The 70,096-nt window shown below is 51.4% G+C and overlaps 4 protein-coding genes and 2 pseudogenes across 6 annotated transcripts; 5 read left to right on the top strand and 1 right to left on the bottom strand.

Annotated features, from left to right (window-relative positions):
- Positions 1 to 5,967: 5,967 nt before the first annotated feature.
- Positions 5,968 to 6,924, top strand: LOC309601269 (olfactory receptor 14A16-like; the record flags this gene model as incomplete). Its single annotated transcript, XM_082334231.1, has 1 exon — positions 5,968 to 6,924. The coding sequence occupies one exon, from the start codon at positions 5,968 to 5,970 to the stop codon at positions 6,922 to 6,924; it is 957 nt and encodes a 318-aa protein (XP_082190357.1).
- A 7,886-nt stretch (positions 6,925 to 14,810) lies between these two features.
- LOC309601270 (olfactory receptor 14A16-like) lies at positions 14,811 to 39,779 on the bottom strand (annotated as a pseudogene). The gene is made up of 2 exons: positions 39,020 to 39,779; positions 14,811 to 15,024 (listed from the first exon to the last, which is right to left on the bottom strand). The product of its transcript is annotated as an olfactory receptor 14A16-like (transcript).
- LOC309601256 (olfactory receptor 10AG1-like) lies at positions 33,138 to 34,076 on the top strand (the record flags this gene model as incomplete). The annotated part of the gene is made up of 1 exon (XM_082334220.1): positions 33,138 to 34,076. The coding sequence occupies one exon, from the start codon at positions 33,138 to 33,140 to the stop codon at positions 34,074 to 34,076; it is 939 nt and encodes a 312-aa protein (XP_082190346.1).
- Positions 39,780 to 46,230: 6,451 nt separating the features above from the next.
- LOC309601271 (olfactory receptor 6T1-like) lies at positions 46,231 to 47,178 on the top strand (the record flags this gene model as incomplete). The annotated part of the gene is made up of 1 exon (XM_082334232.1): positions 46,231 to 47,178. One exon carries the CDS (start codon positions 46,231 to 46,233, stop codon positions 47,176 to 47,178), a length of 948 nt encoding a protein of 315 aa, XP_082190358.1.
- A 10,047-nt stretch (positions 47,179 to 57,225) lies between these two features.
- Positions 57,226 to 58,141, top strand: LOC309601272 (olfactory receptor 14A16-like; annotated as a pseudogene). Its single transcript has one exon. The product of its transcript is annotated as an olfactory receptor 14A16-like (transcript).
- A 9,290-nt stretch (positions 58,142 to 67,431) lies between these two features.
- Positions 67,432 to 68,367, top strand: LOC309601273 (olfactory receptor 14A16-like; the record flags this gene model as incomplete). Its single annotated transcript, XM_082334233.1, has 1 exon — positions 67,432 to 68,367. The coding sequence occupies one exon, from the start codon at positions 67,432 to 67,434 to the stop codon at positions 68,365 to 68,367; it is 936 nt and encodes a 311-aa protein (XP_082190359.1).
- Positions 68,368 to 70,096: the final 1,729 nt, after the last annotated feature.

Consider the following 70,096-nt stretch of genomic DNA (forward strand, 5'->3'; position numbering starts at 1 on the left):
CAGAAGAGAGGAGAGAATAATCAACCTAGAGCAAGAAGGCCCCATTTTATGCCCTAGGAGCAAATGTAGTATGGGGGTTAGAGCAGGAATCCACCATAAACACGATGCAAGTTATTGTATTTGAGCTCTCTACCCAACAGTCCCTTTACAGGCAGTGGGGAAGAAATAGATGTTTCTCAACCGGTTTTATTCTAGTCTGTTTAAAGGTATCCTTTAGGATGAACTACAATGCATTCTAGTGCAAGATAAAACAGCTCAGCCAAGTGCCTTTAACCTTCTGAACAGGACAGAAAGAGAGAGAAGGCGGCATGAAGATGGTGAGAAATGAAGAGGCGTGTGGGAAGTAAAGGTAAGAAGGCGAGTGAGAGAAGAGGGAAGTTTTATTCCCTGGGAAAGGTTTGGTTTTCAGGGAAAGTCAGAGCCAAAGAGGGAGAAGACAAACATCCCGTGTTTAAAACTAGTCCATTTTCAGGACTGTCCTTCCATCCATGCTTGAACTTTGTCGGGTAGAACAGAAAGCTTTATAAACAGATTCCTCCTCTGTCACTGACAACTTTCTTGCTGAAAAACAGTTTTGATAAACCTTTCTGGCTGTCAGAGGGAAAAAGAAAAGAAGATTTGAAAAGCAGCAGAGAAGAGGGGAACAAACAAAGGAAAAACCTAAGAGCATAACAAGATTTAAAAAGATGGGGGGAGAGGGAGGTGGAGAAGGGAAATTCATTCAGTTGGGGGATAAAAATTACCTTGTAAAGCAAACAAATAAAGAAACTAAACAAACTAATGAGAGACTGAGCCTTCTCTCTCCTGTGGTGTTTGGGGTTTTGTTTCTTTTTCTGTTTTTCTTTTCTTTCCTGTGGAATGAAGCCTGGTTTGGTAAGGAGTTCATCCTTACCAAGTCAAGAATTTATTATCTGAGGGCTTGGAAAGTTTGAATTCTTGGTGCAGCGCTTCTTTCCAAACAGCCTTCCCCTATGCGGGCCATCTCCTTCCTGTCCTGCTGGTTTTGCTCACAAAACCTACACGAGCCTGAAAACCTTAGACCCATCTGGCTCTGTGCAGCTTAGCTGAGATGGGCCAACAAGCCCACATCAAAGGAAGGGGCAGAGATCCTGACACAGGTCTCGCTTCCCGAGAAATATCACAGGGAAAGGAGGAATGTCAAAGGAGGGTAGCAGGTAAGAAGGCAGGCAGGCCAGGAATTAAAAAACAGCCAAATCAATGAAAATCGAGGTGAAATGTGATAAACCACTGACATGAATCTATGATGTGCTGGGAGCATTAGCGGGGGGAAAGAGAAGCCCAGCAGACTCTGTGTGAAGCACCATCTCCTTTCCTCCCACAACCCCTAAAGAACAGTCTATCAGGGCTCCTTTCAAGGCCCTTGTAAAACCTTTGTGGGTGAGCTGGGAATGCCATTTGTGCTGAGGCACTTCCTCCAGACCGAAGGAGTCTCCCATTTTTCTTCCCCTTTTGTGGAGAACATTTCTAAGGCCTTCGGTATGTTCCCCAAGGAGTCATGGCCTTGGGCGCTAAAGGGTTCCTCAGCAGAGCAGCTCTGAGAGGGTGAGGGGAGATTAATGACAGTGATAGCTGGCAGCTAGGTGACCTAATCCCTGCAGAAGTCGAGACCCATTCTGTGAAGTATTCTGTGAGGGAGAAGCACCAAATCTTAACAGGTGCTGTCAAGAGATGTTTAACGGTGAAAGCAGCTTCTGTGGAGTGACTTCCATGCTACCTGCCTTGTCTTTTTGGACAGGATAGGTGGTTTTTAGTGTCAGAGTAATCTCCTTAGTTTTCCTGGGGTTTGTCAATGAAGTTCAGGACACAGTTCAACTTATTGCAGAAATGGGTTTCTAAAGGTAGAGGAGAGGAGTCGATTCCTCTTCTGCACTTGCAAGGGGAGCCCTGACTGACAAGTTGACACCTGGCCTCTTCATTGCAGACCTCTGGGAGATTTGCAGAGATCATTCCTTGCTGTCTAGGGGCCACCTGACTGTCTCCTTCCAGTCCAGAAGGAAGCCGATGTCCTGAGGGTTTGGTGCTAAAACTGGCAACATTGTGAAGGCCTCTCTGCCCATCTTAGTGCATCTGAAATAGGACAAGGTATCGCTCTTTGGGTGGAATTGTTCCTCTAAAGCTAAGAGAGAGGAACCTCATTCTTCAAGGCTTTGGGAGTCTCCTCCCTGATGACATGGGAGAAGACTTTCCTTCTCCCTGAGTACAGATGGCCTCTTAGTCCCCCTTTCTCCACAGGGCTCATGAAAATAGGACCTCCTTTGCATTCCGTGTAGGCAGGCCAGCCCCATCCTCTGGCGCTGTCTGGCAGAGCACAAACCTCTGCCCACCATGGACTTCTTCCTGATCTCCCGACTTCGCAGTGGACTGGATGACCCTGCACTTGTCTAAGCCGGGCCCCAGATCACTTCTCCTTCCAACCCATTCTTCATTTCCAGTGCAGGCAGGGGGTGTAGAGCAGGGGCTGATAGAACCCACTGCTCCCTCCATTTCCTCACAAGTCTTCCAGGAAAGATGGACCCATGTCTTTGCACTTCCAGCCAACGTGCCACTTTGTGACGAGCTGGCACACAGAGATGTTTAGCCAGTCTTCCCACATCTCGAGACCCATTTTGACCACAGCACTTTGTTTGCGAAGGGTTGGCAGTAGGGGGAAGTGAAGAATGCGGAGAGTGTGATGTGAGTAATTGTCCATATTACACACATCCACCCGGACTGGAAGAGTGAAACCATGTGCACCACCGAGGGTGATGGTTAATTCACAAGCAGGGTGGCTCCTCTTCTGTGTGAGGCCAGATTGCAGGGACGAGGGGCCCATGAGCGTCCATCACTCAAGACCCAAATGCAGGACCCGAGACTTAGCCCTGTTGGACCTCCTACAGTTGGCCTTGGCCCATCGATCCAGCCTGTCCAGATCCCTCTGTAGAGCCTTCCTACCCTCCAGCAGATCAACACTTCCACCCAACTTGGTGTTGTCTGCAAACTGACTGAGGGTGCACTTGATCCTCTCATCCAGATCATTGATAAAGATATTAAACAGAACTGGTCCCAGTACGGAGCCCTGGGGAACATCACTTGTAACAAACTGCAAACTGGATTGAACTCCATTCACCTCCACTCTTTGGGCCTGGCCATCCAGACAGTTTTTTACCCAGCAGAGAGTAAGTGTGTCCAAGCCATGAGCAGCCAGTTTCTCCGGAAGAATGCTGTGGGAAAGAGAATCAAACGGTGTCAAACACGCAGTTGTGCTGGAGAGCCCTGGCATCTCGCATAGCACTACAGGCCTGTATTTGACTGTTGAGTAGCTGCCCTGAATTAGGTTAGGCAACGTAGGGATGTCCATGGGCGTTGTGCCATTACAGTCCATGGTGATCTAGTATATGCAGCTGATGGAGAAGATGGCTGATGGCTATGGCAATGGCTACATCTGCCCCCCCGACTACCTCAATAGGCTGCCCTGAACATAAGGAGTAGGGAAAAGTTCAGATGTCCTAAACATGGGCATCTGCTGTTGGCCAAAGGAAGTCCCCACTAAGCTCAAAGATGATGCCTCCAGATGCTTCCCTCTCTCTAAACCGCTGCATTACAGCTTGCAGTTACCTGCACATACCTTGGACCACCTCTGGCACCTCAGATGTCACCAGGTGTTTGAGTCTGAACAGCTCATTCCTTGCCTCCATCCCCAGCAATTACCATGCGAGCTGAGACAAGAGGCTCCCAGGCACCAGGTTCCTATTTTGTGTCCACCTGAACGGAGGCAAGAGGAATCCCACCTCCTGTGGGTTTGTGGCAGCCGCAGGTGAGAGTTGAGTGCCCTTCCGGCCCCAGGACTAGAAACAAAGGATGAGAAGCCTCAATTGACTCAGCTGAATCCCTTCCCTCAGCAGGGGTAAAGGAGCTCTGTCACTGTCCAGGTTTCCTGTCCCATACCAGAAGTAAGGAAAGGTGATTCTCATGCCCAATTCTCTCTCTCTGATAGGAGAAATTGCTGGAAAGAAGTATCTCTCCAGAGGTGGGAGAGGGACCACAAGTTATTACTTCAGTCTGTTTCACAGCAGGTTTCCCTGGAGCCCCAGGGACACCTGGAGGGAGCCCAGAGGGGCAGAGAAAGTGGTGCCTTGGGCTGGGCCTCTGCTGCTGAGCTGGGCTGGGCTCCTGGGATGGAGGGAGCTGCTGGCAACCAGGCAGTGCTGCAGAGAGACAGCTCTGCCCAGGAGCAGCTCCTCTGCAAAGGGCAGCAGGGCTGAGGGCACTGCCTGCAGGCACCAATGGGTGAGGAGATAAGTAACAGAGAGGTTAAAGGCAATCTGGCATGGGAGGACAGGTGAGAGCTCACTGCGGAAGAGATCCTCACAGCCCTTGAAACGGTAAGTCTCTGGCTACAGGGCAATGCAGATGGGTTTCTGGATAGGGAAACACCTCCCAGCAGGAAAATCTCCAGGCAGCAGGGATATGGTCTGGGAATGAGAGGAAACTAAAACGAGAAGTACTGTAAGAGGCAGAACGCAGAAACCTCTATTTGATCCCCTCCAATGCAGACCCCTTCCTCTGAGCAAGCCCCCTTGCCTCCTCTCCCACCCACCAAAGCCTCTGCCCTCAGGGCTGGGGGCTCCAAGGCGCGAACCACCTCCTCTGCAGCCAGAGCTCCAGCAGAGCCCTGGTGCAGCTCTGCAGCCACGGGCCCAGTTCCCTCTGCAGAGCACAGGGGCTGAGAGCAGCTGCCCGGCAATGGTGGTGTCTGGGAGGTGGTGTGCACAGCTGGGGAAGGGGAACGCTGTCCTGAGTGCCCAACTGCCTCTGCCCTGGCCTCTCTCGGCCACACCCTCACTGTGTTTTGCCTTGTTCCTCCACTGGTCTGTGTAATTGCTATTGTCGTCTCCTTGCTGTCAGGTTTTCCGGGGATGGGAATTTTTAGCTGCAAAGTCACAGGTGGATCTTGTGAGTCCTTTCATGCATCTGTGTCCATGGGAACACATGTCCCAACTTTCATCCAACCTGTGTGGCTGTGGGCTATGCAGTCTGCGGGTCTGGGGAATGAGCTGAATCTCCCTTACTCAAATACCATCATTAGGACCCTTGGCCATCTCCTTGAGGATTCCTTCCAAGCTGTGGAAGCAGGGTGAAAACCTGCTATATAGCACCTTTGTGTTATCTGAAAGCACCATGGAGAAGCGCAGAGATGCTACGACAGAGAAGATGCTGATGGGTTTGTGACATGAGCCATGTGTGTCCTGGGCTAGAAGTGGGGTGCTGAGACCTGAGGAAAGGGTGAGACAGTGGTCTGAGGTGAATCCCTCTGCTCACAGCAGTGCTTGGTGGCTTTTCAGGGTAATATGGGAGTGTGCTCACCCTTCACCTCTGAAAGGGGCAAACCCAGGGCAGCTGGGAGCCAGATGGAGGGACAGACCAGCTCCCCTCCCTCTGCACTAAGCCACAGGCAACCCTCTTGCCTTGCAGGACTCCCTCTGTTCTCCCTAAGGGCAGCAGAAATGCTGAGGCTTTCTGACATCCAAGAACACTCCCTAGGGTGCGAGGGGAGGAGGAGATATAAAAAAACCCAAACCTCTCAACCTGCCTTCTGCCACCTCAGTTCCTTATCATTGGGAGTGCAGATGCTGACAGCCCCTTCTGCACTAGGAGCGGTTTCATGAGACAAGGTCGAACACCAGGACTGGCCCCTGCCCCCACTCTTCCCATGAACCCACTGCTGCAGAGCAGGGCTGACCTCTCGGCAGCCAGTGGGCACAGACCCTGATCCTCATGGCACATTCAGCCAGCACCAACCAGGGCTCCAGCCACAGAGCTGAAGGAAGGTCTCCTAGAAAAGGAAAAGGGTGAGTGTAGCACAGGGAGGGTCTATGGAAAATGGCTTTGATATTGCTCAGAGAAGTCTCCCCTAACTTGACACTGTCTTTTCCTCCTTGGACAGTGCCCCATGCCCAGAGGCAGCAGATGTCCAACAGCAGCTCCATCACCCACTTCCTTCTCCTGGCATTCGCAGACAGGCGGGAGCTGCAGCTCTTGCACTTCTGGCTCTTCCTGGGCATCTACCTGGCTGCCCTCCTGGGCAATGGCCTCATCATCACTGCCATCGCCTGTGACCACCGCCTCCACACCCCCATGTACTTCTTCCTCCTCAACCTCTCCCTCCTCGACCTGGGCTCCATCTCCACTACTGTCCCCAAATCCATGGCCAATTCCCTCTGGAACACCAGGGCCATCTCCTACATTGGATGTGCTGTCCAGCTCTTTCCGTTTGCATTTTTGATTTCAGCAGAGTATTTTCTCCTCACCATCATGGCCTATGACCGCTACGTGGCCATCTGCAAACCCCTGCACTATGGGACCCTCCTGAGCAGCAGAGCTTGTGTCCACATGGCAGCAGCTGCCTGGGGCAGTGGGTTCCTCTATGCTCTCCTGCATACTACCAATACATTTTCACTGCTGCTCTGCAATGGAAATGCTGTGGACCAGTTCTTCTGTGAAATCCCCCACATCCTCAAGCTCTCCTGCTCACACTCCTACCTCAGGGAAGTTGGGCTTCTTGTGGATAGTGGTTTTCTTTTTTTGGGATGTTTTGTTTTCCTTGTGCTGTCCTATGTGCAGATCTTCAGGTCTGTGCTGAGGATCCCCTCACAGCAGGGACGCCACAAAGCCTTTTCCACATGCCTCCCTCACCTGGCCGTGGTCTCCCTGTTTGTCAGCACTGGCATGTTTGCCTACCTGAAGCCCCCCTTCATCTCCTCCCCTCTGCTCGACTTTGTGGTGGCAGTGCTGTACTCAGTGGTGCCTCCTGCAGTGAACCCCCTCATCTACAGCATGAGGAACCAGCAGCTCAAGCATGCAGTGTGGAAGATGATGACTGCCTGTTTTTTCGAAGCAATAAACTGCCCATCATCTTCTGCATAGTCGTTATAATGTAACTCATTGCAGGACCTGCCTGACTTCTGAATTTTGTGTTGTTTGTGGTGGTTTCTCAATTGTGATAATGTTGTCATCTCCTTTCTAATTCACTGTCTGCTTTGCTTTTCTGACTGAGTGGCAGCGTAAACGAGGAGCCATGCTCCCTGTGTTTTTAAACAAAATAAAGGACCCTGCAGCAACTATTTTTTTTCCTGACATCCTTCCTCCAAGGCCTTTTTGGAGCTGCAGGGACAGTTCCTGTGTGCATGGGTGGAGGGGAAAAGAGTCCCGGCATGGCAGCACTGCCAGGGAGCACCAGCACTTGGTCTTCAAGAGCTGTTGTCTTGCCACTTCCACAGTCTCCTGATCCCTTGTGTTGGTGTCAGACCTGAGTGCTCTGGCAGCTTGTTCCCAATGGGCACTTCCATGACAGAGCTGGCCTCCATAACAGCTCTTCCATAAAGAAGGGTGATCTCCTCAGGGCAGTGCCTGAAGGCTTAGGTCTTCTTTCAGAGTTGCTGTCAAGAACAAGCTCAAGAAAGTGCCCTGGTGAGGAAAACATAAGTGAACATCTAATGTGTGTGAGTGTGCAGGGCTGGGGCACACAGCAGTGTCCTCGCACAGCCAGGTGTCTAGGGACCAGCTTGAAGGACCAGCAGAGCAGGGTCTGGTCTGTGCCCGTGTTTGCCTGACACCCTGGGCAAGGTGCCCCAGGGCAATGGCCACAGACCAGCCCCTTGCAACCACCATTCCCAGCACTGGCCTCTCACTCCAGCTTGGAGAGGTTCTTTGTCCCTCCATGGAAGGACACCAAAGGAGTAGGTCAGACTTCCATGTTTGCATTGTACAGAGGAGATGTAAGCATGCACATCACGTACATGACGTGAAATGAACCTGAGTGAGCAGAAATGCCATCAGATATTCCTTGGTGGTTCCAAGGAGGCCTGTGGGACAGACACTGCCTCAAGGTCACTTCATTTTGGGAGCAACATCCCCTGGGAAACCACCTGAATGCAGCATTGGGATGTGCTTCCTTGAGCTGAGGTCCCTGTGTCCATTCCTCATGACGAGGGGCATCTTAGGTGAGTGCAGAGCAGGGCGATACACCACAGGGCTGAGGTGCCTCCCAGCCCCTGGCAGTGGCAACAGGAGGCCAGAGAGCCATTGTGCCTGCTGCAGTGCCCTGCCTCCGCACGTGCAAGGGAAGGGCTCGTGCCTCTGAACACCCCTGTGTATGAGAAGTGCATGAGGCCAGCTGAGATATGGGCACCTCACAGGGCCCTGCTCTTTCTGTGTGTGACTCCAGGAATAAACCCCACTGGCCCAGGGAGATTCATCTTACCCGCCTCGGACAGGCTCAGTGCAAATGCTCCTGTCTGCTCACACCACCCTTTCTGGGTTGTGCCCTCAAATGTGTCAGAGCCATCAGAGAGGTTCTGAGGTCCTTGGAAAAGGCAGACATCAAACCTTTCTGCCAGAAGTGCAAGAAGGAGGACTGGGAGAATTACGGGCTGGTCATCGTTACATCTTTCCCCGGGAAGGGGATGGGCCAAATACTGCTGCAGCCATTTCCAGGTACTTGAAGGACAAGAAAGGCATTGCCAAACTTGTGTGGGTAGGGGAAAGAAGGGGATGTTTTGTACATGGGTCTTAGCAAGCATTATGACATGGTTTCCCATAGTCTCTTTATAGCCAGATTGGTTCCCAGTCCAGGTATCTGGACTGAAGAAGGGGGTGATATAGTGGTTGGGAAGGTGGCTGGTGGATCCAGCCCAAATGTCAGCAGTGGTAGAGTCCTCCCGGTGGCCACTTCCCAGTGGCATCCCTCAGTGCAAGCACTGGGGCCAACGCTGTTGACTGTCTCCATTAACTGCCTGGATAATGTGCCGGAGTGCCTTTTCTCCTCCTTTGTGGATGATGCCAAACTGGGCAGACCTGTTCTGCAACATCATCTTGTTCACCCTGCCTTGAGCAGGATAGCTGGACAAGGTGATGTTCAGGGGTCTCTTCCAAGCTGAGTTATTCTAGGATTCAATGAATCTTTTCCTTGGAGAGCTTTTTGAAGAAAGAAGAGACAGAGGAAGAAGGAGAAACAGAGAGGCAAAAGTAGAGGCATAAAATGCACCAATATAAATACAACATTCCTTTGAGGAACGTTTCTCTGCTCAAACCGTTGGTAGGAAATCTATTAGATAAATATGATTAAACAAGATTACTTTTATCTGCTCACGTACATCTATCTGCTTGCTGAAGGGTGATGGCTGGATACGGTATCTTGTGGTCATTTGTGTCCCAGGACCTCATAATCCAGTAGGAAGCCAATGACTGTGAAGGGGGCTGTGAGGTCACTTCTGCCTCTGGAGGTGAGAGGCCAACAGCAGGAATGTGTCTGGGAAAGGCACTGTGAGGTCGCTTCTTCCTGAAACAGCCGATAGGTCAGCCCTTGACTCATGGCTGGGATATGTGCTTCTAAACTCACCTCTGCCAGTGTCTCTGACAGGCCAGCAGAAGGCACCTGGTTGGCACATTGGCTGGGAGACCCCCTCTGCCGAAGGACCTAGGCTCAGTGCAGGAAGGGGGCTTGTATTTTGGCTGTCCTGTCTCTTCTGCCTGAGTACAGGATGGGACAGCAGCAGGCACGCAGCTCCGTGATGTCTATCCGAGAAGCAGAAAAGCTCGCAGCCTTGGAAGATCATGGTGAGGTTACTTCTGTCTGGTCAGATGAAGGGCTGCAAGAAGGCTGATGGGTTTGGATGCCTGTTTAGAAGGGTGGTTTCCCAGATGGTGGAGCTTTCCTTGGATGTAGGGAAGAGCAGGAGAGAGAAACAGTTACACACAGTGCAGCTTGGATGGTAGGGATTGGACATGAGGAGGAAGAAATGTCACTCCGAGGGTGGTGCTGTGGTACATGAAGTCCTCCAGAAGGAGCATGAGGTCAGTCCATCTCCTCGTGTTTCAAGGAACAGGGTGTGAGGGTGGACAGCCATCAGTGAATGTATGGAAATGGCAGGGTGAGAGCAAGGTGAGGAAGCGAGATGGGTGTCTGCAGCCTGCAGGGCAAAAGAAGCAGCTGTGGGACAGCATAGGACAAGCTGTGGTGGAGATGGCAAAGAGTGCTGGCAAGGCTGGAGGTCGCCAAGAGAACCCAAGGCTTTGTCCCCCTGGGTACAGCAATCGTCCCTGCCACCAAGGTCTATGAGGAGACGTGTTGTCCTAAGGCAGTGGGGGGGCCTCATTGCCTCCTTGCACACCCCCAGTAAGGTTGGGAGCTGTCATAGCCTTGTCCTGCACTCAGCATCATCCCCCCACATCCCACTGCCCCAGGAAGAGCCCTGAGCAATGCGTGAGGGACAGGACCTGCCTTCCCCGGGGCTAGGGGTCAGAGCTTGGCCTTTCTGCTTCATAAAAAAAAAGTCAGGGTTTTCTGAGCATCTGAGCTGCCCGCACATTCCCTTTGCCTCCCTGCAAACATGGCCTCCAATTCTCTGCTCTAACGAGTCCCTGGGGAGGCTTTGCCAGTAATGGCCCTCAGTGGGGCTTATTAATACTTCAAGGTACTTTGGGTTTTGCTTTTGATGCTGACTCTTGGAGAGGTTTGTGCAATCTCTTCTCAGTACCTGAAGTTCAAGGATTGGCAGCAAATATACCATGGAGCTCACTGAAATAAAGCAAGCCCTAACGAGCCATCTCTCTTCCTGTACTTTTCATCAGGTCTTCAAGAGTTATACAGATAATTGGAGCTGTTTCCTAATGTAGTTATGGAGAAAGATTTCAAAGAGCTTCTAATAAAAAAGAGGTTTTATTTCCAAGGGTGTAGTTTATTACTTTTCAGTATAGAGAAGAGGTGAGAGCAGCATTCTCCAATAAATATTGATGCAGGGTGTCTCCTCAGGACGTCTGGACTGGTAGGAGAAGCTGCCCCTTGAGCTCTGACAACCTCCCACCTCACCTCCCCAACCCCACCATTTCTCTCCGTGCCCACCTGGGACCTTTCCTTACAGCAGACTTCTCCACTGATCTCTGCAGCTGGATGGTACAGCTCCTTTGCACCATCTCCCCCCTGCTCTCCTTAGAGACCTGGCTGCACACAGGCACAGGAGGGTTTTTCTTATTTGCAAGCAAAGGAAAAGTCAAGCATGGTCAAGTTCCATAAAGAAAACCGACTCTGCAAGCATCTGCTAAGTCCAAGCTGCCTCTAATGAGGTTGCCTTTCTACAGGGGATAATCTTAGGAGAACTATTTCAGGTAGGGAGATCCAAAGAAGAGAGATATATACATAATTAAAGAGTTGGCTAAGGAGACAATTAGACTGCTGAAAGAGAGGCAAACTTTTAAAGTCCCTGATGTCAAAGCAGCAACTGGATGGGTGTGAGGAATCTGAATGAACCAAGAGTAAGGGGAGGAGAAAACTGAAGAATAAGGGAAAGGGCTTTTGTCTAGGCAGTGTTCCTGTGAAAAGATGACGTTAGAAATGGTTCTTCTATCAAGAGAGGTGAAAAGATATGACAGATGAAAATTAAATTAATATAAATATTTTAATTTCTTTTAATAATTTAAATTTAATTTAAATTTAAATTCAATACACGGTATAACAGGCAGAATAGTGGTAATGAATTTTCACTGGAAGATTGATATTTCTTTGGAATATCCCTTTTGAAAGGTCACGGGATTGGTAGAGGTCTCTTGGGAGTGAGGACAAGCCAATGTTGCACCCATCGTTGAAAGAGGCCAAAAGTGCAACCCCGGGAACGCCAGGCTGTACAAGCTCACTTGGGGGAGGAGTGAGCCTTCCCATGAGTGCTCTTGGGGGACATTGCTGGGCACCTCAAAGAGCAGAAGGTGTCCAAATGCAGTCAGCATGGATTAGCCAAGGGTAAATCCTGCCTCACCAACCTGATGGCCTTCCTGATGAAGGAACTGCTTTTATGCACGAGGGGAGAACAGTGGGTGTCCTTTACCTCCACTCCAGCAAGACTTTTGGCATGGTCTCCCTCGATATCCTGGTACCCACATTGGGCCATTACAGTCTGGATGGGTCAACAAACAGATGGGTGAAACACCAGTTGGAAGATGAGGCTGAGAGAGCAGTGGAGAAGGGGTCATAGCCTACCTGGAGGCCAGTGGGCCATACTGGGGCATTGTGGGGCAGCACAGGGGCCTCTCCTGAGCCCTGTGCAGTTTAACACCTGTATCCATGACGCGGAGGAGGCAACTGTCACCACGTCTGTGGATGGCACAAAATTGGGAGGACCATTGCTGTGCCCTAGGGATGCCATTCAGGGCAAACGTGCAGGCAGAAGGAATGTCCTGTCAGGAACTTCACGAGATAGGACAAGGACAAAGTCCAGATGTTCTGGTTTTGGCTGGGATAGAGTTTAACTTCTTCATAGTAGGTTGTACGGGCCTATGTTTTGGATTTGTAATGAAAATAGTGTTGAAAACAAACAGATGCTTTAGTTACTGCTGAGCAATGATTACACAGCGTCAAGGCCTTTTCTGCTTCTCACTCCACCCCACCAGTGAATAGGGTGGAGGTGCACAAGAAGTTGGGAGGGGACACAGTTGGGACAGCTAACCCCAACTGACCAAAGGGATCTTCCAGACCGTATGACGTCATGCTCAGCAATAAAACAGGGCAGGGAGGGGAGGTTGGCAGGGGGGGCTCTGACTGAGGACTGGCTACACATCAGTCAGTTGTATTTGACCAACTGTTTTCATTTGAATCACTTGTTTTTCCTGCGTTTTATTTTCCTCTCACTTTGCTTTTTTTTCCCTCTTTTCCTTAAATGTCTTTGTTGTTGTTGTTATTATTATTATTTCTTTTTAGTTATTAAACTGGTTAAATCTCAACCCATGAGTTTCTTTCTCACTTTTACCCTTCCAGTTCTTCCCCCATCCCCTGGAGGCAGGGAGTGAGTGAGTGGCTGCGTAGTGATTAGTTGCCAGCTGGGGTTAAACCAGGACACCAGGTCTTGCACCTGGGACAGCGTAACAGCCTGCAGTTGCAGGGGCTGGGGACTGCCTGGCTGGGGAGCAGCTCTGCGGAAAAGGCCCTGGTGGGGGTGGGGAACAGAAGGCAAAACAGGACCCAGCAGTGAGACCTGGTAGCAAAGGTGGCCAGCAGTGTCCTAGAACATATAAAGAGGAGCCTTGCCAAAAGAGTGAGTTGAAGTGATTGTCTCCCCTTTCTCATTACTTGTTAGAGTGGAGAATCACCTCCCTCCACCTGCTGGATATGATTTTTTTGGCAGCCCAGGATATGGTTGGCTTTCTGGGCTGCAAGCACACATTGCCAGCCCATGTCCAAGTTTCTACCCACCACTATCCCCAAGCATTTCTCTGCAGGGCTGCTCTCAATCCATTCATCTCCCAGTCTTTACTGAGAGGGGGGATTGCCCCGACCCGGGTGCAGGACCTTGCACTTGGCCTTGTTGAACTTCATGAGGTTTGCACAGACCTACTGCTCAAGCCTGTCACAGTCCCTCGGGATGTCGTCCCTCCCCTCAAGCGAATCAACCGCCCCACTCAGCTTGGTGTCATCTGCAAGCTTGCTGAGGCTGCACTCAATCCCATTGACTATGTCACTGATGAAGATATTAAACAGTACTGGTCCCAGTATGCACCCTTGAGGGACACCACTCGTTACTAGTACTCAGACATAGAGCCATTGCCTATAACTCTTTGGATGCACCCATCCAGCCAGTTCCTTATCCATCTAAGAATTCATTTGTCACATCTGTATCTCTCCAACTTAGCAGCAGCAAGAACGTTGTGGGGGATCATATCAGAGGACTTACAGAAGGCTAGACAGGTGACGTCTGTAGCTCTTCCGTTGTCCATTAATGCAGTTACTCCATGTAAGGCCACTAGAGGAGTCAGGCACAAGTTGGCCTTTGTGAAGCCATGTTGGCTTCCTCTAATCACCTCCCTCTCTTCAATACTCTTTGACATGTCTTCCAGGAATATCTCCTCCGTGATCTCACCTCTGTACAACACAAACATGGACTTCTGACCTAGTCATTTGGTGAGCCAGTGTGGAGGGATAAACAACCTGTACGAGGTGGGGTGACAGTCCAGTGCTGGAAAGGGTGATTGTTATTGGGTGCTCTGTGACGGTTGCCTTGGGGCAGCTTCTCTGGGGTGCCCAGCGACGACGGGCTCAGCCCAGAGCCTGCTCTGCTGGTCCTTCCTATCTCCCCCAGGAGGCCTGGCTGTGCGAGGACACTGCCACGTGCTCCCACACCGAATACTCAAACACTTTGGCTGTGTTTTCCTCTTGAGGGCACTTTCCTGGGCTTGCTCTTGAGAGAAAAAGTAGAAGACCTAAGATTTCAGGCACTGCCATCAGGAGATCCCCTTATATGATGGAAACTCTGTTCTGGAGGTCAGCTCTGTCACAGAAGTGGCCATTGCCTGTCCCTGCCTGCAGTCACAGGGCTGCCACGCAAAAGGACTCTGACCAAGCTGCCAGAGCAATCCTTCCTTACACCAAGAGAGGGGCTCAGGAAGAGAGTGCAGAATTTAAAAGAGAGCAGCTCGGGAAAGACAAAGAGCTGGTGCTGCCTGGCCGTGCTGCTGTGCTGAGACTCTTTCCCCCTCCACGTCACCACACAGACAGTGCTGTGCAGCTCCAGAGAAAGTCTCAGAAAAAGGAAAGTCTCAGACAAAAAAGTCGCTGCAGGGTCCTTTATTTTTTAAATGCACAGAGAACATGGCTCTCATTTCAAGGCTCTGGGTAACGCTGGAAAGGTAGATAGTGAATTAGATATGGTATGAAAAATGACAGTTCTTTGTGCACAACATTATCACAAGTAAAAATGAGTAAAAAAAAAAAAAAAAATACCACAACCACCAAACCTCCAAAAGACAGGTTGAGCCTGTAATGAGATACATTATAAGTGATATGCATAAGAAAATGGACAGTTAATTGCTTCAGAAAAACATCCAGTCGTCATTTTCCACACTGCATCTTTGAGCTCCTGGTTCCTCAGGCTGTAGATGAGGGGGTTCACTGCTGGAGGCACCACTGAGAACAGCACTGCCACCACCACATCCAGGGATGGGGAGGAGATGGAGGGGGGCTTCAGGTAGGCAAACATGACAATGCTGATAAAGAGGGAGACCACGGCCAGGTGAGGGAGGCACGTGGAAAAGGCTTTGTGGCGTCCCTGCTGTGATGGGATCCTCAGCACGGCCCTGAAGATCTGCACATAAGACAGCACAATGAAAACAAAACACCCGACACCCACAAAGACACTAACCACAAGAAGCCCCACCTCCCTGAGGTAGGAGTGTGAGCAGGAGAGCTTGAGGATGTGGGGGATTTCACAGAAGAACTGGTCCACAGCATTGCCTTGGCAGAGGGGGAGGGAAAATGTATTGGCAGTGTGCAGGAGAGAATTGAGAAACCCAGTGCCCCAGGCAGCTGCTGCCATGTGGACACAAGTTCTGCTGCCCAGGAGGGTCCCGTAGTGCAGGGCTTTGCAGATGGCAACGTAGCGGTCATAGGCCATGATGGTGAGGAGACACAATTCTGCTGAAATAAAAAATGCAAAGAGGAAGAAGTACATGGGGGTGTGGAGGCGGTGGTCACAGGCTATGGCAGTAATGATGAGGCCGTTGCTCAGGAGGGCAGCCAGGTAGATGGCCAGGAAGAGCCAGAAGTGCAAGAGCTGCAGCTCCCGTGTGTCTGTGAATGCCAGGAGGAGGAACTCTGTGATGGAGCTGCTGTTGGACATGTCCTTCCTCTGGGCATGGGGCGCTGTCCAAGGAGGAAAAGGCAGCGACAAGTTAGGATGAACTTCTCTGAGCAAAATCAAAGCGATATTCCCTGGACCCTCTCCCTGACACACGCACCCACCCTTTTCCTTTTCTAGCAGACCTTCCTTCAGCTCCGTGCCTGGAGCTCAGGTTGGTGCTGGCTGAATGTGCCATGAGGAGCAGGGGCTCCTCCCACTGGCTGCCGAGGAGTCAGCCCTGCTCTACAGCAGAGTTCATGAGAATGGTGGGTGCAGGGTCCAGTGCTGGTGTTGGACTTTGTCAAATGAAACTGCTCCCAGCACAGAAGGGCCTGTCAGCATCTGCACTCCCAGTGCTAAGGAATGTGGATGGCAGAAGGCAGTTGGAGAGGTTAGTTTTACAGCTTCCCTCCATCTCCCCTGGGGATTGTGTTTGGATGTCAGAAAGCCTCAGCATTTGTGCTGCCCTTAGGGAGAACACAGGGAGTCCTACAAGGCAAGAGGGTTGCCTGTGGCTTAGTGTAGAGTGAGGAGAGCCAGTCTTTTTATCCATCTTGTTCCCAGCTGCCCTGGGCTTGCATCTTTCTGAGGTGGAGGGTGATCACACTCCCACTTTACCCTGAAAAGCCACCGGACACTGCTGAGAGCTGAGGGATCCACTGCAGACCACTAAATGTCTCACCCTTTCTCAAGGTCTCAACACCCCACATTTAGCCTAGGACACACATGGCTCATTTCACAAACCCAACAGCATTTTCTCTGTTGTAGCATCTCTGCACTTCTCCATGGGGCCTTCAGATAACATAAAGGTGCTATAGGGCAGGTTTGCATCCTGGAAGGCAGCTCACAGCCTGGAAGGACACCCCAAGGAGATAGCCAGCTGTGCTAATGATGGCATCTGGTTAAGGGAGGGTCAGCTCATTCCCGAGCCTCACAGACTTCATTGCCCAGAACGTCACAGGTTAGAGGAAAGCTGGGACACCTCATTGCCATAAACACACCCAAATGGGAGGACCCACAAGATCAGTGCCTGACTCTGCAGCTGAAACTTCCATTCCCAGAGAGCCTGACAGCAACACCAAGAGCAGCTGAGGGAGGCAAGGAGAGAGACAGGGGGCACTCAGGAAAGCCTTTCGCTTACCCAGCACTGCACACCACCTCCCGGTGACAGTGCAGGGCAGTCACCCTCAGGGCACAGCACACCCTGCAGCTGCTCTGTGTGCGCAGGTGTTAAAGAACAGGTCGCAGAAACCCTGATGAACCTGGAAAGGTGATGCTGGTGTTATATGTGGGCTGGTGGGGGTGAAGGCACTTGCTGAAGTTCCCAGTAAACCTCAGTGTGATGGCTTAGGAGTCTCAGCCCTTTCTCTAAAGCACACAACTGTGTTTCCATTCCCACCAAGCCGAGCCAGAGAAAAGTGGAAGCACAAATTGAGGAAAGCAGAGACTCAAGCAGGAAAGCCCTACCCTGAATGGACTCATGAAATGTCCCCTTGGAAATGACCTGGGCACGAGCTCAATCTGTGAGCTGCGGTCCCATGCAGCACCCTCTTAACAGCAGAAGGACCCTGCCCTGCCCTGCCAGTGGTGCCTCCTTCCACCCACAGCTTCTTCTCATAGAGCTGTGCGGAGCTCCCTGGGAGGGCTGAGTGCTGACCCTGGCAGGTGGCAGAGTCCCTGCCCCAGCACACAGCCCCCTGGGGTGCAGGGACCCTGCTCTGAAGGACAGCCCTGGCCACCCTTGGATGCACACCCTTGCAGCAATCCTTTGGAGAAGCCTTTAAGCTCTCTGAGCCTTGCAGATCTCCCCTCGGTGCCTGCAGGCAGTGCCCTCAGCCCTGCTGCCCTTTGCAGAGGAGCTGCTCCTGGGCAGAGCTGTCTCTCTGCAGGGCTGCCCACTTGCCAGCAGCTCCCTCCATGCCAGGAGCCCAGCCCAGCTCAGCAGCAGAGGCCCAGCCCAAGGCACCACTTTCTCTGCCCCTCTGGGCTCCCTCCAGGTGTCCCTGGGGCTCCAGGGGAACCTGCTGTGAAACAGGCTGAAGGCATCACTCATGTTCCCTCCCTCAGCTGCGGGGAGAGATACTTACTTCCATCAGGGTCATTACTCCTATCAGAAAAATACTTGGGCATGAGAATCACTTTTTTGTCCCATCCTTAGGACACCCAGGAAGGTCACAGGGAAGGATCTAATTTCTCCAAGCTGGGAGGATATGTTCCGTTGAGTGAATTGAGGCATTTCATCCTGGGTCCTTAGACCTGGGGCTAGAAAGACATGCAGCTCTCTTGTCAATGCCTTGTCTCTGCTCTGAAGCAAAGCCTTTGCACCCACGGGGTCTTGGACGCTTGGTACCAGGGTTCCTTATGGCAAATGTGAGCTCCACTGGTTCCACAGCTGTGTTGCTTCAGCCCAAATGTGCAGCAGTGCTTTCAGCCAGGGGCACAGACAGAATGAGCGGTATGTTAAAGTCAGATACAGAGCTGTGATGCTGATGGAGTAAACTGCAAAGGCGTGGTGGCAGAGCTCAGGACAGCTGCTCTTCAGGGACAGCATCCTAAAAGACTAGCGATAGTCCAAATTAAAACTCAGTCTAAACTTGAAAGGCAATTGAAGGGCACCATAAGGAGTGTTTTCTGCTTCAGGAACAGTTGAAGGAAAAACAAAGATCCTGTGTGGCCGCTGCTGAATTTAGGAAGAGCAGGTGTAGATAGATGTGAGATTCTCTGTGTCCTCTTTGCCTCAGTCTTCCCCAGCAAGGTCTCCGAGGCCTCTGTGACTCAGGGCGGGACTCTGGAGGAGGTCAACTAGCAGTGGATGGGGATCAAGTCGGGGATCACTTGAGCAAACAATCTTTTACCAGTGCATGGGACTGGAGCAGTGGGATCCCAGGGAGCTGAGTGAGCAGGCCAATGGCACAGCCAGGCCACTCTCCAGCATCTTTGATAGGTCACGAAGACTCTGGGAACTCCCTGATCACTGGCAGCACCTCTACAATGCATACACCTTTCCAGAATGCCCAAATGATGAGCAGGGAAATGAAAGGCTGTGCCCCAGTGCGTGTCCACTCGAATCCCATTTCTGGGTGTCTGAAAGAGAAGGGGACTGGGTTTACCCAGGGGAGCTTGTATCTCACCATCCTCTTTGCTTTCTGTGATGAAAGGACACGATTGCTGGATGCGGGGAGAGCAGAGATGGTCTTTTACCTGGAAGTCATCAAGGTTTCAGCATCATCCCTCCAGAAATTTCTGGTGTCCAAGTTAGGACAGTATGGGCTGCATGGGTGGATATGTCATTGAGGAAAAACCCTGCTGGAGAGCAGTTGGGCTTGGAGGAGTGCGGTACATGTGTGGTGCTCTGCCTGGAGGCATCTAGCTAGTAGGGTCCTGCAGGGGTCTAGCTTGCAACCTGCCCTGTTTCACATCTTTTAAATGACCTGGAGGATAGGAGGGAGTACTTTTTGATATACATTTGTAGAAGACATCCCAGTGAGGAGAGCAGGGCAGGGCTGGAGGGCAGGGCTGCCATCCCAAAGGACATAGAAACCTCATGATATCCAGTAAAGATTCCACCAAAGTCCTGCTCCTGATGTGGATGTAGGCCCTGAAATGTCCTAGGACAGGGAGTGTCTAGGCGGGTAGCAGCTCCACAGGAAAGGGTCTGCTGGTCTTTGGGTTCCATTAGGCAAAAGATGAGCCATCGGCAAAGATGGCCAACACCATCCTGGGCTGTGTGAGCAGGAGCACAGCCAGGGCAAGTGATTCTCTCCCTCTGCTCAGCACTTGTAACACCACATCCAGAATACTTGCCCAGGTTTTGGTTGCCCGCAATGCCAGAGAGACATTGGCAAGCTGGAGGATCCACAAATTTCAGTGGAGGGCCACAGAGATGGTCAAGGTTGGAGCACTGGTCCTGTTAGGAGAGGCTGAGGGAGCTGGGCTTGTTCACCTGGGAGAATGGAGGGCTTTGTGGGGAGGATGGAGCAGACTTGCATTGCCTACGGTGAGGCTCCCAAGAAGACACTGTGGTGCAAGGCAGGAGCACAGGAGACAATGAGCTGAAACACGAGGGGGTCAGTCTCAATATAGGGAGAAACTTTTGCAACATGAGGACAGCCAGACATGGAAGCCATTTCCCAGAGCGTGTGCACTCTCCATCCCTGGAAGTTTCTCACACTCATCTGGATAAAACAATGAGCAACCTGGTATGACCCTGCTTTGACCAGGATGTTTTCTACAGCTATCTAGCCAGGTCCCTTCCAGCCTGAATGACACTTTCATTCCTCACCCTCCGTGTCCTCAACATGAGGGAAAGCCCTCAGGTTCCCTCTGACTGTGGAAATAATTCACATCAGGTACAAGGCAGCAGCACAGGCACCCCAAACAGTCCCGAGGCCATCCCTGGCCTCATCTTTAAGTTACTGCTTCCCTTTTCCCCCTCTCAAATTCTTCACTGTTCTCATTCTCACACCTCCCAAAAAGGCCAGCCTGCTCTGGCTGGCTGGGGTGGAGTTCATTGTCTTCATAGCAGCCCGGAGGGTTCCATGTTTTGGATTTGTGACCAAAACTCTTTTAGCTATTGCTGAACAGTGCTTAAACAGGAAGACCTTCTCTGTTTCTCACGCTGCCCTTCCAATGAGTGGGCTGGGGTTTTGGCTACAAGTTGGGAGGGGAAACAACCAGGACAGCTGACTCCAACTGACCAAAGGGATGTCCCACACCATATGATATCATGCTCAGCAATAAAAGCTGGGGGAAGAAGGAGGAAGACATTTGGAGTTTTGGCATTTCTCTTCCCAGGTAATTGTTACTCATGATGGAGCCCTGCTTTCCTGGAAGTGACTAAACACCTGCCTGACGATGGGAAGGAGCTAATGTATTCCTGATTTTGCTTTGCTTGTGGGCACAGCTTTTGCTTTACCTGTTCAAGTCTCCTCATCTTGACCCATGAGTTCTTCTCACTTTGCCATTCCGATTCTCTCCCAACCCCTCAGGAGAGAAGAGTGAGTGAGTGACTGGCTGGGGGCGTAGCGGCCACATTACAGACTTATTTCTGTTTTCATTAAAAGCAGTAACAGTACAATGCTCTAAAATTTCCTCTTCTTCTTCATGATGATAAATTTAATTTCTTTCATTTTATTTTTGTCATTCATTCTGAATTCACAAGATAGCTCTAACTTAAGAGTATTTAGATTCTGGCATGAAGTGTTTAGAACACTGCTTTTTCTCTCATTGCTAACCCTTTCTTACCATTTCATGGTAATACCTGTCAGACAATGTTGCCCTTAATTCACTTGTGTCTGTCTTTCATCCTTCTTTCAAGTGTGTGTGTGTGTGAGGAGTTTAATGTTTTACTGAAAAATGTCAAGGGGCAGATCCCAAACTCGGCAAAAGCACAAAGCAGGCCAAATTTTTATGTGATGGACACTGACACAACACCATTTTCTCCATATTGCATCTCTGAAGACCTAACACTTTCACAGAGTGCCTGGAAGGTGTGAATTCCCTCCATCTGCCCTGTACGTCAGCATTGAAGGTGAAATTACTCCAGTCAGAGGTGCTGTTTGGATTCCCCCCACAGCCTAAACCACCACATGGGTCAGGAGATATTCCAGGACTTCTCAAGGGCCATCATATTCCTCTGGACCAAAAAGTGGAATCTCAGGGGTCAGGGCCTACCAATACTTGTGTTCAGGTATCTGCTCACATGACCCATCTCCATTTCTGTAACGGTGCTTGAGTTTGCTCCAGAAACCCTTGAGTCGATCCCCATCCACTGCTGGCTGTCCTCCTCCAATGGAGGAGAACACAGGGGGCATCTGCTCAACACAGGGAGCATCCCCCAGACTCATCCTCTCTGCCAGTCTCTCCAGCAGAGCCTGTTTTCCTCCATTGCAGAACCCCACACGAGCAAGCTGTCCCACCACATCTCATTTCATCCCAAACCGTCACAGTTGTGTGACAAGCCACGGGGGTCCAGCTCCTCCTGCCTGCGATCCACCTCCTCCTGGCTGTGCACAATTTGGCCGCAGCAGCTCAGCTGTGGCACCAGGGTGGAGCGCAGACTTCTCACAGGGAAACCTGAGCAGTGATCCTGACCAGAAGACCACGGTACAGCCCACTCATTGGAAGGGCAGCATGAGAAACAGAGAAGGTCTTCATGTTGTTTAAGCACTGTTCAGCAATAGCTAAAAGAGTTTTGGTCACAAATCCAAAACATGGAACCCTCTGGGCTGCTATGAAGACAATGAACTCCACCCCAGCCAGCCAGGGCAGAACTCTGGAGGAGAGCAACCAGCAGTGGATGAGGATCAAGGCAGGGGTTACTTGAGCAAACTACACCCTTACCAGTCCATGGGACCAGAGGGGCTGCACCCAAGGGTGCTGAGAGAGTGTTTTTCACTGGAGGCACTGGTTCATTGTAATTCCAGTAAGAAAGGCACTCGGACGCTGTGAGGGATCTTGTAAAATGCTGTTCATTAGCACTAGCCCTGTAAGGAGAGAATCATGCAGATAATCTTAGGCGCCTTTAGATGGTGGGATCCCCAAGTGGTGTAGCACTGAACAGGCCTCTGACCCCCACACAGCATGCCCTGCAGACCCTGCCCATAGAAGACAGTCTGCTGTTTTGGTCATTCAAGCTGCTCTTAGCTTTGCTTACAAGAAAACAACTCTGTTCTTCATTCCTACAGTGAAAGAGAAAGGATGTTCTCATGAGAACTCCTTGCTGCACTGTTAGGTACAGGCAAGGCCATGCAGGAGGCGTAAGGGCTGGTACTGAGTGGGAGCTGCCTGCAGGCGCCTTGGGACAATGAGCTGCTGAGGTTGTCCTGTGGCCAAGGGATCTGTGCAGCACAGCACAGGCGTGAAGGCCAGGCTGTACGTGCAGCGCAGCACCTCTGTACCAGGTTGCTCAAGGCCCCATCCAAGCTGTCCTTGAACACTTCCAGGGAGGGGGCATCCACAGCTTCCCTGGGCAACCTCTTCTAGTGCCTCACCACCCTCATACAGAAGAATTTCTTCCTTGTATCTAATCTAAACCTACCCTCTTTCACTTTAAAACCATTACGCCTTGTCCTAGCACTACATGTCCTTATAAAAAGTCCTTCTCGAGCTTTCTTACAGGCCCCCTTCAGGTACTGGAAGGCTGCTAGAAGCTGCCCCCAGAGCCTTCTCTTCTCCAGGCTGAACAACCCCAACTCTCTCAGCCTGTCTTCATAGGAGAGCTGCTCCAGCCCTCTGATCACCTTCATGGCCCTCCTCTGGACTCACTCCAACACGTCCATGTCCGTCTTCTATTGGGGACCCCAGACCAGAATGCAGTACTCGAGGCGGGGCCTCACAAGAGTGGAGTAGAGGGGCAGAATCACCTCCCTCGCCCTGCTGGTCACACTTCTTTTGAAGCAGCCCAGGATACGGTTGGCCTTCTGGGCTGCAAGACTACATTGCCAGGTCATGTTGAGTTTCTGATTAACCAACACCCCCAAGTCCTTCTCCTCAGGGCTGCTCTCAATCCATTCTCAGCGCAGCCTGTATTTCTGCTTGGGATTGCCCCGAACATGTACAGGACCTTGCACATGGCCTTGTTGAACTTCATGAAGTTCGCATGGGCCCAACTCTCCAGCCTGTCAAGGTCCCTCTGGATGGCATCCCTTCCCACCAGCGTGTTGACTGCACCACACAGCTTGGTGTCATCAGCAAACTTGCTGAGGGTGCACTCAATCCCACTGTCCAAGTCACTGACAAAGATGTTAAACAGCGCCAGTCCCAAGACTGACCCCTGAGGAACACCACTCATCACTGGTCCTGTGCTGTCTCTGCAAGCCTTGGCTTCTCATGGAGCTCTGTGGGCCTGGGTTTAAACATCAAATTGAGGAGACACCCGGATCTCTGTAAGGCAATGTGGGGATGAACATGAGGCAACTGCCAGTAGAGTGAGTGAAGGCCTAGTGAATACAGCTGATGGAGAAGAGAAAGAGAGAGCCTGCTGCTTTTAGGGAAATCACAGAAGCACCTGAAGGCTTATTGATGCATTATCAGCAGGAGACTCACCAGGTTTGCATCTCAAGAAACGGGATGTCAGAGGCCAAGGAAAGGATGGTTTGGGCACTGCCATGGCATTTGGGAAACTGAAACATGCTCTCTTCTCCCTGTGTCCTGGACACCTAAAGAGGATTTACACTTCTCTGCACTTCAAGTTCAGGTGTACTGACTCCTGGGTTCATGGAGCTGGTCACGTGCCTCGCCTCTGTTTCTGCAGTGATGGCTTCAATGCCTGACTCATTTGTAGAATCTGTACATGGATGCTGACATTTCTTGAGCAACTGAATCTGAAAGGATTAAGATGGCTGGCTGTTACTTTGGACAGTATAAGGATAATAAAAGAGAAGTTGGCTTTGGGCAGATGAAAAGGGAAGCAAAGGATGTGGTGAGGGCTGTTTGGGGACACCTGTGAAGCAGCCCTGAACCTGATGTGAATGACTCCTGGGGTCAGGGAGAACCTGAGAGCTCTCCCGAATTGGAAAACATGAAGGGGAAGGAAGGACAGCATCATTCAGGCTGGAAGGGACCTCGGGAGGTGTCTGGACCAACCTCCTGCTCAAAGCAGGCTCAGACAGAGTACTCAGGGCTTTATCCAAACACATCTTGGTCACAGTCCAGGACAGAGCCAGTGCACGCTCCCTGGGAAACAGCTTCCACCACTTGACTATCCTTATGCTGGGAAAGTTTCTCCCTCTGTCTAGCCTGACCCTCTCTTCTTTCAGCCCATTGCCTCTTATCCTTGTGTCATGGACATGAGCCTGACTCCGTCTTCCTGGGAACCCTGCAATGCTGCTGCATGTTTCCCACAAGATCCTCTTATCTCCTGTCTGAACAAGCCCAGCTCTCTAAGCCTCTTCTTACAATAAAAGTTCTCCTATCCTACTGACCTTGGTAGCCCTCCACTGAGCTGGTTCCAGTATGTTGAGGTCTCTCTGGCAGTGTGAGATGTCAAAACCTAGGAAAATGTTCTGGATATGGTGTGAAAAGTGCTGAGCAGACTGGCTGTGCTCCGGCTCCTACAGCCCAGGATGCTGTTGGCCTTCTTTCCTGATTGCTCCTCTTTTGCCTAATGCAACCCAAGGACCACCAAAGCCTTTCCACAGAGCTGCTGCCCACCTGGGCAGTCCCTGGCCCATGTTGTGTCATGGGCTTAGTCGACCTCAAGGGCACAACTTATTGGCTATCCTGAGGTTCCTATTGGCCCCTTACTCCAACTTGTCTTTGTCCTTTGTGATGGCCACCCTGCCCTCCACTGTAGTGTCTGCTCTCCTCAATGTGTTGTCTTCTACAAATGTTATGAAAAAGCACTCTCTTTTCTCCTCTGGGTCATTAAAAACACATTATATGATACAGGTTGCAGCACAAACCCCTGCAGGACCCTACTAGCTAGATGCCTCCAGGCAGAGTACCACACATTGACCACGTTCCTCTGAGCCTGACCATCCATCTGGTTATTTACCATCTACTTATCCAGCCAGGCACACCAGAATATCCTAACTTGGACACAAGAATATTGGAGCAGGTGGGTGATGTTGAAAAGTTCACTGACTTCCAGGTTAAAAGACAACCACTGCTCTCCCTGGGTCCAGCAATCCTGTCCTTTCATCACAGAAAGAAAAGAGGATGGTGAGACAAGCTCCCCTGGGTAAATCCAGTCCCCTTCTCTTTCAGACACCCAGAAATGGGATACAAGTGAACACAACCTGGGGCACAGCCTTTCATTCCCCTGCTCATCCTCTGGGCATTTTAAAAAGGTGCGTGCAATGTTTAGATGCTGTGAGTCATCAGGGAGTAGGCACAGTCTCCATGACCTTCTAAAGATGATGGAGAGTGGCCTGGCTGTGCCATTGGCCTGCTCACTCAGCTCCCTGCGATGCTGCCCCTCCTGTCCCATAGACTGGGAAGGGTCGAGTTTGCTCAAGTGATCCCCAACTTGATCCCCATGTGCTGCTGGTTGATTCTCTCCAGAGTCCTGCCCTGAGTCACAGAGGCCTGGGAGACATTGCTGGGGAAGACTGAGGCAAAGCAGACAGACAGAATCTCACATCTATCTACACCTGCTCTTACTAAATTCAGCAGTGGCCACACAGTACCTTTGTTTTTCCTTTAACTGTTTTTCCTTTAACTGTTCTGATGCCCTCCCCTCTGCCTGTGTGCTCAGCCCTTGGCCATTCTCTCTCTTAATCTCTACTCACCTGCCTGATGCTATGAAGAGGGAAGATGACAATCATGTTCACAGAGTGGCTGGATCAAAGTCTGTTACCCCCAGAGACTTTCTCTGAAGCCCCCCTTCCTCCCTGCAGTTTGTCTTGCAAGCCCCACAGCTCTGCAGAGTTCATGCAGAAACACCAAAGCCCTCTCTGGGCCAGGTGTCATTGCCCAGCCCTGCTCCTCTGCCCTTGGAGACATCAGGGTTTGCTCTCTTTGTGGGCACCTCATCTCCTCCTTACCTTGCCATCTGCCAAACACTCCGGCACGTCTGTGCCCTGAAGCAAAGCCTTTCCATACGTTGGGTCTTGGGCCCTTGCTCCCATGTTTTCCTGGAACAAGTCGGTGCCACAGCCCAAACATGCGCAGGCAGGAGGAGCAGGGGAACAGACAGGAGAAACTGGACCCTCACAGCCCTGTGAATTTTGTGGATTAAATTAGATGTGGTGGGACAGCTTGCTCACCTGGGGTGCTGCAATGGAGGGAGACAGGCTCTGCCAGAAAGAGTAGCAGGGCAGATGAGGAGGGGAGGATGCCTCCTTTGCAAAGGAGCAGGTCAGATGTCAGGAGCTCCCCTATGGGACGGACAATGGGTAGGATTAGCTTTGTCACTGAGGATTAGAAGAGCCAGCAAGGGTGTGTGGTGGGCTGACCTTGGCTGTCCGCCAGGTGCCCACCAAGCCGCTCTGTCACTCCCCTTCCTCACCAGGACAAGGCAGAAAATATGACAAAATGCTCATGAGTCGAGATAAGGACAAGGTGATCACTCCCTTGTTACTGTCATGGGCAAAATAGACTCAACCTGGAGAACTGAAATGAATTGATTGCCAATTAAACAGAACAGAATAATGAGAAATAAGAACAAATCTCAAAACCCCTTACCCCCACCCCTCCCTTCTTCCCAGGCTCAGCCTCACTCCTGACTTCTTTCCCTCCTTCCCCCAAGCAGCACAGGGGGATGGTGAATGCAGGCTGCAATCAGCTGATAATGCTTTGTCTCTGCCGCTCCTTCCTCCTCACGCTCTTCCCCTGCTCCAGCGTGGGGTCCCTCCTGCGGGATCCAGTCCTTCATGAACCTCTCCGGCATGGGTCCCTCCCATGAGCTGCAGTTCTTCACAAACTGCTCCAGCATGGGTCCTTTCCCCGGGGTGCAGTCCTTCAGGAACAGACTTGCTCCAGCACGGGTCCCCCACAGGGTCACAAGTCTTACCAGAAAACCTGCTTCTGTGTGGGTTCCTCTCCACAGGCTGTAGTTCCTCCCAGGAGCCTGCTCCAGCACGGGCTGTCAGTGGGGTTAAACCCCTCTTCAGGGCACTTCCGCCTGCTCCAGTGTGGGGTCTTCCATGGGTTGCAGTGATAATATCTGCTCCAGTGGGGACCTCCAGGTACTGCAGGGGCCAACCCATGTTGTTGGAGGACAATTTCCTAAGCCAGGTAATAGACAGCCGTACCAGAGGGGATGCAGTACTGGACCTGGTGGTCACCAATGTAAGTGAACTCATTGGTGATGTCTGGATTGGAGGCAGCCTCGGCTGCAGTGATCATGCACTGGTTCACAGTCCGGAGACATAAGGGTCAGGTGAAGAGTATAGTCAGGACCCTGAACTTTAGGAAAGCAAAATTCCAGCTCTTCAAGGAGTTAAACAACAGGACCCCTGGGAAATCATCCTCAGGGGCCTTAGGAGCAGAACAGAGCTGGCAGGTCTTCAAGGATGCTTTCCATAGGGCACAAGAGATCTCAGTCCCCAGGTGCAGGAAATCGGGCAAGGGAGGGAAGAGGCCGGCATGGCTGAGCCATGACCTGCGGGGTCAAACTAAACGGCAAGAAGAGATTGCACAGACAGTGGAAGAAGGGACTGGTAGCTTGGGAATAGTACAGGGATGCTGCCCGGTTGTGTAAGGATGGGATCTGGAAGGCCAAGGCTCGGCTGGAGCTGAACCTGGTGAGGGATGCGAAGAATAACAACGGCTTCTACAGGTACATTAACCAGAAAAAGAAGGTTAAGGAAAGCGGACCCCCTCTAATGAGCAGAAGTGGCGAGCCGGTAACAACAGCCGAGGTGAAGGCTGAGGTACTCAACAACTTCTTTGCCTCAGTCTTCACTGGCAACCTCTCTCCTCACACCTCCCGAGTCGAAGGGTCATTTGATGGGGATTGGGGGGTCAGAGGTCCTCCCACTGTAAGAGAAGATCAGGTTCGTGACCACCTGAGGAGCCTGAAGGTACATAAGTCTATGGGTCCTGATGAGATGCATCCCAGAGTCCTGAGGGAATTGGCTGATGTACTTGCTAAGCCACTCTCCATGATATTTGAAGAGTCATGGCAGTCAGGTGAAGTCCCTGGGGACTGGAAAAAGGGGAATATTGCAGCCATTTGTAAAAAGGGTACAAAGGACCCTGGGAGCTACTGACCTGTCAGCCTCCCCTCTGTGCCTGGGAAGATCACGGAACAGATCCCCCTAGAAGCTATGCTAAGGCACATGGAGGACAGGGAGGTGATTTGGGAGAGCCAGCACGGCTTCACCAAGGGCAAGTCTTGCCTGTCCAACCTAGTCGCCTCTGTGATGGAGTGACTACATCAGTGGATGAGGGAAGAGCTACGGCTGTCATCTATCTGGACTTCTTTAAGGCCTTTGACATGGTCCCCCACAATCTCCTTTTCTCTAAATTGGAAGGCTATGGATTTGATGGGTGGACTGTTCGCTGGATAAGGAATTGGCTGGATGGTCACCTCCAGAGGGTAGTGGTCAATGGCTCGATGTCCAGATGATCAGTGACGAGTGGTGTCCCTCAGGGGTCCATACTGGGGCCAATGCTGTTCAAGGTCTTCATCAATGACATAGACAGTGGGATCGAGTGCACCCTCAGCAAGTTTGCAGATGACACCAAGCTGAGTGGTGCAGTTGACACGCCTGAGGGACGGGATGGCATCCAGGGACAAGGGATAATGGTTTTAAACTAAAAGAGGGTAGATTCAGACTAGATATAAGGAAGAAACCTTTTACAATGTGGGTGGTGAAACACTGGAAGGGGTTGCCCAGAGAGGTGGTAGATGTGCCATCCTTGGAAACATTCAAGGCCAGGCTGGATGGGGCTCTGAGCAACCTGATCTGATTGAAGATGTCCCTGCCAGTTGCAGGGAGGATGGACTGGATGGCCTTTAAAGGTCCCTTCCATCCCAAAGCATTCTAGGGTTCTATGATTCTTCATAGCAGCCGTATGGGGCCATGCTTTGGATTTGTGACCAAAACAATGTTGATCACACAGGGATGTTTTAGCTGTTGCTGAGCAGTGCCTGCACATTGTGAAGGCCTTTTCTGCTTCTCATCCCACCCCACCAGCGAGTAGGCTGGGGGTGCACAAGAATCTGGGAGGGCACAGAGCTGGGACAGTGGACCCCAACTGACCAAAGGGGTATCCCATACCATGTGATATCATGTTCAGCAAAAAAAAGCTGGGGGAAGGAAGGGGGAACATTCTTGGTAACTTGGGAAGACAAATGCTTCCTAACCTAACCCTGAACTAACCCTTTTACCTTAAACCTTACCCTAACCATTACCCAAAACTAGACGTACCCCAATCATAAACCTCAACTCTAGCCCTAACCCTAACCCTAACCAAACACTGCCCACAACCTAACTCTAAACCATGTGTAACCGTTACTCTAACTGTAACTCTTAATCTAACCCTAACTCTAACTCTAACTCTTACCCTAACCCTAACTCTAATTCTATCTCAAACCTGAACCCAACCCCTGACTAACCTAACAGGTATCCTGAAGCATCTTGCAAGGCAAACAGCACCTGTGTAACAACATCTGTAATATCGTCTCAGGCAATGATGACTATGGTAACAGCATTAGAAAGAAAAGATAATTTGGGTAGATGGGATGGACAGACGAGCATCCTGGTATCATCCTGTCAGTGCTGGTTCAAGGCCTGGCAGCATGAGCAGCTGCCCTCTGCTTCCTCATGAACTGGAGGCACCGTGGCTGTGGGCACCACTGTGTGTCACCCAAATCAGACTCAGGTCAGACGAACCATTTTGTATTTCTCATATACCATATCCATTGTTTCTCTGTTGGGCTCTAATCAGAGCTTAGGTATGTAGATAATCAGGCTTTGGGTGGGATATTTCTCCTGGAGTAGCTCTGCTGACCCTGGTCTCTCTCCATATTTACAATCCTACAGCTCTGACAGGAGGAAGGCACCCTGCAGTGCCTGGATTTGTCCAAGCCACAGCACTTCATAGCCTTTCTGACCATTGGGTCCTTTGGTCCAGGTGGGTGATGATCTTCTTCTCTTAATCCTGACTTTGTTGGGTAACCCGAAAGGACAGACTGGAGGCTGTTGAGTCACATGTCGGGTTTCAGAGCAAGGAATCAGGGACTGCATTTACCTCACACAGTGGTGGGAGATCCTTTCCTCTGGAGGGGTTATTTGTGCTATTGGCTATAAAGCCACCAAGTCTACCTAGGTCAGACTCAGTCAACCATTCCTGAGGCATTGGGGCCAAATTATTCTGTACAGATACAGAGATTTGCAGCATAGTGCCATGACACAGTCCTTTTTTCCTTCCCATGCAGATGCCCCAAACCCAAGCTTCCTCTCCAAGCTCTTTCTGGATGTGAACCAGCATGCAGACACCACAAGCAGTCAGAGTTCAACCTCTCAGGGCCACCTCCGTCTTGAGGATAACATGGGCCTCAGGCACGGGTTGGGACCCAGAGAGGTGGAGGTACAGGGAAGCCTTTTCTGTTGCTGCACAGTGAAGTTAAGCACAGACTGAAAAGGCTTACGTTCTGCTTCCCTGCTTGCCTTTTTTGTATTTTTTGGTTTTCCTCCCACAAGATTAGCACTTGTCCTTTGAGCAGCTAAACCTCATGTCTCAGTTTTTCTCTTTCTAAAGGCCTATAGTTATGGTGGAAGTTGCTTGTCAGGCTGGCGCCTGTGATTCTGACAGTCTTTCTAAAATAGTTCCTGGTGCCGTGGGTGTCCAGGGAGGAGCAGTGGCAGCACCAGCATCCCCACCTTCTCTCCTGAGGCTGCTTCCTAACTGTCTCATAACCAGGTGAGAGTGACAGAGACGTGTCCGGAGAGCCATGGCCAGGTGGTTTTGAGGGGAATGGAGGAGAGAAAAAGAGGTCACCACTGCCTCCTGCAGCACCATGGACTGAGGAGGGTGTTCCTGCCTCTTGGCTCCTGGCAACAGTAAATCCCTTTTGGCATGCCCTGAAATGCTGAGATAGTGTGGCAGCACAGACACCGCCAGAAGCAGCTGCAGGCATCTGTCCAGCTTGGTTGGGCATGGAAATGGGCTTCCTTCAGCTTTGAAAAGTGCCGCCCATGAGATAGTCACCATCTAAGAAGTACTCTGGCGGTTTCCCATGAGCAAAGCTAGCCTGAACCATGCTGCACCCATGATCTTGTGAAGCACTGAGACATCGGAGAGTTAAAAAGAACAGGCTGTATGTTTGAGGACATTTTGAAACAAGCAGGAAATGCTGGTATGTGGGTAACCTGCAGGTAAATGGTTGCTTTGAGTGAAAGCCTTAATTTAAAATAAATGTGGGTATCAGAGAAGTATTTTATTTTTCTGCACATTTATACGAAAAAGTAGGTAGATTAGAAAACAATCATGGTGACTTTTCACTCATGCAAACCCTAATTTTATCTTGGAAATTTTGAATGGCACCTCTATGAGATGGAAAAAACTCACAGGAAAAAGGCAGGAACACCTTGGGAAAAGGATCACACCGTTAGGACCATGTGTTTCTGTGAATTTGGATTTTTCTCTGGAGAAAACCGCCCTGTGTTTTTCACTTGGCTAATCTGAATGCTTTTATCACATGTTTTCTGACCTGCTGTTCTCATCTTCAGTACACCCGAGCTGAAGAAGACTCCTCAAAGGGAGGTAGTGATAGACATGGCCAGCATCCTCAGTCCTCTGCCTGGAAGAGGGTATTCTTTCCCCATGTCAAGCTGAGAATATAAAACATCCTTCAGCTGAGTCTCTTCTGCAGAAGCAGCAACCTGCTCTTGCAGCACTGCTTGCTTGTAGCTCCCATCCCTCAAGTGTGCCCAGCACGAAGTCTTTATGCTCTGGGAAGGTGGGAAATGCCAAGGGAAGGCTCAGTTCCCCAGGCAGCAAGAGCATCGCTCTGCTTCTGTGTGGGCTTGCAGGGGAGTGGGAAGCATTGCAGGGTTGGGGTCAGAGCGAATGGGCCCTCGGCTGGATTTCTGAGCTGTCAGAAATCCAAGCGACAGAGCAGCAAGTTCAGGAATGCTGAATTATTCAGGGCTCATTCAGAAGTTATAAAAGCCTGACCTGCTCCGGAAAATTGGATATCGTAAGGAGATTGCCGAATTTTAATCACTTTCTTCTCTGCATAACTGAAAAGTGCATCAAGCAGTTTGATTGCTTGCATAAAGATGTCTTTTAGCACCCCAAAACCTTGAGATTTATGCATAAACTGCTGCTTATCCGTCTTGTTCAAATGTCCCCTGGATGCATCAGTGTCACTCGATTCATTGGCAGACAGAAGCCTGTTGTACTTCTGATGGGATTCACCCTTCGCCATGTAAAAAGTAATGATTCAGGTCTCAAATAGTCTCCAAGATGTTTGTGTGCAGACACGGCTTCAGGGGATGAGCTCTTACATGTGAGGAGAGCTGGGATGAGTCTCTCTCGTTGAGATCTAAGAATCAAGTCAGGCCTTGCCTCGCTTTCTTTTGATTGCCTCTCCTTGCCTGGCCTTGCCTTGCTTTGTCTTCCCCTTTTCATCCCTTTCCTCCTTTTCACCCTATTTCTTCTTTGTGTTCTTACATTCAATGCAGCTCTTACAAGATCTGGACAAGGAACATAAGCAAGACTGTTCTTAAAGGGGTGAGTACTTATCCTTTTTCTTTCTTTTTTTTCTCATCTCTCACCAGGTATTCTGTTTAAGAAAATCAACTCTGAAAAAGAAAGTCAAGTTTCTTTTACCCATATTAAAAAATCCCAGTCATTCAGGCTGAAGGATTCTGTTCTTTCCTCTTTTTAACCCTCCCCCTGCAGCAAGCAAACCATGTTAGATTTCCAAATATTCAGGCAGATCTTGGTCCAGCTCGCCTAATCCTGCAATCACGTGCATGCTGATGTTCATAGGCTTTCTCTGGGCTTGAAGTGCGTGGGATGGTGGACAAGCCATTAGCATCCTCTAAGAGCCTGTTGTTTGGATTGCTCTGTCTAGGGAAAATGCCCCAAAGAAAAGGCTCGGAGAATCACACCGTTGGATCCGGATTCTTTCTTCTGGGATTTTCTGACCACTCCGGCCTGCAGGGCCTGTGCTTCACAGTATTCCTGGTCATATACCTCATGCTCCTCACAGGGAACAGCCTGATTGCACTCATCACGGTGGTGGACTCAAGCCTCCACAGCCCCATGTATTTCTTCCTGAGGAACTTGTCCATCCTGGAGATCTGCTACACATCAGTCACTCTGCCAAAAATGCGGGTGGGTTTCCTGCGGGCGGATGGCAGGATCTCCTTCCTGGGCTGTGCTGCCCAGCTGTATTGCCTGGTTTTGCTGGGCAGCATTGAATGCCTTCTCCTGGCTGCCATGGCCTACGACCGCTGCATAGCCATATGTGACCCCCTGCACTACACCCTCGTCATGAGCAGGGGTCTCTGCATCAGACTGGTGGTGGGGTCCTGGGTGGCTGTCGTACCAGTGCAAGTAGGACAGACCTACCAGGTGTTCACTTTGCCCTTCTGTGCATCCCATGACCTCCATCACTTTTTCTGCGATGTCCCCCCTCTGCTGGAACTGGCCTGTGCAGACACGTGCTGGAGCCAAGTGATGCTGTACACCATCATCCTGCTCTTCGCAATCCTTCCCTTCTCCTTCATAGGTACTTCTTACATTCAAATTATTAGGGCAATTCTGAAAATGCCTTCAGGTCGGGGCAGACACAAAGCCTATTCCACCTGCTCGTCACACCTCGGGGTGGTGACGCTCTTCTATGGCTCGGCCACAGTCGTCTACTTAAAGCGACGGTCAAGGGATTCGGTAGACACCGACAAATACCTTGCCCTGTTTTACACAATTGTGACCCCCATGTTTAACCCTGTCATCTATAGCCTGAGGAATAAGGAAGTGAGAATTGCCTTGAGGAGACTCCTATGGACAAAGTGATGCTACCGAGGATGTAAAATAGTCCCAAGCAGTACCAAAAGTCCCACTGGGTTATGTGCTTGCCTGAACAAAGCATCCCATATTTGCTCAGACAAAACCATGTGTCCAGCCTGGCTTTCATCCTGCTCAAGAAGGGGAGAGGTCTCCTGAGGCATTCCTGTTACGCCATGCCCCACCATGATATCTTTGTACTCTAGGGCACCTTCAGTGCCCCTCAAGAGTGTGATGCCAATAGCTACTTCAAGCTGCATCTGACCAACGTAACATTCAAGGGAAAAGAGTCAAAGCATGGTCAGTAGTCAGTAGGGCCCAGAGGGTGACACAACTGATGAAGAGATGACTGCCCTCAGGCTTGAGAAAACACTTGCTAGATGCCACAGACTATCTACAGTGTCCCCGTGTGGAATCAGCTTAAAAAAGTTAAAAGACATGAAGGTCATCTTCCCCTGCTATGATGTCTTGTACTGAGCTGTGTAATGCTTGACTAACTTGACATAAAGAATAAAAAGAAAAAAAAAATCACCACGGGGCCAGTCCAGCACTGGAACAGGGGCCCTGAGACCTCTGGAGTTTCTGTTTGTCGTGGTTTAACCCCAGCCAGCAACTAAGCACCACACAGTCGCTCACTCACTACCTCCCCCGGTGGGATGGGAGAGAGAATCAGAAGGGTAAAAGTAGAGAAAACTGAGGGTTGAGATAAAGACAGTTTAATAGGTAAAGCAAAAACCGTGTGTGCAAGCAAAGCAAAGCAAGGAATTCATTCCCTCCTTCCCATCGGCAGGCAGGTGTTCAGCCATCTCCAAGAAAGCAGGCCTCCATCACGCGTAACGGTGACTTGGGAAGACAAACGCCATCGCTCCAGACATCCCCCTGTTCCTTTTCTTTATGCAACTTTTTAAAATCATGAGCACAATTGGGAATGGTTGAAACTGTGGGGGATAAATGTGTTTGATACGCAGACAATCCAAAAAGGTTGTGAAGGTGAATGGGCAGAAGAAACAGGAAAACTGCCCATCCCATGGAGCTCTGCAGAAAGCGGACGGAGCTGTACCCAGCAGGAGGTGATACCAGTGGGATTAGCATGTAGAAAAGGCTTTTGTGGGGAAGGCTTTGCAAAGGAATACCCTGACTTCCCCCAGATGAAAAATAGAGACTGGGCAGCATATTTAAGTGATCGTGAGAAGTGTCCTGGGGTAAAAGACCTTTGATGAGAGAAGGCTGGAGACATTTGGGTCGCAGAGATTTGAGGTAGTCCTTTGATGATCTGAGTAGGTGGAGCTTTGGAAATGAGAAAAATAAAGCAGCTCTCAAGGCTGTTTAAGGAATGAGCGGTACTATCACTATAATAACAGGAACAGCACAGTGCTGTAAGGGAGTTCCTTCTTATTCTTCATTATGATTAATTAAAGCACTTTAATTTCATTCCAACATTCATTTTGACTTGAGAAAATAGCCATAAGTGCTCAGTAGTTAGCTTCTGGCGTGAAGTTCTTAGAACAGTGCTTTTTCTCTCACTGCTAGCTCTCTGTTATCATTTAAATATTACATTTAAATATTACACGTCTTAGACAGCATTGCCCTTAAATTACCCCTGCTTCCTATCTTTTCTCCCTGTTTTGTGGAGGAGGGGGTGAAAGAGGGCAGCTGTTTCTTCTTTAGCCAAAGGCGGCTGAGGGACACATCCCAAATTAGTGCAAAGGCACAAAGGAAGCCAACATTTCCATGTGCTGGACACTGACACAACACTGTTACCTGTATTTCTGGTCTCTGAAGTCCTAACTGGGCAGCAGAGAGCCTGGAAGCTCTTCATCTGCCCTGCATTTCAGCACGAAAAATGAACCTAACCTGGTCAAAAAGATTCTTTTGATTCTCTCCACAGCCTAAAGCACCGCATTTGCCAGGAGACTGGCCAGGACACCAAAGGAGGACTCACACTTGTCGGCACACAAAGCTTAGGTGTCCCTGGGAATCTCAGGAGGCATGGCATACCCATTCCTGGGTTCAAGGAGCTGGTCAAACGCCTCGTCTCCATTTCTGTAATGGTGGCAGACTTTGTACAGGGGTGCTGACATTTATGGAGCCACCTGCTCAGACCTCAGAGCTGGCCCTGCTTGGAGCCAAAGGTAGAACTAGAGACCTCTTGAGTACAAGACCATTCCACCCTGAATTGTCCTATGACAATTGCAGACGACACCAAGTTGGGTGGAAGTGTTGATCTGCTGGAGGGTAGGAAGGCTCTGCAGAGGGACCTGGACAGGCTGGATCGATGGGCCGGGGCCGACTGTATGAGGTTCAACAAGGCTCCATGCTGGGTCCTGCACTTGCGTCACAACAACCCCATGCAACACTACAGGCTGGGGGAGGAGTGGCTGGAGAGCTGCCTGGCGGAAAAGGACCTGGGGGTGTTGGTTGACAGCTGGCTGAAGATGAGCCAGCAGTGTGCTCAGGTGGCCAAGAGGGCCAATGGCATCCTGGCTTGTATCAGGAATAGTGTGGCCAGCAGGACTAGGGAGGTGATAGTGCCCCTGTACTCGGCAGTGGTGAGCCCACACCTCGAATCCTGTGTTCAGTGTTGAGCCCCTGACTCCAAGAAGGACATCGATGTGCTGGAGCATGTCCAATGTAGAGCAACAAAGCTGGTGAAGGGTCTAGAGCACAAGTCCTATGACGAGCGGCTGAGGGAGCTGGGGTTGCTTAGTTTGGAGAAGAGGAGGCTGAGGGGAGACCTTATTGCTCTCTACAACTACCTGAAAGGAGGTTGTAATGAGGTGGGGGTTGGTCTCTTTGCCAAGTAACAAGGGATAGGACAAGAGGAAATGGGCTCAAGTTGTGCCAGGGAGATTTAGATCTGATATTAGGAAAAATTTCTTCACGCAGAGAGTGGTTAGGCACAGTATTCAAAAAACGGGTGGATGTGGTGCATAGGGACATGGTGTAGAAGTGGACCAGGCTGTTAGGTTAACAGGTTGGGCTCGGAGATCTCTGAGGTCCTTTTCAACCTTAACAATTCTATGATGCTATGATTCTAAGCTTTTAGGAAGGTGAAACCAGTCTTGTAACTGTATTACTGGGCAGGATAATAACCAGCAATCGATAGATATTGAAATAAGGAAGTTTCTGGCCAGAGATAAGGCAATGAGATATCTGCAGGGCATGGGGTGCTTTAGCCTATAAACTGAATGTAAACAAATCCTCTGACTTGGGATATCACTCAATGGAAATATTCAGTATTTGTCATGACAAGGTCATGAGCACCTGATCCAGCTGGAGCTGTCTGAGAATACGCTTGGCTGAGAAACCAGCTGTGGCAAGAGATGTGGGGTTTGGTGTGTAATGGCTGTGAGGAGGAAACTGCATCCCTTTTTATTAATAATGGCTGTGCAGTTGGGTATGACTGAGCCCCAGAGGAGGATGGGGGTGACCATGCAGCAAAGGTCCTTCCTCAGAGCTGGGATGTATGGCCAGAGACGGAAATGGCTGGTGGGTGGGACTGGTCTGGGACAATTTCCTGCAGCAGCTTCCCCAGGGTTTCAGGGCACATGGCACAGACCAGGACCCTCTCTTCTGCACCTTTGATGCCTTCCTTCCTTCACCATGACACCTGGTTCTGCACTGGGAGTGCTGGCTGCCCCTACCCTGCACACTCACACACCTTAGCTCTGCACTGGTGGTTTTCTCTCCCGGGCTCTTTCCAGCCCAGCCCAGCCCCTCCCCACCTCTCCCCACCTCCCCTGCCCTCTCCCCAGCTCAGCCCAGCCCAGCAGAGCAGCCCAGCCTGGGCTGGCTCCATGGCACTGCCCAGCGCAGGCTGCGGCAGAGCTCTGGGCACTCACCCCACAGCCCCAGCCCCGCTGAAGGCCACAGCAGCTGCTGGGGGGCAGACAGCAGGGTTCAGGCTCCCCATCAGCCCCACGGCTGGTGCTGGCCACATGAGGAAGCAGAGGCTAGGCACTCTCTGGCTCTCCTAAAATCTTATTTTAGTTGATCCCCAACCCCGAATGAATTTGCCCCCTCCTCTGCTCCCACCAGCCTGACTCCCCAGGACAGCACCAGAGTCCTGGCCCTGGGGTTCCTCAGGCAGCTCTGCAGCTCTCCACTCTCCCTTCCCTGTGCCTGCTGAGTCCCCACTGACTCCCATGGCACTGCAGAGTCCTTCTTCGTGGATACTTCGATTTACTGCTTTACTGAGGGGGAACTTCACCTCTGAGGGTATTCCACTTTCTGAGTCTGTATTCATTCCAACCCCAGGGCACGTGGGAAGTCCCCCTCCTCTCCTGACCCATCCAAATTCATTTCCAGAGAGTCTGGTACATGCCATCAGTCCTGTCGTACATGAAGCAACCTGAGGAGATAATGGGGAGCTGATGGAGCATCTCCCCTGCCATTGGACACCAAGAAGAGAGCCTTTAAAACCAGAACTTTTGATCCAATGGAATTCAGTGTTACCAGTTAACGTCAAAACAACTGAGAAGGAAGAACAGAAACTTTAGAAGACCAATTCCTCGGACATTTTCTTGGAAGCACCAGTGGAGGAAGAGCCCAGCTTTCAGGCACTGCGCCCAGGAGATGACCTTTTATTGAAGAGCTGCTATCGGACAGGCCACATTGACAGAGTGTTGTGCAAGGGTCAGACATGATAAGATCGAACGTCCACAGAAGGAGAATAAACCAGGCAATTTATCTCTAACTAGAATTATCACGAGAGAAACGATCAGACTCATGGCCTAAGATAAACTCTGGGAAATGTGGAGAGGAGGGGAGGCAGGTTATTGTCAGAGAAACAGCACCCATTGGATAACTTTCCACAAGGCACCCTTGATTTCTTTGTTCCTCATGCTGTGGATGAGGGGGTTCACTGCTGGAGGCACCACTGAGTACAGCACTGCCACCACCACATCCAGGGATGGGGAAGAGATGGAGGGGGGGGCTTCAGGTAGGCAAACATGCCAGTGCTGACAAACAGGGAGACCACGGCCAGGTGAGGGAGGCACGTGGAAAAGGCTTTGTGTCATCCCTGCTGTGATGGGATCCTCAGCACGGCCCTGAAGATCTGCACATAAAACAGCACAATTAAAACAAAACACACAAAGTCCACAAAGACACTGACCAGAGGTAGCCCAACTTCCCTGAGGTAGGAGTGTGAGCAGGAGAGCTTGAGGATGTGGGGGATTTCACAGAAGAACTGGTTCACAACATTACCGTGACAGAGGGGTAGTGAAAATGTATTGGCCGTGTGCAGGAGAGCATAGAGGAACCCAGTGCCCCAGGCAGCTGCTGCCATGTGGACACAAGCTCTGCTGCCCAGGAGGGTCCCGTAGTGCAGGGGTTTGCAAATGGCAACGTAGCGGTCATAGGCCATGATGGTGAGAAAATACAACTCAGCTGAAATGAAAAAGACAAACAGAAAGACTTGGGCAGCACACCCAGAGTACAGAATGGCCCGAGTGCCCACAGGGAATTGGCCATGGCTTTGGGGAGAGTGGTGGAGATGCAGCCCAGGTCAAGAAAAGAGAGGTTGAGGAGGAGGAAGTACATGGGCGTGTGGAGGCGGTGGTCGCAGGCAACAGCAGTGATGATGAGGCCGTTGCCCAGGAGGGCAGCCAGGTAGATGCCCAGGAAGAGGCAGAAGTGCAAGAGCTGCAGCTCCCGTGTGCCTGCAAATGCCAGGAGGAGGAACTGGGTGATGGAGCTGCCGTTCGACATTTTGTCGCTCTGGCCATGAGGATCTGTTCAAGGAGGCAAAGAAAGGGAGAAGTTAGGGCTGACTGCTTCAAGAAAATTCTACCCAGGTTATCATAGAACCCCCCCCAAAGAGCCTTTCACTTTTCAGGAAGACCTTTGATGAGCTCTGGTTGGTGCTGGCTGAGGGTGCCCCAGGCAGCAGGAGGCTCTGCTGGGGGCTCTGCAGGGGTCAGTCCTGCCCTACAGCAATAAGGAAACAGGAACTCAGGGTGATCTCAGATTAAATCCAGTCGTGATGTCAACGAGTTTTTCAGCATTGTCACACCCAATTCACCTGACTGCAGAGCAGAGCTGTGGGGAGTTTGGTTTTATGCCTTCTGTTCTACTTGCCCCAGCACAGCTGAGGAGTGGTTTGAATGCAGCAATGCCCGGCATTTCTGCTGCACTGCAAGGGAAACCTTGTGGGTGCTGAGACTGGGCACAGGGACTGTCCCTTAGTGCAGAGTGAGGACAGCCACTCTGTCCATCAGCCCTGCTCTCAGCTGCCCTCTGCTGGCAGCTCTTCCACCTGGAGGACTATCGCACTCGGGTGTTCCCCCCAAAAGAAAGAGGCCACTGCTGGGAGCAGAGGAAGCCAGTTTCCCAGTGCAAATCTCCAAACCCTCACCCCATCTCATCGTACCTGAGGAGGATCTCAGCTCTGCCCTCCCAACCAGGGGCACAGAGGGCTCATGACAGCTGCCCGCATGCAGCCACCCAGCAGCATTTCAATGGCCTTAGCACCGAGGTGTCTTCTCCACAGGGCTCCTGCAAAACACAGAGATGCCCTGGGAGAGCTGTGCCCTACGGGAGGGCAGCCTGCAACCCTGCAGGTGTGAGTGAGGAGACCAGGGGGCTGCTCCTGGGAATGCACCTGCACTGCAGGGGATGGCAGGGAAATGCCTGAATCCCTCCTCCCACAGCAGTTCTGGCAGCAGTTCTCCCTTAATTCCTGCCCATGTCTCTGCTGCCTGGACCTCTTCTTGGCCACGACCCCTTTCTCTGTCCCCACATCTCCTCCCTCTCCATGCTCACAGACTCCATCCCACCTGCTGTGTGCTCAGCTCTGCCCTGCAGGCTCCTCCTGGCAGCAGGGCACTGAGGAGAAAACCCAGAGCACAGACTCCTTCCCCTTCAGTTGATCTCCTACTTTGACATACATCTTTAAAATGACCCTCTGCAAATGTCCTCTGGATAATGTAGAAGTCTGAAGAGCCCTGACCCATGCTGCAGCGTTTCAACAGCAGAAGGACCTCGCCTTGCTGAGGGTCAGTCTTTCCACCCACAGCTTCTCCCTGCAGAACCACGGTGAGCTCCCCGGGCAGGCTGAGTTCTGACCCTGGCAGGCAGCAGAGTCCCTGCCCCAGCACACAGTCCCCTGGGGTGCAGGGACCCTGCTCAGAAGGACAGCCCTGGGCACCCCAGATGCACACCTGGAATAATATCCCTGCTGCCGGGAGAAGGCAGCCGTCATGTCTTGTCTGAGCAACCCTGACCCATGCAGCACCCTGCCCTGCCCTGCTGGGACTTGCTCCTTCCACCCACAGCTTCCCACAGTCCCACAGGGAGCACCGCAGGCAGGCTGGGCACTGACCCTGGCAGGCAGCAGAGTCCCTGCCCTGGCACACAGTCCCCTGGGGCACAAGGGACACTGCTCAGAAGAACAGCCCTGGACACCCTGCCTGCAGGCCTGCCTTCATACCCCTGCAGCCATCTCCAGGAGAGTCGTGATGTCCTGTGCCTCTGATGGTGCAGCAGGAAAGCCCTGCGCTGGAGCATGACCTCCTCCTGCACACCGGAAAACCCAGGAGAGCCATCCTGACAGGTCCTATCCGCTGTGGCATGTGCCAGGTCACAGAGACACTTCCAGGAACCCATCTGCATTGCCCTGCAGCCAGAGACTTACCGTGTCAAGGGCTGTGAGGATCTCTCCCACAGTGAGCTCTCACCTGTCCTCCCACTCCTGATTGCCTTTAACCTCTCTGTTACTTATCTCCTCACCCCTCGGTGCCTGCAGGCAGTGCCCTCAGCCCTGCCGCACTTTGCAGAGGAGCTGCTCCTGGGCAGAGCTGTCTCTCTGCAGGGCTGCCCACTTGCCAGCAGCTCCCTCCATGCCAGGAGCCCAGCTCAGCTCAGCAGCAGAGGCCCAGCCCAAGGCACCACTTTCTCTGCCCCTCTGGGCTCCCTCCAGGTGTCCCTGGGGCTCCTGGGAAACCTGCTGGGAAACAGGCTGAAGTAAATAACTTGTGGTCCCTCTCCCACCTCTGGAGAGATGATACTTCTTTCCAGCAATTTCTCCTATCAGAGAGAGAGAATTGGGCATGAGAATCACCTTTCCTTACTTCTGGTATGGGACAGGAAACCTGGACAGTGACAGAGCTCCTTTACCCCTGCTGAGGGAAGGGATTCAGCTGAGTCAATTGAGGCTTCTCATCCTTTGTTTGTAGTCCTGGAGGTGGAAGGGACCTCAGCTCTCACCTGCGGCTGCCACAAACCCACAGGAGGTGGGATTCCTCTTGCCTCCGTTCAGGTGGACACAAAATAGGAACCTGGTGCCTGGGAGCCTCTTGTCTCAGCTCCCATGGTAATTGCTGGGGATGGAGGCAAGGAGTGAGCTGCTCAGACTCAAACACCTGGTGACATCTGAGGTGCCAGAGGTGGTCCAACGTAACTGCAAGCTGTAATGCAGCGGTTTAGAGAGAGGGAAGCATCTGGAGGCATCATCTTTGAGCTTAGTGGGGACTTCCTTTGGCCAACAGCAGATGCCCATGTTTAGGACATCTGAACTTTTCCCTACTCCTTATGTTCAGGGCAGCCTATTGAGGTAGTCGGGGGGGCAGATGTAGCCATTGCCATAGCCATCAGCCATCTTCTCCATCAGCTGCATATACTAGATCACCATGGACTGTAATGGCACAACGCCCATGGACATCCCTACGTTGCCTAACCTAATTCAGGGCAGCTACTCAACAGCCAAATACAGGCCTGTAGTGCTATGCGAGATGCCAGGGCTCTCCAGCACAACTGCGTGTTTGACACCGTTTGATTCTCTTTCCCACAGCATTCTTCCGGAGAAACTGGCTGCTCATGGCTTGGACACACTTACTCTCTGCTGGGTAAAAAACTGTCTGGATGGCCAGGCCCAAAGAGTGGAGGTGAATGGAGTTCAATCCAGTTTGCAGTTTGTTACAAGTGATGTTCCCCAGGGCTCCGTACTGGGACCAGTTCTGTTTAATATCTTTATCAATGATCTGGATGAGAGGATCAAGTGCACCCTCAGTCAGTTTGCAGACAACACCAAGTTGGGTGGAAGTGTTGATCTGCTGGAGGGTAGGAAGGCTCTACAGAGGGATCTGGACAGGCTGGATCGATGGGCCAAGGCCAACTGTAGGAGGTCCAACAGGGCTAAGTCTCGGGTCCTGCATTTGGGTCTTGAGTGATGGACGCTCATGGGCCCCTCATCCCTGCAATCTGGCCTCACACAGAAGAGGAGCCACCCTGCTTGTGAATTAACCATCACCCTCGGTGGTGCACATGGTTTCACTCTTCCAGTCCAGGTGGATGTGTGTAATATGGACAATTACTCACATCACACTCTCCGCATTCTTCACTTCCCCCTACTGCCAACCCTTCGCAAACAAAGTGCTGTGGTCAAAATGGGTCTCGAGATGTGGGAAGACTGGCTAAACATCTCTGTGTGCCAGCTCGTCACAAAGTGGCACGTTGGCTGGAAGTGCAAAGACATGGGTCCATCTTTCCTGGAAGACTTGTGAGGAAATGGAGGGAGCAGTGGGTTCTATCAGCCCCTGCTCTACACCCCCTGCCTGCACTGGAAATGAAGAATGGGTTGGAAGGAGAAGTGATCTGGGGCCCGGCTTAGACAAGTGCAGGGTCATCCAGTCCACTGCGAAGTCGGGAGATCAGGAAGAAGTCCATGGTGGGCAGAGGTTTGTGCTCTGCCAGACAGCGCCAGAGGATGGGGCTGGCCTGCCTACACGGAATGCAAAGGAGGTCCTATTTTCATGAGCCCTGTGGAGAAAGGGGGACTAAGAGGCCATCTGTACTCAGGGAGAAGGAAAGTCTTCTCCCATGTCATCAGGGAGGAGACTCCCAAAGCCTTGAAGAATGAGGTTCCTCTCTCTTAGCTTTAGAGGAACAATTCCACCCAAAGAGCGATACCTTGTCCTATTTCAGATGCACTAAGATGGGCAGAGAGGCCTTCACAATGTTGCCAGTTTTAGCACCAAACCCTCAGGACATCGGCTTCCTTCTGGACTGGAAGGAGACAGTCAGGTGGCCCCTAGACAGCAAGGAATGATCTCTGCAAATCTCCCAGAGGTCTGCAATGAAGAGGCCAGGTGTCAACTTGTCAGTCAGGGCTCCCCTTGCAAGTGCAGAAGAGGAATCGACTCCTCTCCTCTACCTTTAGAAACCCATTTCTGCAATAAGTTGAACTGTGTCCTGAACTTCATTGACAAACCCCAGGAAAACTAAGGAGATTACTCTGACACTAAAAACCACCTATCCTGTCCAAAAAGACAAGGCAGGTAGCATGGAAGTCACTCCACAGAAGCTGCTTTCACCGTTAAACATCTCTTGACAGCACCTGTTAAGATTTGGTGCTTCTCCCTCACAGAATACTTCACAGAATGGGTCTCGACTTCTGCAGGGATTAGGTCACCTAGCTGCCAGCTATCACTGTCATTAATCTCCCCTCACCCTCTCAGAGCTGCTCTGCTGAGGAACCCTTTAGCGCCCAAGGCCATGACTCCTTGGGGAACATACCGAAGGCCTTAGAAATGTTCTCCACAAAAGGGGAAGAAAAATGGGAGACTCCTTCGGTCTGGAGGAAGTGCCTCAGCACAAATGGCATTCCCAGCTCACCCACAAAGGTTTTACAAGGGCCTTGAAAGGAGCCCTGATAGACTGTTCTTTAGGGGTTGTGGGAGGAAAGGAGATGGTGCTTCACACAGAGTCTGCTGGGCTTCTCTTTCCCCCCGCTAATGCTCCCAGCACATCATAGATTCATGTCAGTGGTTTGTCACATTTCACCTTGATTTTCATTGATTTGGCTGTTTTTTAATTCCTGGCCTGCCTGCCTTCTTACCTGCTACCCTCCTTTGACATTCCTCCTTTCCCTGTGATATTTCTCGGGAAGCGAGACCTGTGTCAGGATCTCTGCCCCTTCCTTTGATGTGGGCTTGTTGGCCCATCTCAGCTAAGCTGCACAGAGCCAGATGGGTCTGAGGTTTTCAGGCTTGTGTAGGTTTTGTGAGCAAAACCAGCAGGACAGGAAGGAGATGGCCCGCATAGGGGAAGGCTGTTTGGAAAGAAGCGCTGCACCAAGAATTCAAACTTTCCAAGCCCTCAGATAATAAATTCTTGACTTGGTAAGAATGAACTCCTTACCAAACCAGGCTTCATTCCACAGGAAAGAAAAGAAAAACAGAAAAAGAAACAAAACCCCAAACACCACAGGAGAGAGAAGGCTCAGTCTCTCATTAGTTTGTTTAGTTTCTTTATTTGTTTGCTTTACAAGGTAATTTTTATCCCCCAACTGAATGAATTTCCCTTCTCCACCTCCCTCTCCCCCCATCTTTTTAAATCTTGTTATGCTCTTAGGTTTTTCCTTTGTTTGTTCCCCTCTTCTCTGCTGCTTTTCAAATCTTCTTTTCTTTTTCCCTCCGACAGCCAGAAAGGTTTATCAAAACTGTTTTTCAGCAAGAAAGTTGTCAGTGACAGAGGAGGAATCTGTTTATAAAGCTTTCTGTTCTACCCGACAAAGTTCAAGCATGGATGGAAGGACAGTCCTGAAAATGGACTAGTTTTAAACACGGGATGTTTGTCTTCTCCCTCTTTGGCTCTGACTTTCCCTGAAAACCAAACCTTTCCCAGGGAATAAAACTTCCCTCTTCTCTCACTCGCCTTCTTACCTTTACTTCCCACACGCCTCTTCATTTCTCACCATCTTCATGCCGCCTTCTCTCTCTTTCTGTCCTGTTCAGAAGGTTAAAGGCACTTGGCTGAGCTGTTTTATCTTGCACTAGAATGCATTGTAGTTCATCCTAAAGGATACCTTTAAACAGACTAGAATAAAACCGGTTGAGAAACATCTATTTCTTCCCCACTGCCTGTAAAGGGACTGTTGGGTAGAGAGCTCAAATACAATAACTTGCATCGTGTTTATGGTGGATTCCTGCTCTAACCCCCATACTACATTTGCTCCTAGGGCATAAAATGGGGCCTTCTTGCTCTAGGTTGATTATTCTCTCCTCTCTTCTGTTTTCCTTCCAGCCTTTGTGTGAATGTCTCCGTGAATGCCTTTTCTCGTCCTTCTACATTCTTTCACTCTGTCTCATCTTCTTGTAACCTCCTCAGGCGTTGTTTCCTCCACTGACCATCTGCCCTTGCTCACTGCAGCTCCGATGCAGAAATGTTGAACCGCACACCTGTCACAGAGTTCCTTCTCTTGGGCTTCCCCTCCCGCCACCATCAGCAGCGCCTAACGGCAATCCCTCTCCTGGCTTCGTACCTGGTGATCTTAGTGGGAAACTTACTCATCATTGCCCTCGTTCTGCCTGAAAGAGACCTCTGCAGACCCATGTACTTTTTCTTCTGTAACCTCTCCTGCTTGGACATCTTCATCGCTACATCCATCATACCCAACGCCATAGGAAACTTGCTGATGGGCAGCAAAGCCATTTCCTTCCCAGGCTGCTTAACTCAGGGCTACTTCTACTCCCTTCTGGGCTACATCAAGTTTGTCCTTCTGGCTCTCACGTCCTATGACCTCTATGTGGCCATATGCCACCCTCTGCAGTACCCAATGCTCATGAATGGTCAGCTTTGCCTTCAGCTACTCTTGGGCTCGTGGGCTGCAGGCTTCCTGGCTGCCGTGGTCTCCACTGTCCTGGTTGTCAGGATGCCCTTCTGCAATGCCAATCATATTGACCACTTCTTCTGCAGCAGCGTGCTTTTGATCAAGTTGTCCTGGGCACAAACACAGATTGTTGAGCTGATCACCTTCATGGCCTCATCCATCATCCTACTTGGCTCACTGGGCATGACAGCAGTGCCCTACCTTTACATCATTAACACCATACTTAGGTTGCCCTCAGCTTCCTCATGGCACAAGGCATTCTCTACATGCTCCTCTCACTTCACCATTGTCATCTTGGGCTACGACAGCTGCACATTCATGTATGTCCAGCCTTCAAGTCACCACATTACCTACAACAAGGCAGTGGTCCTTCTCAACACAGTGGTAACTCCTTTGACGAGTGCCTTTCTTTTCAGCCTGAGGAACCAGATGATGGAAGATGCTCTCAAGGCACGCTTGCAGAGAAGGGTGATCATCTTCAGGAAACACTTTTCCATCTAAGAAGAGTTTTTGTAAGTGGATTTTGAAAGGGGACAGGGGTGGGGAGGACAAACACATGATGATGACATATTTGCAGGAATGAGACCTTTCTTCCTTAGCAGTGTAAAGTTTCCTGAAATGAGTATCACACCAGGTTCTCTCCTGCAATACATCACCATAAGAAGGCCTTACCTAGCAATGCCTTTCAAATGACCTACAAGCACTTTACAAACCCTGGTGAATACCACAATGGCATTTTCTACGTGTGGAAACCGAGACAGAAAGCAACAAGCAGAGGGCTTCAGCCCTCCATGGCACACCCAAGTCTCAATAAGCTTCACCCTCCTCCAGTCCTGATGCAACTTCTCCTTGCTTCTAAATCTGGTTTCCTGATTATTTTGGTGGCAGATCTTTGTTGAACCTCTTCATCTTTAGGAAATGACAAAAAAGAGGTGGAACACAATGAAAAGAAGAATAATGGCTTTATTTCTCTACCAAGTGGCGCTTACATCTCCATTAACCTCCTGGTTAGAACAAAAACATGCCTGAAATCAAGTCCAGTTTAACTGCCTCGGATTACCTCTCTTCCGCTTTGGTGCAAAATCTTGAATATTGGTCAGAAATGTAGTTTTGAGTAACAAGGCAGCTGTCTCCAGATCAGGTCTGCTGAAGTAAATGTCCAGTCCTTGACGCAATGCTCCCACACCCAGTACTTCAGCTGATCTAGCAAATTCAGGGGGATTAACTTATTCCAACATAGACTTTTATGACTGCAATGTCTAAAATGATGAGTTCATTGCCTGGTCTCCTTTGACAGTGGGGAGGAAGGAGCAGTACAGAGGATGGTGTCATCTCCTCCTATAGAGGTCTATAGCACCTCAGGGGAACTGTACTTAGCACAGGCTTGGCAGCTTTTTTCAATACCTAATGCCAGGTGCACTGACCCACGTGCTGGGCAACGTCTGGTGATTTGCACAAGCGAGGGACTCTTGCTCAGCGGGGGTCATCCTTTGAAGACACGAGGGTTACAACTGTACCTTAAGATCTCTCCAAAAGTAAACAGAAACATCGCCTCTAATCCCTGCCACAGTGTTGCCATTTTGTAATTTTCCTGGATTACTTTTCACTCATGATTCGCAAGAAAAATATTCTCTTTTGGAAAGAGGATCAAAACCATGATTTGCTCCTTCAATTACGTGAAAATATGGGATTGTCATGCAATGTGAGAGATTTCTTTGCATTTGAACTGAGAGAGTTTTCTTGCATTGAATAAATAACTTCCCTGCCAAGCCACGGAAACACTGAAATACATAAACGGTTCCATCAAGCTGGTACATGTATTACTAATACAGAAAACTAAGATGGATGAGTGTAGGCTGAAATGCCTAAGTTAGGGAGATGGATCCTATCCCATCCAAGCTGGCAATGAATGCCACCAATGTTTCTTCAGTGAAGAGATTTTGAAATCACAGGCGATGATTTAGCTTAGCTGTTTCAGGCATGTTATTGTGATAAATCCTACCCACAGCCACTTGTGCATCAATGGCTCTGATATTTTGGGGTAGATAGCTTAGGTTTGACTGAATCCCCACTGGTACCTCTAGGCAGCAAATACCTGAGGCCCTTGTCTTGCTCTAACGGCATGTCCTCCAGACTGATCACCTTATCCACCTCCTTCACACCAGGGAAAGGGCTGGGTGCAGCTGTGGGCATCGTTCCTTCAGGAAAGTGCTCCCTAGAGTTAAGGCACAGCTCCCTCCAAGAGCTCTTCCTTACAAGGCGTAGGAACAAGGCTGTGCCAGGCGCTGCTTCCTCTAGTCTACGCAGACACCAAACTGTATTTCACACCACACGTGAATGCAGAACATCCTTACTGGCAGCCTACAAAACAAAACAAAGCACACCATACAGACCTCACTTGATTTCATGTACTCGGGGTGGATGAAACACAGAAGTACAGGACTATGTGTCTGGGCTGCAGGGAATGCTCATGGGGCCAGACGAGACCCAGGAGACATGGAAGTGGTGCGCTATGAGCAGCATGGCCTGAGGACCAGCATCTCCTCCCTGTAATGGATGTGGACAGCAAATACCACACTTCCTTAAGTGGATAGAAGTCCCCTAAATAACTGTCCACCTCCCTGGCAATTGAGCAGGATGAATAATGGAATTTATTTTTTGTTTTTTTTTTTTTTAGCGACTAAATTGAAAATGCACATAAATAAAGAAAAGAAGCATCCCAGTTCACGTTGAGGACTTTATTAAAGGAACAAAGAACTCTTCTGCTGCACTTCAAACCAGTTCTTTCTTTTGTACAGCCAGGAGGTTAGCACCTGTTCTGTAGGTTGCCAGTGACCTGAAGACAAAACCAGTCTTAGTCAGCTCAGACAAATTTTACCTTGAAAGTACCTCTTTCTTTTGATTGATGAGACTGACTAATTGCAAATGGCTTCTGTGGAGACATTTACAGCTGTCTGAGATGAATCCCTCCCAAATCACCTCCTCTTGGTTCCTCCTGCTACCCGGGGAAGAGAAACATTTCCCTTTCATGATTCATGATCTCCTAAGGTGGGTGACCGTATGCTCACCACTTAACAGATCTCTCTCCACTGGCCACAGAAAGGGGCCTCAGATCAGAGGCTTAGGAGTGGCAGGGAGGGTGAGGGTGGGGGATGCCCCCTGTGTGAAGGAGCAGCTCAGATATATGGAGCTCCTCTATGAGATGGGCAACAGGTTGAGTTAGCTTGTGTGAGTGAGGATGAGAGAAGGAGTCATAGAATCATAGAATCATTGAGGTTGGAAAAGACCCTTAAGATCATCGAGTCCAACCGTTAACGTAGCACTGCCAAGTCCCCCACTAAACCATGTCCTCGAGCACCACATCTACCCTTCTTTTAAATACCTCCAGGGATGGAGACTCAACCGCTTCCCTGGGCAGCCTGTTCCAATGCCTGACTACCCTTTTGGTGAAGAAGTTTTTCCTAATATCCAAACTAAACTTCCCCTGGTGCAGCTTGAGGCCATTTCCTCTCGTCCTATCACTTGTTACTAGGGAGAAGAGGCTGACCCCCACCTCACTACAACCTCCTTTCAGGTAGTTGTAGAGAGCAATAAGGTCGCCCCTCAGCCTCTTCTTCTCCAGGCTAACCAACCCCAGCTCCCTGAGCCGCTCCTCATAAGACTTGTGCTCTAGACCCTCAGTAAGGGTGCCAGTAAGGGTGCCAGTGTCTTGGCAGTTACCAGCTACTTGATCAGGCAGAGTAGGCAGAAAAAGTCTTCTGACAGCAACCACAACAAGTCTCCAGGCTAATGAACAGGTTTCTATGGGGAGCTGTAAGTGCCCTGGCATTCATTGGCCAGGCAAAGCAACAGGGTGCCAGCACTGTAAAGGATCTTGGGACAACTTCTTAGCAGAGCTGCCAAGTGGGCCAACAAGGATGATGCTCACCTGCATCTGGTCCTGGCCAACAAGGAAGAGCTGGTCAGGGATGTGATCATCAGTGTCTGCCTCAGCTGTTGTGACCAGGAAATAGTGGGGTCCCAGATGTCAAAAGAAGACCAGCAGCAGAGCACAGGCTGGTGGACTCCACGGAAGAAGACTTTGAGTTGCTCGGGGACTGATACAAGTGGTGCCATGGGGAGCAGCTCTGAAGGGTGAAGGAGCTCAGGAAATCTGACAGGCATTACAGAACAGACTCTTCCAAGGACAAGAATGATCTCTCCGAGTTCCCATGAAAAAAACCATTCATCTTGTGAGGCTGCTTGCCTGAGCTGACGGAGCTCCAGGGCAAAAAGGCAGCACCCAGGAGCTGGAAGCAGGGAAAACTGCAAAGAAGGAATTGAGAAACCTTGCCCCAGGATGTAGGGAGGATGCCAAAGCCAAAGCTCCCATAGGCTTGAGACTTGCAGGGATGGGTAGCAAAAGCAAAATGAGCTTATAGATGCATGCCTCAGCCTAGCAGATGGGGATTCCCCCTGCTGGGGCTGGCTGTGCCAGTCCATCCCCATGGGTCTCAATGGTGCAGACTCTACTTGAAGACATTCCTGTAACCCAAGTACGTTGGGATTCATGCATACTGGCTATTCTAAATCAAGCATTTGATTCACTTTGCCTCTTTGCTTTGACGTCTTTTCACTGTGACCACACTCCTGAAATCTCTCTGATAAGCCACATAAGAATTGACGACTAAAGGAAAGTTATGCCCAAAATTGGCTCCTTGTGGTGCTTTGTGTGGCAATGAGCCCTCTGGTGCCGAGTTCCTAAACTGCAGCTCCTGAAAGACTGAGCAAGCCTCCAGAGAAGTAAAAACATCACAGCTGAAGGTTTCGGAGAGTGTTAGCAGGCCCTGCTGCAGTCTGTCAGTAAAGAGACCATGTAGGGAATGAGCAGACAAGGCTCCTGTCCCTGGGGGCTGGTGGAGACATGAAGTCACAGGCACTTGGCACAGAAGGAAATTTCGATGTGAGGTGTTTTCTCACTGTGAAAGCCCTTGGTGTGCTTCACCAAGCAGGATGGCCAAGCCCTGACCCCCATCCCCTGCAGAGGGGGATCCTTTCCCTCTTGTGATGCTCCGGGCTCTTCCTGGGGAAATTGTGATGTGGGAGTGTGTGATGGCAGGTGCAGGTCAGTGGTAGGACACCTGCCAGGCTCTATGGAGGGTGGGTGAGGAGGAGGCAACGAGGCGCTGGAGCTGTAAGGACCTCATGTCCTCTCATGGGTCTCAGTGGAAGAGACAGAAGCCAAAGCTGAGTGGACAAGGGTCCCAGTTCTGTTGGGGTGTCAAAGCCCCACCAAGGCCCTTGGCCATCTCTACCACAGCTGCACTGACCTGTGCCTGTGCCTGCTTCCTTGCTTCCAGCACCAAGCTCTGTGTTTCTGAGCATTTGCCCATGCCTCTGAGTTCCCCACAACCCATCCTGTTTCTTCCAAAGCCTTGCTAGTGCTCCTTTCTCACCCAAGAGTTCCAAGGCCCAGACATGCTAGAATCCTCTGTTTAGCTCCCCATCCCAGCACTCAGCTGCCCATCCTCCTCCTGCTGCTGCCTCCAAATCAAGACTCAACCTATTTCACTTCAGCATGACAGCCCCCGACATGTCAAGTCTTCTTCCTGCCTTCAATGCACTCACTGCTGCACCTGCACTGCTCTCTCCCTGCGTGCCCATGTGTCTCACCAACCCTTCCTCTTCCCCTGCAGTGGTGGGACCTCACCCCAGGAAGGCTGTGCATCCTTCAGGCTCAGGGAGGTTTCCTGATATCCACTGAAGTCTGAGGAGTGAAGGAGGGGAGGAGAGCCAGGTCAGCTCATGGGGCATGAGTGAGCACAGACACCCCAAGCAGTGGGCGTTCCCCATCTGTCAGGCTGAGCCATGCACATGCGATGGAAATGCCTGTAGCATCCCTGATTTGCACAGGAGGGGCCTTCCTTCCTGCCATCTTCCCAGGACAAACTTCTTCTTCCTCCTCCACCATCAGACATCCACTGCTTTCCATTGCTGGTTTCAGACATGGTTTTAAGGATTCGCAGAAGCCATCAGCCACCCCTCTCCTTTCTCACTGACATCCCCCGACCTCTCTCCCAGACCTACACATGGCCAATCACTGCTGCTCAGGGCCACTCACTCTTCAGAAGAGGCATTCAGCACTTTGGATCTTCCTGGTGCTTTTTGTAATCTTCCTCGCTGCCTCCAGGGCTCATGGTGAGCTTTCTGGACCATGACAAGGCTTTTTCATCATCTCTTAGGGAAAAGTTGTCTTTTTTTTAAAAAAAAAAAAAAAAAAACAAAAAAAAGGTACTGCTGCTTTTAGGGAAATCACAGAAACACCTGGTGGATTATTGGTGCATCATCCGCAGAAATCTCACCAGCTTTGCATCTCAAGAAATGGGATGCCAGAGGCCAAGGGAAGGATGGTCTGCGCACTGTCATGGCATTTGGGTACCTGAAGTGTGCTCTCTTCTCCCTGTCTCCCGGACACCTAAAGAGGACTCACACTTCTCTGCACTTCAAGTTCAGGTGTTCCTGGGAATCTCAGGAGGCATGGCATACCAATTCCTGGATTCAAGGAGCTGGTCACATGCCTCTGGTCTCTTTCCACAATGATGGCTTCAATGCCAGGCTCATTTGTAGACTCTGTACGTGGATGCTGACATTTCTTGAGCAACTGGATCTGAAAGGATTAACACAGTAGGCTGTTATTCTTGGAGGGTATAAGGATAGGAAAAGAGAAGAGGCTTTGGGCAAATGAGAAGGGAAGCAAAGGATGTGGTCAGGGCTGTTTGGGGACACCTGTGAAGCAGCCCTGAACCTGATGTGAATGACTCCTGGGGTCAGGGAGAACCTGAGAGCTCTCCCGAATTGGAAAACATGAAGGGGAAGGAAGGACAGCATCATTCAGGATGGAAGGGACCTCGGGAGGTGTCTGGACCAACCTCCTGCTCAAAGCAGGCTCAGACAGAGTACTCAGGCCTTTATCCAAACACATCTTGGTCACAGTCCAGGACAGAGCCAGTGCACGCTCCCTGGGAAACAGCTTCCAGCACTTGACTATCCTCATGCTGGAATAATTTCTCCCTCTCTCTAGCCTGACCCTCTCTTGTTTCAGCCCATTGCCTCTTGTCCTAGTGTCATGGACATGAGCCTGACTCCATCTTCCTGGGAACCTTGAAATGCTGCTGCATGTTTCCCACAAGATCTTCTCTACTCCTGTCTGAACAAGCGCAGCTCTCTAAGCCTCTTCTCACAGTACAAGTTCTCCCACCCTACTGACCTTGGTGGCCCTTCACTGAACTGGTTCCACTATGTCAAGGTCTCTCTGGCATTGTGGGATGTCAAAACCTAGGAAAATGTTCTGGATATGGTGTCTAAACTGCTCAGCAGACTGGCTGTGCTCCAGCTCCTACAGCCCAGGATGCTGTTGGCCTTCTTTCCTGATTGCTCCTCTTTTGCCTAATGCAACCCAAGGACCACCAAAGCCTTTCCCACAGAGCTGCTGCCCACCTGGACAGTCCCTGCTCTATGTCATTGCATGGGCTTAGTCGACCTCAAGGGCACAACTTATTGGCTATCCTGAGGTTCCTGTTGGCTCATCACTCCAGCTTGTCTTTGTCCTTTGGGATGGCCACCCTGCCCTCCACTGTAGTGTCTGCTCTCCTCAATGTGCTGCCTTCTACAAATGTTATGAAAAAGCACTCTCTTATCTCCTCTGGGTCATTAAAAACACGTTAAACACAGCCAGTGGAAGGACAGACCCCTGCAGGACCCTGCTAGATAGATGCCTCCAGGCACAGTACCACACATTGACCACGTTCCTCTGAGCCTGACCATCCATCTGGTTATTTACCCATCTACTTATCCACTGAGGCAGACCACAATATCCTAAGTTGGGCATGAGAATATTGAGGGTGCGTTATGTTGAAAAGTTCACTGACTTCCAGGTCAAAAGACAACCACTGCTCTCCCTGGGTCCTGCAATCCTGTCCTTTCAGCAGAGAAAGCAAAGAGGATGGCGAGAGACAAGCTCCCCTGGGTAAATCCAGTCCCCTTCTCTTTCGGACACCCAGAAATGGGGTCTGAGTGAACACGGTCTGGGGCACAGCCATTTGCTCTTCTGTGCATCCTTTGGGCATTCTAGAAAAGTGTTTGCAATGTTTGCATTTTCCCCATTGTCAGGGCGTTCCCACAGACTCCCTGACCTCTGAAGGATGCTGGAGAGTGGCCTCACTGTGCCATTGGCCTGCTCACTCAGCTCCCTGCGATGCTCCCCCTCCTGTCCCATACACTGGGAAGCATTTGCTCAAGTGATCCCTGACTTGATCCCCATCCACTGCTGGTTGATCTCCTCCAGAGTCCTGCCCTGAGTCACAGAGGCCTGGGAGACCTTGCTGGGGAAGACTGAGGCAAAGAGGACACACAGAAACTGTAAGGCAGTGTGGAGTGGGAGGATGCTGAGAGCTCACTGCATGGGAGAGATCTTCACAGCCCTCTACATGGTAAGTCTCTGGGTGCAGCACAATGTAGCTGGTGTTCCTGGAGGGATCTCCAAAAGCTGATACATCCCACAGCCTATGGGATCTTTCAGGAGGCTTCTCACAGTTTTCTAGTGTAGAGGAGGAGGACGTGCTGCCAAAGATGACCTCCTTGTGTGCCGTAGGAAGGATAGGGCATGACAGCTCCCTTCTAGGGTTTTGAAGATCAGTGCACACTTGTGGGTGCCCAGGGCTGTCCTTCAGAGCAGGGTCCCTGCACACCAGGGGCCTGTGTGCTGGGGCAGGGACTCTGTCGCCTGCCAGGGTCAGCACCCAGCCTGCCCAGGGAGTTTTCCACGACAATGTGGGAAAAAGCTGTGTGGAAGGAGGGACTCCAGGCAGGGCAGGATCATTCTGCTGTCCAGAGGGTGCAGCGTGGGTCAGGGCTGCTCAGACTTCTACATCACCCAGAGGACATTTGCAGAGGGTCGTTTTAAAGATGGATGGCAAGGCAGGGGATTGCCTGAAAGGAAAGAAATCTCTGCTTTGAGTGGTGTTCTCTTGGTTGGCTGGGTGTGCACCTGGAGATGGGAATTTACTTCTCTGCTCCGGAATAGGCAATGAGACCCCAATTCCCATTAGGAGTTCTCCTAATGGGAACACACAGAGATGCCCCTGGACAGTGCCCTGCTGCCAGGAGTTTTCTGCAGGACAGAGCTGAGCACACAGCGGGCGGGATGGGCTCTGTGAGCATGGAGAGGCAGGAGATGTGGGCACAGACGAACAGGTGGTGCACAAGAAGAGCTGCAGGCAGCAGAGCCATGGGCAGGAAGGAAGAGAGACCTGCTGCCAGAAATGCTGTGGGAGGAGGGATTCAGGCCTCTCCCTGCCATCCCCTGCAGTGCTGATGCTTTCCCTGGAGCAATCCCCTGGTCTCCTCACTCACACAGCACAGCCTCTGCCCTTAATGGCATGGGGACTTGGCCATGACTTTCCTTCCCATCAGCCTGACCATCAAGGAGGAGAAAAAGTCAAGGGTCTGACTGTGTCTCCCTCTCCTGCCTCCCTTGGCAGGGCTCCTTTGGCATGTTCTCCTCTTCTCCCTGATGCCCTTCTTCTTACTGTTACACTCACCGGTGGGGGGGTCTGAGGATTCAAGTGCAGCTCAGACACCAACACTGCGTGTGCTGTCATGCACATATGGCCATGGAGGAAAAGCACCCAGCTCGCACCCTGTTCACCTGTGGGGCTCTGGGTACTGCAGTGTGTGCAGCTGGCAGGGATCTCACCCTCCCTTCAGGACATAACAAATTCAGGAGAGTTGACTCTGTCCTTGGGAGGTCCTGCTGGGCTGCAGGCTGCCCTCCCGTAGGGCACAGCTCTCCCAGGGCATCTCTGTGTTTTGCAGGAGCCCCATGGAGAGACACCTCGGTGCTAAGGCCATTGAAACGCTGTTGGGCAACTGCATGTGGGCAGCTGTAATGAGCCCTCTGTGTCCCTGGTTGGGAGGGCAGAGCTGAGATCCTCCACAGGTACGATGGGATGGGGTGAGGGGGTTGGAGATTTGCACTGGGAAACTGGATTCCTCTGCTCCCAGCACTGGCCTCTTTCTTTTGGGGGAACACCCGAGTGCGATAGTCCTCCAGGTGGAAGAGCTGCCAGCACAGGGCAGCTGAGAGCAGGGCTGATGGACAGAGCGGCTGTCCTCACTCTGCACTAAGGGACAGTCCCTGTGCCCAGTCTCAGCACCCACAAGGTTTCCCTTGCAGTGCAGCAGAAATGCCAGGCATTGCTGCATTCAACCACACATTGGGAGCCACAATGCTGAAATTTCTTTGATATCACGTCTGAGATCACCCCAAGTTCCTGTTTCCTTATTGCTGTAGGGCAGGACTGAGTCCTGCAGAGCCCCCAGCAGAGCCTTCTGCTCCCTGGGGCACACTCAGCCAGCACCGACCAGAGCTCACCAAAGCTCTTCCTGAAAAGTGAAAGGCTCTTTGGGGGGATCCTATAAGAAATTGAATAGATTTTTCTGAAAGCAGTCTGCCATAACTTTTCACTTCTTTTACCTCCTTGAACAGATCCCCATGCCCAGAGCGACAAAATGTCCAACGGCAGCTCCATCACCCAGTTCCTCCTCCTGGCATTCACAGGCACACGGGAGCTGCAGCTCTTGCACTTCTGCCTCTTCGTGGGCATCTACCTGGCTGCCCTCCTGGGCAACGGCCTCATCATCACCGCCGTAGCCTGCAACCACCACCTCCACACCCCCATGTACTTCTTCCTCCTCAACCTCTCTGTTCTTGACCTGGGCTCCATCTCCACTACTGTCCCCAAGTCTATGGCGAATTTCCCGTGGCGCACCAGGGCCATCTCCTACGCAGGATGTGCTGCCCAGCTCTTTCTGTTTGCATTTTTTATTTCAGCAGAGTTCTGCCTTCTCACCATCATGGCCTATGACCACTATGTTGCCATTTGCAAACCCCTGCACTACGAGACCCTCCTTGGGCAGCAGAGCTTGTGTCCACATGGCAGCAGCTGCCTGGGGCACTGGGTTCCTCTATGCTCTCCTGCATACTACCAATACATTGTCACTGCTGCTCTGCAATGGAAATGCTGTGGACCAGTTCTTCTGTGAAATCCCTCAGATCCTTAAGCTCTCCTGCTCACACTCCTACCTCAGGGAGGTTGGGCTTATTATGTTTGGTCTCTTTGTGGACTTTGTGTGTTTAGTTTTCATTGTGCTGTCCTATGTGGAGATCTTCAGGGCCGTGGTGAGGATTCCCTCACAGCAGGGACGACACAAAGCCTTTTCCATGTGCCTCCCTCACATGGCTGTCGTCTCCCTGTTTTTGATCACTGCCATGTTTGCCTACCTGAAGCCCCCCTCCATCTCCTCCCCATCCTTGGATCTGGTGGTGGCAGTGTTGTACTCGGTGGTGCCTCTAGCAGTGAACCCCCTCATCTACAGCATGAGGAACAAGGAAATAAAAAATGTCCTATGGAAACGGGCCCAATAAATCATGTTTCCCTGACAATAACCTGCCTCCCCTCCTCTGCATGTTTCCCAGAGTTTATCTTCGGCCACAGTTCTGCTTTTTTCTCCTGTGATAATTCTACTTAGAGATAATTTGCTGGGTTTCTACTGCTTCTATGGAGGTTTGATCCTGTTGTGCCTGACCCTTGCACAACACTGTGCCACATGTGGCCTGTCCAATAGCAGCTCTTCAATTAAAGGAGATCTCTTGGGTGCAGTGCCAAGAAAATGTCCAAGGAATTTGTTTCTGTTCTCGTTGTGTTCTCAGTGGTTTTGGGGCTAAGCTCATGATAATGTTGAGTTCCATTGGATCAAAAGTTCTGCTTTTAAAGGCTCTCTTCTTGGTGTCCAATGGCAGGGGAGATGGTCCATCAGCTCCCCATTATCTCCTCAGGTTGCTTCATGTATGACAGGACTCATGGCATATACCAGATTCTCTAGAAATGAATTTGGATGGGTCAGGAGAGGAGGGGGACTTCCCACGTGCCCTGGGGTTGGAATGAATACAGACTCAGAAGGTGAAACACCCTCAAATGTGAAGTCCCCCAGAAGTAAAGCAGTAAATCGAAGCATGCACGAAAAAGGACTCTGCAGTGCCATGGGAGTAAGAGGGGACTCAGCAGGCACAGGGAGGGGAGAGTGGAGAGCTACAGGAGCTGCCTGAGAACCACCAGGGCCAGGACTCTGGTGCTGTCCTGGGGTGTGGGGCTGGTGGCAGCAGAGGAGGGGGAAAATTCAGTCGGGGCTGGGGCTCACCTACAAGATGAATTCAGGACAGCCAGAGAGTACCTAGCCTCTGCTTCCTCATGGCCTTGTGGCCAGCACCAGCCGTGGGGCTGATGGGGAGCCTGAGCCCTGCTGTCTGCCCCCCAGCAGCTGCTGTGGCCTTCAGAGGGGCTGGGGCTGTGGGGTGAGTGCCCAGAGCTCTGCAGCAGCCTGCGCTGGGCAGTGCCATGGAGCCAGCCCAGGCTGGGCTGCTCTGCTGGGCTGGGCTGGGCTGGGGAGAGGGCAGGGGAGGGGGGGAGAGGTGGGGAGGGTCTGGGCTGGGCTGGAAAGAGCCCAGGAGAGAAAAACACCAGTGCAGAGCTAAGGTGTGTGAGTGTGCGGGGTAGGGGCAGCCAGCACTCCCAGTGCAGAGCCAGGTGTCATGGTGAAGGAAGCAAGACATCAAAGGTGCAGAAGAGAGGGGCCTGGTCTGTGCCATGTTTCCAGGACACCCTGGGGAAGCTGCTGCAGGAATTTGTCCCAGACCCGTCCCACCCACTGGCCATTTCCATCTCTGGCCATACACCCCAGCTCTGAGGAAGGACCTTTGCTGCATGGTCACCCCCATCCTCCTCTGGGGCTTAGTGATACCCAACTCCACTGCCATTATTAATCAAAATGAAAGTCATTTCCTCCTGACTCTCATTACACACCAAGTCCCACAGCTCTTGCCACAGCTGATCTCTCAGCCAAGCCTCTTCTCAGACAGCTCCAGCTCAGTCAGGTGCTTGTCTCAACCAATTTTGAAAATCTCCATTGACTGAGATCTCCCCAGCTGGCCTGGGTCCTTGCTCTGGTGTTTGGCTCTGAGGGATTTCTGATAAACCCAGCTCTCTCAGCCTCTCCTTCTCCATTATGTGCTCCAGGCCCCAGCCATCCTTCCGGCCTCTGCAGGACTTGCTTCAGTCTGTCAGGATCTTCCTTGTGCTGCTGAGCCCCAGGCTGGACACAGCAGTCCTGCTGTGCTGGTCCTGTAGTGGGTTAGCCTTGGCCAGCAGCCAGACACCCACCCAGCTGCTCACTCACACCCCCAGCTCAAAAGGACAAAGGCAGAAGATAAGGTGGACTAGCTCATGTGTCAAGATAAAGACAGGGAGATCACTTACTCATTACTGTCATGGGCAAAGAAGAGATGACTTGGGGAAGATCAATTGAATTTATTGCCAATTAAAAGAGATTCAGATAGAGAGAAAGCATAGGAAAAATATTCAAGACCGTTTCCCCACCCCATTCCTTCTTCCCAGGCTCAAATTACTCCATTGCTCCCAATTCTTCTACCCACCCCAACCCCAAGAGGAGCTGGGGGGATGGTGAATGGGGCTTATGGTCAGCACAGAACATCTCTGCCACTCCTTCCTCCTCACACTTCTCCCCTGCTCCAGCGTGGGCCCTCTCCACAGGATCCCACTGTGTTTGCTGTCAAGGCTATGTGTTGTTCATTTCTTTCCATCTTACTTTTCTCTTGCACACTCACAGAATGACAGAGATGTTGAGATTGGAAGGCACCTCTGGAGTTCATCAAGTGCAACTCCCCAGCTGAGACACAGTCAGCTAGAGCAGGTTGCTCAGGACCTTGTCTAGGTGGGTCTGGAATACCTCCATGGATGGAGGCTCCTCAGCCTCTCTGGGCAACCTGGTCCAGTGTTTGACCACCCTGAGAGTGAAAAAGTGTTTTCTTGGGTTCAGAGGGAATGTCATGGGTTTTTTTCTGTGTCCATCAGCCCTTGTCTTGTCAGTGGGAACTCCTGAGAAGATTTTGGCTCCCTTGTCTTCATTCCTTCCCATCAGATATTTATGCACATTCATAATACCCCCCAAGCAATTCTTTTCTCCTGGAAAATTAGTGAAAAAAATATGCTTTTTCTCATTTTTCTCTGGAGCGCTCCATACAGGATAGACATGGACCTGTTGGAGTGGGTCTAGGGAGGGCCACGAAAATGATCAGAGGGATGGAACACCTCTGCTGTGAGGGAAGGCTGAGAGAGTTGGGGTTGTTCAGCCTGGGGAAGAGAAGCCTCAGGGAAGGCCTTATTGCTGCCTTTCAGTAATTAAAGGGGGCTTAGAAGCAAGATGGGGACAGACTTTTTAGTAAGGCCTGTAGTGATAGGACAAGGGGCAATGGTTTCAAACTAAAGGAGGGGAGATTGAGACTAGATATAAGGAAGAACTTTTTTTGCAATGAGGGCAGTGAAACACTGGCACAGGTTGCCCAGAGAGGTGGTAGATGTCCCATCCCTGGAATCATTCAAGGTCAGGTTGGACGGGGCTCTGAGCAACCTGATCTAGTTGAAGATGGCCCTGCTCACTGCAGGGGGGGGTGGATTAGATAACCTTTAACGATCCCTTTCAACCCAAACCATTCTATGATTCTTTCTATGATTCTATGGTAAGTAAGTACGGTGCTGGGATATCTTAGGTGACTGAGGAGCATTAGCTTTGAAAGCAGCTGGAAGTGTTGCTTGGGGATTCACAGCTTTGGCAAATCCCCAGCAAACCACAGCTTTGTGTTAGAAGCAAAAGGCAGGGAGCACAAAAAGGCATTTGTAAAGCCTAGGTACACAGTGAGGTGGGGAAGCTGGGGGGTGGCCAAAGTCTGCAGGAGAACTGCTGCAGGCATGGGACAGCACGGGAGAGCCCATGCTGGGGATGACTGAGGGCCTTGGTGGGGCTGGGATTTGCCCAACACAACCAAGGTCTCTCTCCTCTCAGCTATCAATATTGTCACTGCCACCAAGAGCCACAAGGGGACACCATTTCCTTACAGCCCCATGGCCTTGGTGCCTCCTCATCCCCCCCCTAGAGTCCAGGCATTCCTAGGGTTGTCCTGCACTCATCATCGCACACCCCCACATCACACTGCTCCATCAAGAGCCCTGAGCAACGCAGGAGGAAAAGGATCTCCCTTCCCAGGTGCCAGGGATCAGAGCTTGCCCATCCTTCTGGATGAAACCCATCAAGGGCTGACGTGGCAGCAGAGCCACCTGCACATTGCCTTGGTCACCTGGAACCAGTGCTGACCTCTTGCCAGTTTAAGGCAGCCCCCAGGGAGGGGTACCTCCAGCCATGCTTCCCTTCATGACTTCACCTGTGATGGCTCTCAGGGGGCCCACTGGCACCCTCAGAGTCCTGGAGATTTGAATCACATTTTAAAGGCTTCTTCAGCGGCTTGTTCAATCTCCTTTCGGTAGCTGCAGTTCGGGAACTTGGCAGCAGAGGGCTCATGGAAATGCAGATACCCTAACATGCCAAGGCCCTCTGCAGTTTTCTTTAATGCCTCCCTTCTTGGGTGGTTCATTAGGGAGAGTTCAGGAGTATAGTCTAAATGAGAAGATGTCAAGGACAAATAACATTTTTAAAAGATTTGTGCATTTTCATTATTTTTGACCCTTTCTGTCAGACACTCTAGAGACACTCTTCATCCCGCCTACCCCACCCCAACCTGCCATTTCTCTCACCGGTCACCTGAAACTCACATCACTCATGTTCAAATGGAAGCTTTTCCCACTCAGGCTGGAGCTGATGTCTCAACCTCCATTTCCTTCTGCTTTCCTTGGACAAGTGGCTGCACAGACACACAGCATTTCTCTTAGTTAACAAGAACAAAAGCAAAAACACAAAAAAAATGAAAAAGAAAAGAACAGTTCAGTAAAAAATAAATTACATTCCTCAGGTGTCTATGAAGTCCAAGTTGCCTCCACTAAATCCCACTTGTACTTTTGAGGGGAAAATCATCAGTGAGATTAGTAGGAAAAGGACAGAGAGAAAGGCAATGAAGGAGTTGGCTACAGGGACACACAGGAGACAGGAGCAGCAAGCTTTCAACTGCCTGTAGCTCCAAGCAGCACCTGGGTACTTGGGAGGGGTCTGAGGGAATGGAGAGTAATGGGAGGAGGAAAACCAGAGGGACACTCAAAAAGGCATCTGTGCAGACAGTCTGCTGGAGAAGATGACTTGAGAAAGGGTCAGTTGAATCAGGACATGTGGGAATACCTAGAAGATTAGTGAGATTCTGTACACTCCATACTGGAGAGAGCAGTGGTCAAGCAAGTGCCGGGAAGATCAAGGTTTCTTCTCCCGAGAGCAGTACACATCCTGGAGAGTTTCATGATGGCAGCACAGGAAAACATTCTCTCTCTATGAACAGTACTCAAACATTTCAGCTGATGAAAATCTTCCCATGCTACATAAATGTTGAGAAAATGTCCTCATCTTTGCAGGCCAAGCTCAGTTCCTGACTCTTCATGGTTTGCAAGGACCTGATCCAGGTGAGCATCATCTCTGTTGGTCCAGCTGGTGGCTTTGCAAAGAAATTGCTCCAACACCCTCCAGAAACCTATTGGGCTGTTTTCACAGTGCTGTGTTCCCCCTCCAATGAATGTCAGGGTCATTAAAGTCCCCTCAAAGAGCCCCAGGCCACTCATCTGGAGACTTCCATAGGTTGCTTAAGTAAGAGCTTGTCCACCTCCTCCCTTGATCTCCTACCACAGTGTCACCCTAACTGGCCTCTCCTCCGATCCTCACCCACAAGGACTCACCCAACCTGTTGACTTTCCCAGCAAGGAGCTCCATACATCCAAGCAACTCCTTCACACAGAAAGTATTCCTCTTGTGATGCTCCCAGCCTGTGCCTCGTGAAGAGCCTTTATCCATCCATTGCAGCACGCCAGCTGTGGGAGGTGTCCCACTGTGCCTCAGAAGTCACAGCTTGTGACAGACCTCGGGGCTCCAGCTCCTCCTGGCTGTTCCCAGTCAGAGGAGAGTGTTGCACATCTGGGCTGCAGCCCCCGAGTTGTGGCTCCAGGCCAAGCTCAGCCTTGTCATGCTGAACAGGGACACCAAGCACCCAAGAGCCCATGTGCACAAAAGCTTTGCTGCATGGCAGAGACATGCTGGAGCGGATGGCAAATGGCATTCTAAGAAAGACTTGAGGTGCCCCAAAAGAGAGCAATGCCTGCTGTCCCCAAGGTCCGAGAGCAACAGGGCTGGGCTGGGCAGCCCTGGCAGGAGAGGCCATTGCTGCCTGTGGTGTCTCTGCAGCCCCGGAGGGCCTTTGGTGGAGAGAGGCACTGATCTCCTGGAAGGACAAGGTGCTGCTGAAAGCATCCTTGGGTGTGGACATCCTGTGATCTAGGCACACTCGAAATTCACTGGGCTCTTTGAAGACTGTATCGTCAAGAGGGTGAGTAAAGAATGGGGCAGAGGAGAACTAGAAGAAGCTGAGAACATAGGCCCACAAGTGGAGAGCCCAGTGCAATGTGCTTCTTATTCATGCAGTGCCTTGCATCTGCTGGATAGAGATGGGACAGGGCTGGCCTCACTGCAGGGGTGGCAATCAGTCACTTGCACACAAGCACGGAAGGAATCCGAGATGCCGCCTGGGGTGTCTGTCACGCACCCGCTCGGAGGGGACATGGCTTTCCTGCAGGTCCTGTGCTGTCCCTGCCAGCCACACGCAATTTTGGTGGAGAGCCTTGGCGTCTCACAGAGCCCTACAGGCCTGTGTTTGGCCATTCAATGAGCATCTGCCCTGAATTAGGTTAGGCTCCGTGGGGCTGTGTGAGACAACTCTTGTTGCAGGCAACGGACAGCTAGTAAATACAGCTAAAGGAGGGGAGAAAGAGAAAGACTTCCCTCTCCCTCGGGCACAGACCTCCATTTGGTCAGCTGGACACCTCTCTAGGTGGCCCTGAACAGCGTGAGTAGGGACAGGGGGTGATGTCCTAAATGTGGGCATCTGCCGTCATTTCAGCTGGCATCCTCACCAGGCTGCAGGATGATGCCATCAGTGACCATGGGACCACAGAAAAGGAGTGCAGGTGCCTATTTTTAGCAGACACCATGACTGAAGCAAGAGGAATCCCACCTCCTGGGGGTTTGTGGCAGGCATGGGAGGGAGCTGAGGTCCCTTCCAGCCCCAGGACTACAAATCCTGGAGGAGATGCCTCCATTGCCTCAGCTGATTGCCTTCTCTCAGCATGGGTAAAGGAGACCCCTCCCTGCCAGTGCCCAGGTGTCCTGTCTCACGATGGGCCAAGGAAGGGGGATTCTCAGACCTAACTGTGTCTCGGAGAGGAGAAAGGACACTGCTGCAAAGAAACGTCTCTGCGGAGGTGAGACAGGCAGCATCGGTGATTCCTTCAGTCTCTTCCCAAGGAGGTTCCTGGAGAGCCCCAGGGACACCTGGAGGGAGCGCTGAGTGGGGTGGGGGCAGAGCAAGTGATGTCTTGGGCAGGTCCTCTCCTCCAGAGCTGAGACGGGCTCCTGGGGTGGAGGGAGCTCGTGGGTAGCAGGCAGCAGTGCAGAGAGACAGCTCTGCCAAGGAGCAACTCCTCTGCCAAGCGCTGCAGGGCTCTGGGAAAAGGAGTAGGGCAGAGAGAGATTAAAGGCAGCCTGGATTGGGAGGAGAGAGGAGAGCTGCAAGGGAAGAAATCTTTACAGGCCTTGTCACGGTAAGTCTCTTGGTGCAGGGCAATGCAACTGCCGTTCCTGGAAGGGTCTCCTAAAGCGTGCACAGCCTCCAGCCTACGGGATCTGTCAGAAGGCCTCCCAGCCCAGGGGCTCATGGTAGACAAGGGTGAAGGGGTGAAGGCAGGGTGTGCAGCCAGAGCTGCCCAGGGCATTTCAGAGGGGACTTTTCCAGAGGAAGAGCAAGGCAGGGGATCCCTTGAAGGTAAAGAGCTTTCCTGAGGCTATGCTTTCAGTTTTCTGCTGTTTCAGGAAAAAGGGAAAAGGTTCTGCTGCCTTTGGAGAGGGAGACTGAGAGTCCTGAGCTGCTACACTGAGAGATCAGTAGGTCTGGTGGGAGGCAAGTCAACTGCTTCCATCCCCTCCTCTACCTCCAGAGAGCACCAGCATCACCTTTGCTGTCCTCAGCAGGGTTTGTCTGACCTGCTCCTCACTGCCTGCAAACGGGGAGTACCTCTAGAGAGTGCCTGGAATTGGGAGGTTTCTTCAGGTGAGAGCTGAGCAGACAGGAGTTGGTGATGGGGTCTGTGATCCCTGACAGGGAAAACTTGGAGGGAGAAAACAGTTCCCACCAGGGATAGCTCCAGGCTGCAAACACATGAGCAGAGTGTTGTAGGAAACTCCAACCCGCAATGTCATGGGAGGGAGACTTTGGGAAGCTCCCTGTCATCCCCTCCAATGCAGACACCTTCCTCCGAGCAAGACCCCTGCTCTCGTCTCCCACCCAGCACAGCCTCTGCCCTCAAGGCTGTGTGGTCCAGGGCAGGAGGTGCCTCCTCTGCAGCCAGAGCTCTGGTACAGCAGAGGGGCATCTCCCCTGACACGTGGCTGCTTCCCTCTGCAGGGCAAAGGGGCTGAGAGCGACTGCCCGGGGCTTTTGCTAACCGGGAGGTGCTGTGCTCTGCTGGGTGAGGAGAAGGCTTTCCTGAGTGCCCGGCTGCCTCTCCTCTCCTTGCTTCCCTTAGGAGGAGAGTCACAGGGTTTTCCTTTGTTTCTCCACGTGCTTGTGCTGCTCTTCTTCCTGCTCTTGGGCTCCCTGGCAGTAACAGTAGTGGTGTGGGGCAAGGGGTGGGGGTGCTGAGTGCCTGCTCTGGCCCTGACCTGGAGGGCGCTGCCCTAGAGGTGTTTCCATGGGACCAAGGTGCCCAAGACCTCTCTTCATTTTCCAGGCTTGAGACACTGCTTCCCTTAGCAGACAGCACCTTCAGACACCTGATCAGGCTGGGCAGGGAGTCCTGCGGGGCTGTGAGCATCACTCCAGAAGGGCACAGCTCTCCTGTAGGACCTTGGTGATGTCTGAGAGCACTCGATCTGCCCATGCCAATCAGCATCCTTGTCCTGTGCTCTCCATCATACTCTGCAGAGCTGTGCTGGAAAGGAGAGGTGTTTTGAAATCTGCACCTTGAACAGGACCCCTCTGCTCCCAGGACAGTCCAGGGTTTTTGTTGGAGCAACCTCTGGGTGCAGTCCTCCTGCAGCTGGGAGGGGTGCAAGCACAGAGCAGCTGGGCACCAGGCTGATGGACAGAGCAGCCCTCCTGCATGGGAGCACTGACGCAGGTTTACACTGGGAGCAACAGGGCAACAAGGGAATTTTATGCTTTCCAGAATATTCCCCAAGTGGGATGGGGGTGTCTGAATACTAAACCACAGCGTAACGAGACACATTTCCTGCACCTCATCTCCCACCTGCCTCTGTGCGAAAAGTGTCCTTCGGAGCTTTCACCCTGCGCTGTAGTGCAGCACAGGGAACTCCTCCCCAGGAAGCCTCCCTCCAAACACACTGGGCTGTTGCTGCCTCCATGGGTCATTGCTGTAAAGCAGGGCTGACCCTCCAGGAGCCCCTGGGGAGAGGGCACGGCTCTGCACAGCACACTCAGCCAGCACAAAGCAGAGCTGAAGCCTCGGAGCTGCATAACAGTCCCCCAGGAAAGAAAAGCTGCCTTAGGTATTTCGAATGAATGAATCAAATTTTGCTCAGAGAAGCTTCTCTGAATTTTTCTCGTTTATCTCCTTTGGCAGTTTCCATGCCCAGAAGCAGCAGATGTCCAATGGCAGCTCCATCACCCAGTTCCTCCTCCTGGCATTCACAGACAAACGGGAGCTGCAGCTCTTGCACTTCTGGCTCTTCCTGGGCATCTACCTGGCTGCCCTCCTGGGCAATGGCCTCATCATCACTGCCATTGCCTGTGACCACCACCTCCACACCCCCATGTACTTTTCACTCCTCAACCTATCCCTCCTCGACCTGGGATCCATCTTTACCACTCTCCCCAAAGCCATGGCCAATTCCCTCTGGGACACCAGGGACATCTCCGATGCAGGATGTGCTGCCCAGGTCTTCTTTGTATTCCTCTTGTTTGGTGCAGAGTATTGCCTTCTCACCATCATGGCCTATGACCGCTACGTTGCCATCTGCAAACCCCTGCACTACGGGACCCTCCTGGGCAGCAAAGCTTGTGTCCACATGGCAGCAGCTGCCTGGGGCACTGGGTTTCTCAATGCTCTCCTGCACACTGTCAATACATTTTCACTCCCCCTCTGCCAAGGCAATGCTGTGGACCAGTTCTTCTGTGAAATCCCCCAGATACTCAAGCTCTCCTGCTCAGATGCCTACCTCAGGGAGGCTGGGCTTCTTGTGGTTAGTCTCTTAGTAACATTCAGCTGTTTTGTTTTCATTGTTCTGTCCTATGTGCAGATCTTCAGGTCTGTGCTGAGGATCCCCTCACAGCAGGGACGCCACAAAGCCTTTTCCACGTGCCTCCCTCACCTGGCCATGGTCTCCCTGTTTGTCAGCACTGGCATGTTTGCCCACCTGAAGCCCCCCTCCATCTCCTCCCCATCCCTGGATCTGGTGGTGGCAGTTCTGTACTCAGTGGTGCCTCCAGCAGTGAACCCCCTCATCTACAGCATGAGGAACACAGACATCAAAGAGGCCCTGCGGAAACTGTTTGAACACAGACTACTGCAGCATCAGTAAGGTGCCCAGCATCCTCAGGACACAGTCACACACTTGAGTTTCTCTCCTCTCTGGTGGTCAGGCTGCTGGGAAGGCAACTCATGGCCGTGTCCCCATGACATTAAGGGCAGAGGCTCTGCTGTGTGAGTGAGGAGACCAGGCGGTTGCTCCAGGGAAAGCACCTGCACTGCAGGGGATGGCAGGGAGATTTCTGATCCCGACTCCCACAGCATTGCTGGCAGCAGGTCTCCCTTCCTGCCCATGTCTCTGCTGCCTGCAGCTCTTCTTGGCCACAACCTCTTTCTGTGTCCCCACGTCTCCTCCCTCTTCATGCTCACAGACCTGATCCTGCCCCCTGTGTGCTCAGCTCTGCCCTGCAGGCACCTCCTGGCAGCAGGGCACTGCCCAGGGGCATCTCTGTGTGTGCAGGGGCTAAGGAGCAGCTCAGAGAGGTCCTGATGAGAACTGGGGTCTCATTGCCTACTCCAGAGCAGAGAAATACATTCCCATCTCCCACTGCCCACCCAGCTAAAGAAGAAAAGAAAAACTCTAAGCACATACTCCTTCCCTTTCCTGTAATTCCCTACCTTGTCATCCATCTTTAAAATGAAATCTCTGCAAATGTCTTCTGGGTGATGCAGAAATCTGAGCAGCCCTGACCCATCCTGCACCCTCTGAACAGCAGAAGGATCCTGCCCTGCCAGGGGTTACTTCTTCAACCCATGTCTCCTCTCCACAGTGTCGTGTGGAGATCCCCAGGAAGGCTGAGTGCTGACCCTGGCAGGTTGCAGAGTCTCTGCCCCAGCACTCAGCGCCCTGGGGTGCAGGGACCCTGCTTTGATGCACAGCCCTGGGAACCCCTGGATGCACACCCCTGCAGCCATCCCCAGGAGAAGGCAGCGTCATGTTCTGTCCTCTGACAGTGTGGCAGGGTATCCCTGTTTCGGAGCATGTCCTTCTCCACAGTAAAGAGAACCGGAGCGCCATCCTGCCGTTTCCCATCTGCAGCATGATGTGCCACGTCTATGAGACACCTCAAAGGCTCTCATGTGCATTGCCCTGCTGCCAGAGACTTACTGTGTTCAAGGCCATGAAGATTTCTCCTGCAGTGAGCTCTCAGCATCCTCCCACCCCACACAGCCTTTAAGATCACTCTTACTTCTCTCATCTCCCCTCGCTGCCTGCAGGCAGTGTCCTCAGCCCTGCTGCGCTTTGCAGAGGAGCTGCTCCTGGGCAGAGCTGTCTCTCTGCAGTGCTGCCCACTTGCCAGCAGCTCCCTCCATGCCAGGAGCCCAGCCCAGCTCAGCAGCAGAGGCCCAGCCCAAGGCACCACTTTCTCTGCCCCTCTGGGCTCCCTCCAGGTGTTCTCTGATGTTCGTCTGCCCCTCCAGGGCTCCAGGGGAACCTGCTGTGAAACAGGCTGAAGGCATCACTGATCTTCCCTCCCTCAGCTGCAGGGAGAGACACTTAGTTCTGCTATCAGAAAAAGACTTGGGCATGGGAATCCACTTTTTTGTCCCATTATTAGATAGGACACTCGGGAAGGAGTGTCTCAAGGAAGGAGACAAGGAAAGATCTAATTTCTCCAAGCTGGGAGGATATACTCAATTGAGTGAAACATGCATTTCATTCTGGGTCTTTAGACCTGGGGCTAGAAAGACATTTGTCTCTCTTTTGTCCATGCCGTCTCTCTGTTATGAAGAAAAGCCTTTGCACAGATGGGGTCTTTGACGTTTGGTACCAGGATTCC

This window comes from Platalea leucorodia (assembly GCF_965183815.1).
Source record: "Platalea leucorodia genome assembly, chromosome: 30".
NCBI lineage: Eukaryota > Metazoa > Chordata > Aves > Pelecaniformes > Threskiornithidae > Platalea > Platalea leucorodia.